Here is a 68645-nt window from a genome sequence, read left to right on the forward strand (position 1 = left end):
GTAGGTTTCTGAAAGTCAGCGAATCAAAACCCAGATTTTTCGTGTGATGGGCTAGGCTGAGAAGATCTGCGAGCTTGGCAAGACTCCCTATTACCTTGTACAAAAGATGTTGCAACTAATAATGTTTTGCTATTGAATCTCGGGACCAAATCAGGTATTTGCATTTATCTGACCTTTGACTGACAGAAAATTGGTAATATTTTGTAACTTTAAAATTGCGAAAATAAATTACCAAATGATATGGATGAAGCTTTGCTACATCCAATCATTACTTTGTATTCGTATGAAGCGCTGTGAGAAGCAAAACTGAATACTGTTGGCAAAATAGCCAGAATTAAACTCCCTTGTATAGTGATTGAAGCCGATTCGCCGTCGATGAACACCGTCGAGGACTGCCTGCCCATACGTCCAGTTAATTCAAGTTTTCTCAAAGAACTCTTGCTTTGCTATTTCGAAGGATTAACCTAACTCTTACATCCACAGATGATGGAAACACCAGTACCCTATGCATCACCCCTTGAAGCAGCGATGATCTACTTGTGCAGCTATAAAACAAGGAATTTCGAGTCTAGGTGCACATGCCACAAGACAGTAAACTATGAGAGGGGCACATTGGCATTTATTTAGCGGCAAAGTTGCATGCTTTGAAAAAGCCTGGGTGTAAGAGTCATAATCTTTGTTTGCGGTGGATCTTCATACTTTCTCGGGCGCGCATTCATATAATCCAATTTTGTGCGAAATACCAGATAAAAAGAGTTCAAACATCCAGTCTGTTAGCTCTTTCAAACATTATCTGAATGAATTTCTACCTGCCCAAATTCCAGATTATGATTATTCGAAGGATCTGTGGTTTGGCTAATTGCAGAGATCGAATGCTGGGGAAAGCAACTTGAGTAGAAGATACGCAACCAGGATTTGACTCCATACATCTTCAAAATCTTCGGTACGAAGACTATTCACGTATTAGTATTTAGATCTTTTTACTGCCATTATTACAAGTTGCCACTACTTAGAGATTCTCGCAACTTCACAACCATAAATGTAAAGACATCCTATGTCTGCCAGCATCAACGAAGACGCCTGTTGTTCTAATGTCATTTCGAATTTACAATAATTTACAACATCTACAACAATGACTTCATCAAGGCCATCTCAGGATTCTAGTTATCACGAAGACAATCCAGATGATATCATAAAGAGCCTTAGATACAAATTGTTGGGAGCCTACTGATTTATTGGGTGGTAAAGAGTTATGCCTCCAAAAATTCATTAGACGGAAAAGAAAGAAAGAAGGGCAGAAAATTAGACAAGGATCCAGGTAACAAACAGCAAGTGTTGAGGTAAAAAGCAAGAAAACGAAAACCGCAGTTGGATTGCTCGTTATTTGAAGGGCTTGTGATTGATCTTACCGATCAAGTTTCTGGAAGGGCCATCCATTAGATAGGAAAATTTGTAACACTGCTGTATCTTTTCTGCTTGTACCGTCGACTGATGAAATCATAAGTCGCTAGCGTGAAATTGTAAATCGTTTGTATAATGACATGTATTGCTAGCGTAGATTCGTATATCATTGTTGTAAGATTATGACCTTCTATAGTATATTGTGAGTTAATTAAATGGAAGAGCCTACAGAGGCAAAGAAAATACTCGAAGAGGTCAGACCTCGTTTACGGACAGAATGTGTGCGTTCAAGTGTGTAGGGACGGGTGTAGGGAGGGGTGTAGGGAGGGGTGTAGGGAGGGGTGTAGGGAGGGGCCTCGATGACGAGTTGTTATTAACCGTATTAGTTATCGTGTTCTTTTCAGGACAAAAGTAGCTTTCAATTGAAAAGTGTAATTTAGGATGCGATGGATTAGCAAGTGCTTTCGTTTGTCCGCATCGCCAAATGCCAAGGAAGTTGAAGACGGCTGAATATGTCTCAGGTGCGAGTCATGGACGAGCGTCCGATGATTAATGTTCCGTTGAACAGTCAACGTTTTTTGTTTATTCTTTTATTGTCGTCGTCACTCAACAATGCCAATTATGTGAAAGTCAAAACTAACCAATTTAATCCTTACATTACCTAGTCAATAATGTGCAGCTACCGAGATGAACATCCGGATGATTTCCATTTTTTGACATAAGATACAGAATTCCAAATTACATGATTATGTCTCCATCTCTTTGGCCTGAACGTATGGAATAGTGACATGATAGATAGAGTCTAGTCAACAGACCCAATCTAGCATCGTAAGATCAGAGCTTGGAATACCTAGGTAGGATTGAAAGATGGGAAGGGACGATGAGAGAAAAATCAGGCAAGAACTGAATCAGGCACGGTCAGGCAAACGCTGAACGAGAATGCAGAGGGCAGAGGAAAGAGGATATCAGAAGAGTGAAAATGGATGGGGTGCATGGTCCGTGTTATCGTGAGGAGCCTGCTTGATTGTTGAAAGAGGATTATGAGCATTCGAGATGAAAAGACTCGATGATAAATCAATTAATACATCCTACGTGCACAGAATCTCATGTTACACATCTAGACTCCGCTCGTATCTATAGTCAACTCAATGTATGTTAGAACATCAGAGCTATCTATCCAGGAGGAAAAGAGGTTCAGAGTAAGTACATGTACATGTAAGTATTATATTTTTATTGGGTATTCTTAAAGAAACGCAGATCTAGACTTCAAAGTGTCTTTTGGTATCTCCAAGTGTATAGCAAAACATACGTTTCTTCACAAATAATTTGCGCAACTCAAGTTCTGGGCTCCGGGGCGCGTCTCTTTTGCGTTCCTCCTTAGGTCTCGCTCTCAAGTTGCAGTCCTTACTTTCTCCTCCTAAATTTACTACCAACCCCTGGTCCCCCCTTCGCTCCACTATTCCTCAACTTCAACCTCTTGTAATTCTGTAGACTGCCTGCAGTAGCTTTGATCTTCCTGGCAGCCTTCTTGACTTTCCCTTCCCTGTTAGCCTCCAGATTTTTCTTTTTCGTCTTATCTTGATCTGGTCTCCTGTACCGCGTTCCTCCTTCTGAAGCTGTATATTCGGAAGCGGAATCAGAATCGAAGTTGCGACCGTCGAGTGGAAATTCATCAGGATGTGGGAATTCGTCATTGTCAGGTGGAGGGAACTCATCATCGAGTTGAGTTTCGGGTATAGTTTCGAGGCGAGTATGCGGAAGCGCGAGTTCGTCTTCGCTTTCTGACACATTGTGGTAATTTTTAGATGGCATGGCTCGGAGGGCTTGGTACGATTTGGCTTAAGATTTACACGACGGGTGGTACGCTTTTGACCTCTCTTTTTGTATGTTCTTTTGGGTGCCTCTGTCGCTTCTTCGGGCTCAGAATCGTACATAGCTTCATCGTCGAAACCACCCAGTAATTCTTGTGGCTGACTATCTTTAACCAGAATTGTGTCTTCTGGAAGGGGCTCTTCGGTCGGCGGTTTTGATGACGAGGCGCTTGTCGAGCTAATTGGTGGAGCAGTCAATTGTGGGTTTGATTGTGGTTTTGATGTGGGCTTGGACGGTTTGGATGTCTCGGCTTCCATTTCACGAAGAGCCTCTAAATCATCCTCTGCAGCATCTTCTTCCATTTTCCGGAGACCAGCAAGCATACTGCTTAGACTTTTGATCATTGGTTTTCGAGGACCTCGAATAATTTCTGGAGAATCAGGTGGGCCTTCTTCATTTTCATCGAGAGCCGGCATTCGAATTCGTTGGCTATCTCTTCTCAAAAATGATGGTGTACTAAAATGTAGCTTTGATACTGATGAAGGTGTTGTTGATCCTTGAGCATTGGCAATCTTATTCTTCAAAGGCGTACTGAACAACAAGGTCCTTCTCGATGAGGGCGTATTGTTGTGCATGATTGCTCTTGAGCTTACTGGAGTCATTCCATGTCCATGCTTTCGAGGAGTTACTTCTATGCCGGCTGTTTTCCCAAATACCCCAGGAGCAGTGGAAGGAGAATCTGCGGCACTGTCTGGATCCAAGTCAAACAACCCTAGAACCTGCCCATCCTTCTGTGGTGTTGGTCCAATTGCGGTTTTCTTCGAAGGTGTAGCAAATAGGTTTCTCATAACGGAAGGCGAATGATAAGGGTCAACATCCCATGGTAATATTGTATTCTTCGAGGGTGTTTTATCGATATGTGCACGCTTTTGGGGTGTTTCATCTTGATCCTCTCCATGTCTTCTCTTTCGGGGTGTTGGTTTAGGAGCCGGTGGAGGTATGTGCGAAATCTTTCCAGAGAGTATGTCGCGTACTCTATTGAATTCTTTATATTTCGAGGCTGCAGAAATGTAAGTATAATTGATTGGCAGAATGCGCAAATGTAGGATCCATACCGATATCCGGGTTCGCTTTGATATCCTCTCTTGAGGCTTTGCGGCCTTCATTATTGTTCTGAAAATCCTTTTCCCATACTTTCAATTCGACTCGCAGAGCCTTTGAGCGCTCCTCGAAAGAAATTCTCTCCCCCTCGTCCATACTGCAAATCGGCGCAGTCAAATCTCCAGGTTGACTCGTTGAATATTATCTAGAAAACACGGTAAAGAAATCGTGCTATCGCGTATGAAAATACTTTCTGGTAAGATATCTGCCTTATAATAATGACTGGTAGTCAATAAAGAGAGAATAAAAAATGGTCGTCGAAGTCGTAAGGTCATAAAATTCGTAACATTAATTTTATATCATGTATCAATGACATCGTTGATATTTTATGTCGTGGGCAGACGCGCCGGACTCCTTCAGACCCGCGATTTTGCAGGGATTAAACACCCGACTGTTTTCTGCCCGCCTTACCAGGGCGGTCAATGTGCCTCGTTTATCAGTTCGGTCAGATAGGAGGTAGTGCTTCCTAATCTAAATCCCGACTTCACCATTTATCAATCCCTAGGAACCTAGAAAAAACATTCATCCATGTGCAGTGTGTGAATGGCAATGTTGTACTAGGTCTTCTGACTTATATTATCTTAACTTTCTTGAAGTATCGTAACTGTTATGGCTCATAGGAATTCAATCGCTAACAGTAAGGTTAATGTACCAGTACTCGAAAATCACTTTGCGCGAAAATACGTGAGACAAGACGACGGTTTGATGGTTGATGTCGGAGATCATCAATAAATCGACCATCTACAAGCGTACCAAGTTCTCGTAGAAATCTGAGGTCGCTTGAAGAGCCGACTGTGATCTTTTTCAAGGGGTCTGTGCATGATAATCACATTGCCAAAACATGAAATTAGCTGGGTTGATAGCTATTCCATCTCTATATTCTTGAATTAAAGATGAATCATATAACCATGCCAAGTGTGTAGCTGATTATAGCCCTGTTCACTTCACTATCGCCACAGCTTTCTGTACTCTTCTCATATTAACATTAAAAATTTCAGAAGAAACCCCGGAGCTCCAAATAATCAATCTTTCGGATCGAGAATCTTGAGTCAAATTAATGCCGACCAAAATTCCATCATTAGAACCTTAAATCATGTGGAATTATCGAGCCATCACTCCATTGATTCTTTCTGACGCATTTTCACTGATTCACAGTTAGATCGTAGACTAAATTTGATGTACGGCCCTTATTAGTATTAGCCATAGATTCTATTTCCACTTCTCCCTTCCAGCTCTAGCTTTTTTCAAGCTCCACTCGCTGCCTTGTAGCATCGGAAGTCCACTCAAGTCCACTCGTTCTTCCACTCGTATCATGTCAGTGTCTTTCTAGCTTTGAGATAGACAAAACAATTCCGGAGTTGTAGATATCAAGGCACTAGGCACTTATATTTGGCAATAAAATGACTTTACCTATTGTGGAAATGTTATACTCTTGTGTTCCTGGCAAGGGGGGAATTGATCGAACCCAAAATGGTTGAACTTTAATCATTGGAGACGCTAGTTCTGAATACTAACCGTATAGCAATCGGGAACAGATGGCGTGATTCTTGAGCCTAGAATATGGTCCAGATCGAATTGTGGTTTTCTTCTAACGTGTTTCGAATGCTTCAATCGTTTTTATCCACAACCTTGTTGAGAACAGAGATCTTGCTAGAATGCCCCCTCCTTCCAGTCACCCCTACGACCACCCGGGCAGGCCAAGTACCTAAGCAAAAACAAAAACATCCTGATAAATTACTTGGCATACTTGTTACCATTGGTTGGTGAATATTTATTGAGAATAGTACAGCGCTTAGGCCAACGTGATCTCGTTGTCGCGATTCTTACCCCGCTCGTCAAGTCGAATTTTCAAGGTCTACGATGGTCCCCTCCAATTCACGAAATTTGGTTACCTTCCTCATTCATTTTCAAACTCTTCAACCCCATAGTCTGTGTCTTTGCGTGACATAAGTAAAAACAGCGTACCGCAATTATCATGTCTCAAAGTACTAGGTACTTCGTACAGCTCTACATTTATGAATAGATTAGATCTTCGCATATAGTTGTAAGCCGGTTCCATCATCTTTGTGTGTTTTATTTGATTGATTTTGACTCATTTGGTATCGTGAGTCTATTCTCTTCTAGTTGCCATTCATATCGCATCATTCAACTTTCATTGTCCTTCTAGAAATTCATTTTGGGTCTATGGGCTGCGTAGGACCCCCATCAACCTCCAACCTCAACTATTCGAGGTCTCGCTCTGGAGATGAGGTACTGGAGTCCTCAGAATAAGCAATTGGATAGAAGTGTAAGTGCAGTCAAGCTGACTGTTGTTCGGATTATTTGCTTGCCGGTTCATCTGCCATCCTCTACCTTCCCATTAATTCGCCTGTTAAACTTGTCGCATTCTTTCCATCACCATTCCACCTCTACCCATAATCTAAGAATACACCTACTCCTAAAAATCATTATAATTTGGCAACCTTCATATCAAGACAAGCAGAGATACCAGTTCCGCTCAGATTTCTTCCATAAAATACACTCCCGTAGGTTTTTAGAGCAGACACGAAAGACCCTTCTCTTCAAAATCAATTACTGTATATTTCACTTCATACAAACTCCTTTCATAATCTCTCCACCAATATCCACAAAATCTATAGACTCATGCATATACACCTGCACTATTCCCACACTCATTACGTCTTTCACCACTATCTGCAACCAAACTACATCCATATTATATCCATCACCATTATTACTACCATAAACACACTTCAACTCATCTCTCCAAAGTCTGGAAATCCTACGAAAATATTCTAAAACGGAGACATATGCTTCGATCCTGATGTTTCAGTCTTTCCATAATTATCATTCAAAAATTCTATTACCTCCGGTCAGACTCCGGATATACATCTTCCATCCTCCATCCTCATTTCTCACCCAATCCATCCGACACCATCAACATCCATAAACCATCCGACCTCTTCTTCCATTCCGCTCTCCACTCTAACCCTCTAAAATACCATGAACTAGATCTACATCTAAACCACAGCTTTGTTCAAATCCACCCACCTGCCACAGCATCATGACTCTGCACTTCACCACCACTCCTCCCTCCAGAATCTTCACACAATCGTTGCGCCCCGCATACAGTATTAGTGATAGAGTAAATGGGATAAGACAATAAAACCAACCCCCCCCCAATGTCCTCTGAGATTTCGCATATATCACTACATCACCGTGTTCCACTCCTCAATACCCATATTGACACCATAAGCTTACCAAACAATACTTCCTACCAACACCCCCAAGAATCCCATAATTTAGTTCCCGTCAACTATTTCAACATAAAAGCCATATGGTAGAAGAGATCCCAGTTCTAGTTTTCATCATCATCCACTCAATAACATCCAGCAATCGGCATTATCTACCCTCTGTATATCCTCTAGATACCCTCCCTTCCATCTCTGCAAGAAATCATCATTCAAGTTCCAACCCCCAACCCCTAAACCCCAACCACCAGCCTCCAACCAGGATTCCCACTTCCCACCAATCTACCACAACCACAACCACAAACCACATTCCTTCCCTTCTATTCTCTTCTCCCTCTTCCCTCCCACCTTCTCCCACCTCCATCACCCATCTTACCCATACCATCAACTCCTTACCAAAGCCATCTCCCTTTAAATCCAATATCTGAATATCTCAATAATCAAACCTCGCTTCGGCTCTTCGAATCATTCATCAGCCAACTTACCAACAAACAAACATTTCGCAATGCAACTAAGAATTCATGTACAAGTGCTCAGAAGTCCATATCCCCTCCTCCTTCTCCTATTTCTGAATCCTTCATCGCACGCCCTCTACCCAGCTCCTTAACCCCGTTTCAATGTCTATACTTCTTCACTTGCCCGCCCCCATTCTCATATCATCTCTATTGCCTTCCTCCCTAACTCTAGTCTCTAGTCTCCACCACCCTTTTTTCAAAAACATCCTCCAACTAAACCCAATCCCGCCTTCCCCCTTCCCTCCCTCCCATATTTCTATCGAATTTCCCTCTTTTCTCATCCCCATTTCCGAGTATCTCCCTGCTCTCTTTCCCACTTCCGAGCTCCTCCCCCCCCCACCCCTCACCTCATCGAACTTTTCCACCCTCACAAGTCCATCTCAATCTCCACCTTCGCTTACAACCTCACCGCGACCCTCAAATCCAAACCCAATATCAATCGCACAATAAACTTGCCAATCCGACATACATCTATCTACCTTCCCCTTCTCATTCCTTCTCTCTTTTCTCCTCATCTCGCACCCTTCCGCCCATCTCACCGTCATATCCACAAACGAACACGCCTTGCCTTCCTCCCCACGTCCCTGCCCTGTCCTGCCGCCCTTCCCTATCATCATCTACTCTCTCGCTTTACCCTCTCGCTTTACCCCCTTCACTCTACCCCCTAATACACTCTCCCTCATCCCCCACCAAGCTCCAAATCCTATCATCAAATCCCCATACTACCCATAGTAACCCCAACACAACATTCACCAGCAGTACGCATGCCAAGCTCGCTATTCTCCCCTGTCCCCCTACCATTTACCTCCCTCCCAGTGCCTCCCAGTGCCTCCCAGTCCCCCTACCTATCTAGCTATCCACATGCCTATCAATCGACCACAGATTTCTAGCTAGGAACCTCCATTGGTAAGTTCGGGTAATAAGCGCATGCACTCGGATAAAGAAGAGGATGAAGGGGGTGGATTATCAAACAAGGGAGACATAGAGGAGACGGAGAGGATGGAAAATTTAGAGAATACCATTCCGAATCCTCCTTGCAAATAGTCTAGTAGATGCATATCTATTGACATATATATCATTCCTTGGAGCTTTCAAATCGCATTGGACACTGCCAGAAATATCACATTACATCACATCAATGTAATCCAGACACCACTCATCACAGTTGGATATTCTTTTGTAGAATTCACAAGTACTTCCATTCATGCATCCAGTTCCTCGTATCATACCTCCCTCCATCCAAGATATTCTCATACACTTCATACATACAATCATAATCCGCATCCCCACCCATCCAGGCCAATTCAATAGAGCCCACCCAGCCAGCCATCCTACCCCCCATCCCATCCATCATTAAGTGCCCCAACCGTTCCAAGCATAAAAATTCCGCATTGATTCCCTATCTCAGCTTTCCAAAGCTAGAGATGGCATCTTGTAAATCGATTCAAAAATCAAATCCAAAGCAGAGCCAGTCTAAACTCCAATCCAAATGCCATTACCCATGTATACAAAGTCGTATTGAGTAATTTTTTTATCCGTATCAAAATCAAATGGGTAAAAAAACAAAAAAAAGACAGCCGGATATATCGAAGCAAAGCCCCCTCCAAAATGTCTCGTCATATCAATCCAAGCAACGATATTCTCGTCGTGGTTCTCATTATGCACGCTGAAATGAACTTCTTCGTCAAACAAATCTTAAAAATCATCAATCAATCAACTTCTTTGGTATCGATATATATGTCGTTTCTCTCTCCGTTGATAATTCCGAAACCTATCAACCGAATGTCTCTGACAAGACTCTTATACTCAATATCATGACCAGTAAACCGATGGTTACTACAATGAGTAGAGCAAAAGAGAACCATCCTAGGACCATGGCCGTACTACCAACACCACTTTTGACGCTGCCGTTCCCTAGATCTTGGGCTATGATGGAGGCGGCTACCGAAGCTGTATGTTGCCATAGGACTGAGACGAGAACGAAGATTGAAGCAATAAAGATGATGGCTAAAGCGATTTGGGAGACGAATCGCGATGGGAAAGGTTTGACTTCTCGTTCACTTCCGTGAGCATCTTCTTCTTCGTGCCATCCAGGGAATGTGGCTAGAAGCAAAAGACAGATGAATGCGAAAATGATTGCGATGATACTATGAAGAAATTAGATTCTGTACTCTAAGAAGCGGGGAAAGTAAAGAGAGCGAGAGAGACAACTTACATTAGGTATGGGAAAACAATCATGTCTTTGAATTGACTTGCAAGCCAAATCAAATTCAAAGGATCTTGATCCACGCTCACTTCATTCGCCAATGCGGTTGCATTGTTACTGCATAACCATGCACCTCCATCTGGGTTGATGCAGATACCAAAGTATCCAACTCTTGCGGCTAATCTTGCTTGTCCAACAATATTAGATATCGCTGTGTGTACATTGTAATCGGTTTGTGCGGTCGATGGCACTGGTGTATATGATTGATAGTAAAGGGAAATAAGGAAGATATCGGGTATCATAGGTGACGAAGATGAACATCCTGCTAATAAGAGAGCTGGAAGAGTGTTAGTTGGATGTCCCTCGTTGGAATGCTAGATTCTGAATACTCACAAAGTAATATAATGGTAATTGCGATCAATATCATCAACACATGGTGATATCCTAAAAATGGCACAGCTCCTGTGAATTATGTTAGTACATAATCAATTGATTTGCGCATATTCACCATAACTTACTCAAGAAGCCTCCAAACCCTCTTTCCGCCATCTTAAACTATGTGATGTCTCGAAACGAATGACCTAATGCGATGATAGAGTCTGCCACTCCCGTCCCCCGTGTCTTCGGAGCGACCGTCGGAGTCGCAGCTGTGGAATGTTTGCAACGTGTATAAGAAGTTCCAAGAGCGAAGAATGCTGGTTATCCTTTGGAATGTATAATCAATCAATCGTTAATAGGTTTAATTCGTGAGGTTCGTGAAAGTGTTGGTAGAAGAATGTGGATATAGATTGGTCGCACTGCTTATCACTCAGATAAAGATTTGTTAGATATCTCAACACCAAAAGATGAGGGGAGAAAAGAGCGTAGCAGTCAGATTCTTTGAATTCTCCAGAAAATGGAGAAAGAGAGAGAGAGGGAAAGCAGAGTGAGGTCCAGATTTCCTGCACAATGTAATTTTGGTTGTCAAAAAATTGAGTGGCAGGAGAGCTAAAGTTTCTATCAAAAAGAAGATGGCGCAGTGAATCCATTTTTGGGTGCTTGGGATTTGTTTACTCTTATCAGTTCTCGGTTAGTCCACAGAGCAACGAGGGACCAAGGTAACAAGGTACTCTTGGCTGATCAACCAATCATATGTCATAAAACTGCTTAATCATCCACGACCCTTGAATTCAGGTCCCATTTTAATTCAGGAACAGATCAATTGGTGGATTGCTGAGTGGAGTGATGGTTGGAGTGAAGTCTCGATATAGATTTGAATGATAGAAATAAAAAGCTTGTTTTTCATTTCAGACCGCGTTATTCGAGAGAAGTTGGAAGTTTGGCTTCGTATTGCTACAGGATTTGACAACGGATTGACACGTTTCTTTCGTCATTCATTAAAGCTGCACCTAATCATGCAGGTCAAGATGTAGCACTGTCGAGTTCCCACTTGATTGAATTTTCTGTATGTACTCTGTACAAAATTATTGTTCCTGAATCCTCATTCTCGCATTCCCGACGGGAAGATGGAGATCCTTAGAGGAGAACCATATATTGATCGTTTGTCCTACCCCGCAGTGTACAATGTGATCGAACCCTTTCCCTTATTTCTTGCCTCTTATTAGAGGGGAATACCAGGAAGTATAGGGAAGCCATTGTTGACTTAGTAATCGTACCTGAGAAGCTCCCCATGCTAGACCACATGCATGTTGTGTTGTGTAAGATACTTCGGTGATTGCATCCATAAATACGCCGAGTGGCCAGGCAATTTGTGTGTTTCAGCTTTTTCTCTTTCTTGTCTTGTATGTTGATTCTTGAAGCGTGGTACCAAACATCCTTGCCGACGTTTAAAAAGGAAGTTTTCGTTGCCTCGCCAGCCATAGTAAGATCTGATATAGGGCTGACTTGACTATTTCCAAAGGTAAGGGGGGATGAACTAACTGGATGTCTTTCCAACACTTGCAGCAGGGAAATCTTTGGTGGGAATCGTATAACTTTTGTTGGACACCGTTGGGAAGATTGTCAACAACATGCCTGCTTCACTTATTTATATTTCTCCACACCTGCATGCAAGTCACTGTCGCTTTTACTATGCACTTTAACACTAGTGCAGTCATTCGGATTTTGTGAAATGCATGACAGTCAACGGTAAAATGCGAGTAATATATGGGTTTGTAGACTCGTTGCTAACCCTTCATGGCCCTAAGGGGTCGAACATTGGTGAAGCACGAAACCAATTTCACATGATGCACTCACTGTAAGCCTCTTCTTCCCGTTCTCGTGCTTTGCTTACAGGAATCTTGTAGAACTCTTCCATTGTCTCAATTATTGGATTGACATTGTCATTTAACACGGTTCCCATGTCAAGCACTATCATCTCAAGCCGAGGAAAAGGGACAGCAGTACTTTCCGCACTTCCTTTCAAAGGGGATATAAATGATTTCTACTCTTTGGGTTCGTGATTTAAAAGTATGCTTGTTATCCAGGCTCTTTTCTGAGCACCGATAGCTTCCAGTATATCACGAGGGAGCCCGGTTTCAATGCAGGAAGTTCGCATTGAGAACTGGGTCGGCTTTCCTAATCCGTCGATTCTACCTATATCAAGTAGAATACAGAACTTCCCGTGCCTCGAAGGATACAATATATAATTGCCGATGCTCGGTACCTAAATGATTCACTGCTGTACCGGCTTCAGGCTCAGGAAATGTTGAAAGTGCATGCCATCAAACCCCCCTCAAATCGCCTTACAGCTCCCACATCCACTGAAAATCTCGTCTTCATCTCAATTTTCTCTCGACTCCCTCTCCTGGTCTCCCATGAACAACCATACATGCAAATTATCTGACATATATAATTCTTCTTATCTCTTTGATTCTGAACTGAAAAGAATTGACATCGACTTTTGGATGGGAACGAGTCGCGACCTTCGCATTTCTCTTCCATACATAATCCCATGTATTGCCAGAATGTCCTAAAATATGGTGCTCTTGCACTACCTAGGTAAATAGAATAAGCTTTTGGGATCCAAAGTCATATCATCTGAAGTTTTTGGTAAATATGTGAACGAACGACAGAAAGAGTATCCATAAGATGATACAAGATCTGGCTATGGAAAACGACAATACCCACGCCTTCTGTAAAATCCTGTTTTGGAGAAATGACGACTTTTCGTCCATCTGACGCAGGAGATCTGTGTTGTTTTCGACTGTTATTCGTGATATCATCTATCTCTTGTATCTCCACAGCACCCGCTTCCCTCATCAGCACGCCGGCATCTTGATGAAGGTGTCTATGATACCCTTTTCCACCCATTGACTCTGATTCTTTTCCTGTCCGCTCAGCCACATCTCGCACTCTCTTTCCCGATTTATATAGAAGTCCCCTAACAAATGACCGCAAAGATTATTCACACGCCGCTCAAACTAAGTCATTTTGCCCAGTATATAAACTACAGCTGTGCAGTACCGCATACAGGAAGTATGAAGTCTATCGCTAGCTTTCGAGGTAGATCAGACAATTTGTGTGGAGACGGCAAACAGTGCCTCTAATACACGGAATTCTCTTTTATGGGGGTAGTATTAGCATATTTTTCTTACCTATCTCTCCAGAGAGTTGGCTCGGCGTGGCTGGAAATTCTGTCATTTTGCTTTCATCTTATGTTCTCAAATCGCTGTCGATATGGCAAACATCAGCAAAGTAATTAATGACAATAATCTTGTTCAGACTCCTGAACATTATGGTTCTTATGCATATGCAAGTGTGTATTTTACTGGGATACTAACCAATCACATCGATAGCAGCTACTTATCTCATGTTATCACCTTTTTCCTTCTTTATTCCGGGATATCAGAGTATGAAGAGAAGAGAGGATCTCTATTCCGGTACTATTTTATATTCGACCCTTCAACTTCACACACTACCTTCTCTCTGATTTCGTCCCTGTGAATGATTATTCAATCTCATGAACATCTACAAGATATCCCGAAATATACAATTTCAATCACCGGCCATAATACTCCTCTTTGCCCCTCCCAAGTCCCCCTAATCTTATACTGGTTGAATTCAACACTTAGGTGCTCTACTGAATCATATTATAGTTTAATTCACCATTCCATGAAGTATGAGCGGCAAGTATCATCCAAACGAAATAAAATCCATAGTTCTTGTTTCTGAGAACAGGAGAATATGTAAATATGCAGACGAAGTAAAGATGGCACAAGGAGTGTTCTCTTCCTCTCTCCCTCCACCATTCACAGCAGATGCACAATCGTCAGATGCTTCATGTATCTTCTCATACCATGTTAAGATTATCCAATACGATTACAGTCATCTGAAGTTCACCATTTTGTAGGTTGAGCGGCAGTGGTAGGCCCAAAAGAAAGACAACGCTTCCCTCTCTTTTGTACAAATAGCCACCAGGAGATCCGCGGAAATTTCACCATGAATCTGGGGAGAAGCAGGAAGTCTACTTCAACTTGTCTTGTCCGCTCCCGAAGCAATCTTCTTCCGACCTAGCTTATTTCTTCGCAGGCCCGATACAGAAGAAGTTCAGGAAGTGCACATCAGGAGGTCCTTTATATTCCCATCGTACTGCTCTCATGTCTTTTCTGCCAAGTCCTGATCACAAAATCATCAAAAAGTCACCATCTCAACACTCTATTTCTTGACAATTCCTCAGTTCTTCTGCTGTATCTAGGATATATAAAGTTCTCTAGCTTACTAATCATACTCGTGTAAGTTCTGCAAATGCCGTTCTCAAGAAGCCACATGCGTTTTTGATAGTCTTGCAGCACGTCCTCTGCGAATCTCAATCTAGTGGATCTATTGAGATATCGTTGTTTATAACATATTTATTGGAATGTTAATCTCAATAGTGGCATCCCAGTATCAGCTGCTCAAGCGTCCAGAAGTAACGGTGATGGAACAGAAAAACGACAATAAATATTGAGATACGAATCTGTCGATGCCCGAGTCTCGAGTCCAATTTACAGCGTTAAAGGTATATACGTTTGATACAAATTTTTTTTAAATCTCTAGTCGCTGTGTTCACTTGCTTCCATTCCTTCTCGGTTCTTAAACGGGTAATATTGGCATGAGGAAGAAAGAATGGTCTCTATCAAGAACCTACTCCACAAAGTCGGCCACATCAACATAAGTTGAAGGTACCTCTCCATTTACTGTCTTAACCAAGCCCATAAATTCTGGATGATCCTTAAAAGCAGACCAAGATTCATCTGAGGTCTAAGCAAATCATAATACCGGCAAGGTCTGCGGTGTTTCTAGGATCTTCGGAAATACCCACCACAAAGAGAAATTGATTCCGCAACTATAATGTCAGATTCTTTATAAGAAATGTGATTAGTCTATGAGAAATTCTCGAGAATAATTATCGTCATCTTCGATACATATTCATCGCTTTGTATATGTGACGGTGATAATTCCAGGCAGTAAAAGCTTGTGCTTTCATAGGATACAACTTACCCTTTTCATCGGCCTTTCAAGCTTCAAGCGAATCGAACAGAATGATCTCATGATATTGTTGCTCTCAGCAATCGATAGATCCCTTGCTGAATCTTTCCTGTCGTCTCCTAGTAGAACGCTTCCGATGATTTTGACAAGAAAAAGCACCATCTGCCAACATCAATTTTATACCCATCCCCTCCTCCCCCTGATTCTCACTTCATTCCATCTGCCTGGACTCTAGTCTTATCCGCAAAAGGCTCTACTGACCTATCCACTACCCGCCATAGCTTAATGTCCCGCCACCAGGACCACATATCTCTGACTCTAAAAGATAATAACATTTCACTAAACATATATAAGTGATTCCTCAAAATTTGTATTTGACTTCCATGGAACTGTGTACTTGGAAGAACAAGATCATACAAGTGACGGTGGTTTGAGCCCAGAATTCTTACCAGAAATTTACCTTTATCCTGGTCGATGATGTATGGACTTCGGGCCTTGGTGTTATCATTCTAGATTCTTACCGTCAACTTTCCTCAATGTTGATAGATAGTGACAGAATGGCAGTACAACAACACTCGCTATGGTCAACTTTCTTATCCTCAATGACAACAGTAATCATTGGTGTCATCGCACTTTAAGATTCCCTGGCAATTCTGGCTAGATCACCAGAATCGCAATCCATATTACCCAATCTTTAAACACGTCAGATCATATCCCTCTGGGTTTTCCAGATACTCACATCTCCCTAGGTTTGTCTTAAGACGCGCGTGACTTTGGTTTGGAGATTGTAGCATTGTCTCTCAGGGAATCTTTTATAGCTAGCCCATTGACCCTCTCTCGCTTTTCTACCTTCTTCACCCCGAATTTCAAGCCGATCCATCGGTATCTCTCTTGATCTACCCTTTTATCGCCTTACCTCTTTTGACGTCGAAGTCCCACCCACAATTTATAAAGTCTACCAATTTTCTGATGGCGTTTCTATAACTTTTGGACGTACTTATCATTGAGCAAGAATGAACGAGAGTATTCTTCACTCAAAATCTCATTACACACAAATGCTATCATCAACAATGGCTTTGATATCGATTCAATGTACATGTCCCAGGCTTCCTGACTAGATCGGTAGGTTTACGGTTGCCATCCAAATAATATACATCCATCATAGATGACAATGATAAACTCATAACATCGACAACAATAATAATTGCATCTCCTCAAATTTCAAACGATGTGCCACTCGCCAAGGAATCAAATCCTTCAAAATTTGTTTGATTCTAATTACTCCTGTGGGTGAACTTAGACAATCCTTCTCACTGATCTCCAAGTTGTTTTCAAAAAGGATATACACCATCCAGTAGGAACTATCTTACAGTCACTTAAACACTTTCTTATCCTTTCACTTTCCATACACTATAGCTCAAAAAGAAGCAGCAGTAGCACTGGACTGTTGCGATATGATTGAATATGCACACGTGGCCCCGCTGGGGGCAAGACCCGTGTTGCATATAGCTCTCGTAATTCTGAATTTGTAATAGTCATACAGATTATTCACAACCACTTGAAACCCATTGTGAAGACGGCACCCATCACCAAGGCGAAAACAACATACATTCACCCCTTTCCCAATCTGCAACCCATAGAACTCAAACTTCCAGACCCATCCGCATCTATAAAGACCGCCAGTCCATCGGACCCCAATTCCTTTGAGTATAGAAGATATGAGGATAATATCCAGGTATTATGAAACAACTTCTATGGCGCAGTCTAAAGTTTGAGTCCATAAATACAAGTTAAATTTCAGTGTATATTTCTCAACTTCTATGCCGATTATTGTTACCGCGACAGACCATTATCCATTTAAAAACTTCATTAAGTGGCAGTGGCTCACTGTGAAAGATGACGCTCACCTATCATCAGATAACGACAACGATAAGTGTTCACTCACATCTCATACTTACATAGACTATCCCAAAACCCTTTTCTAAACCCCCAAATCAAATTCAACCGTACTTGATTTTTCTTCATTCAGTGGCTTTCAAGTACCCCCTCAATTCGAGTCCCAGTAGAAAGTACCAATCTACAAAAAGAAAAACAGGGTTCACGTCGAGTTCCTTTCTAACCACTCAATATTCTCCTTCCCATTTCACATTTACACTTCCTCCTTCCATCGCCTACAACACTCCCGGTATACACGCCCATACGTTTTTTCCCCACCCAATTCCTAAGCCAACCATTTCTCTCCACCAACTTCTATCCCCCTCTCCATCTTTACATCCAGCTATAAAGTCTGACATTCCCTCAATCAGAACTGTGTAAATCAACGAACAATGTTCGTTACAATCAACATTGACTAGGTTGCAAACTTCCAGTGACTTCCATACCGTCAAGTACGAGCCTATGAATTTCCAAAAACCAAGTTACTGAGACCCCTCTTTAACTTTCATTCTGACATTCGAGACGTCAAGCTTTATTGTTGTCAAATAGATGGTATAAGCCCCCGCTGAGTATAAAACGACGAGAAAAAACGAGAAAGACAATACTCGCACCCTCATTCATGGCCTGATATCAATAACGACAATAACGACAATAACAACCGCCATCCTACATACACCACACTTTAAATTTTCCCCTATTCCTTCACCTGATCCTCAACTTTCCTAAGCAAAAATTGCTTCGAACCTACATACTTATAGAACTTCCCCAGGATCAACATGACCAACAATGCGATTCCTTCCATAACAACGTACGTTCATCCTTCTGCTACAATGAAAATAAAGTGCGCCCTCTCCCTACTCACCTTGTATATCCTTATCCAAAATTCTTCTAACACAATTATTTCCACAAATACCATTCATTCACCACTACAGATTTAAGAGGCTAAGTCCTTGAATCTCACCACTCCTATTCGCCAACACCCCTCTTTCTTGCCCATTGAAAATCTCAACATCATATCTCACTAAGATCTCTTGTTTCCGTCTAGTTTGACCATTTCATACTCCGTGCCCCCAAATTGTCAAATTTGTCTCAAGCCCACCCCAATTTCAACGCCCCATTCTCAACCCCTAAAATTATCACGTTCGCACCTCAGCAGAGTCAGCATATATTAAGTACATCGATAGTCCCAGGACCCGACTTACAGATGAGCAAGCAATAAGCCAAACAGTAGACTCGCTATTTATCATACCTGTATCAACGAGAATTCATCTCACAATTTGCCATCTCGCTATCATGTCTCACATCACTATTGCTTCACTAAGACCTAAAGAAGTGCTGGACTTTCGACAAGACATACTTTTGCCCGCTCGCCACAAGTAGAAAACAAACGTAATACCGATAGAAAGAGAAGTTCAATTCTAGGTTCAGTGGTGTCTTGTTCTAGCTTATTACAGGGATATTCTCTCTTCTTACCTCCCATTAACCACCCCCTAATTGTCTCCAAACACAACACCAAGTAGAAAGAGCTAGAAATAGCACAAATTCATCTCCAAACCCTCTCCATCTACCGAATGCCAATAGACTTCCCTCGTTAAGCTATTTAGTCCCTGGGATGGCTCTGAAGACAGGATTTTTTCCCTCTTCAGGAGGAGAATCGTGAGTATGTTCGCCACCGATACATGGTAACCTATACTTTTCTTCCCACTGTTTCCTCAACACTTCATACAAGAAAATATATTGCTCCACAGCTTGTACCATAGTCTTTCTTTGTTGGCGCAATTGATCGACCGTCTCAAAGATGGCATCGTTACCTTTCTCTTCTGACTGATCCCACCCTTCCCAAGCTCCACCTTGAAGTTCTCCCATCAAAAACTCCAAAGCCACGAAAGTACCAGTTCTTCCAACACCAGCACTGCAATGTACAACTCTTGGATTCTCTTCCTCTACATTCTTCGCTCGAGAAAGATCCATCAATGTCAGAACACTCTTAACATTTTGACTGTTCAACGAACCCATGTCAGGCCAGAGAGGGTAGAAGAAATGCCAGATGATTTTCTCTTCGTCTTCATTCTCCACAGACATGGCGAGCTTACGAACCTCGATACCAGTACCCTCAATGTTATCTTCTCTCTTCACAAATCGAACCTGGGCCTTAAAGTTTTCTCCTAGAGCTCCTGTTTCGTTGACAATAAGAGGTGGATCCTCTTCACTCATAGGATAGTATTGATAACATTTCTCCATCATCTCGTCAGGCTTGGCAGGATTGGGTCCGACAAGAGGACTAAGCATGATGATGACACCAGGTGCTGCATTATCTGGTACCGAGATTGAATGCCACATCATATGCCAGGTATGATCGACAGTTTGAGACTTCGGACCTTGCATACAAATGTACTTATCTTGAAGACCTTTCTTCATCGTACTTTGCTTCTCTGCAGTAGATGTCAAAGTAACAGGGGATGCGTTAATGTAATCGTTATAACCTTCGGGGACGATAAGTCTGATACGGTTGGCAGCCCATGGATGTACGTTGGCGTAACGATCGAGTTCACGATCCGGTTCTTCTCTCGCCCACTTGGGATCATCTTTGCTAGCCAAACGATCTTCTTCTGCTTTCGTCAATAGAGCATATTTTTCCTTCATTTCTAGTGTCGAGTCAGTATCTGCTTTCTGAATGAGTGTTGAGTGAGTTGCATACCATCATGTGAAATCTTCAAGAATGATGGCATTGCTGTCTTTGGGTCGCTTGCTGCAGCGAGTCCTGCTTCGACTACTTGTACGGCGCGTTCCTCTTCATCATTTGCTGCCTTGCTAGAAGAGCATCCATCTCCTTGAGGCATAAAAGCACCATCATGGTAATCAAGGAGACTCTCCTTAGACAGATTGATAGCAGAGTCTCGTTTTGATGAACAGGGGTGAGTCATTCTGAAGATAAACTTGCGGCTTATGGTATCGTTTGGATCTTTTTGACGCGAAGAAGAAATGATTGTTGAGGCACTCGATGATTTAGAACGGAAGGAACGGATACGATTTTGAATGGAAATAGTGACACCAATGGGCGTCCGATGAGGCATATAAATAAACAATGAAAGATATTTTCACAGTGAATATGACTTGAATGAGTTATAAGAAGTCTTCAGGATAGAGAAAGGTAGGTTGTTATGCCTCTAGGCAAAGAGATTGATGTAGAGTGCTGAACTGAAAAGATTCTTCTCACGAACGGGGGAGGCTTGGACAGTAATGCAGAGAACAATGATGTAGAAAAAAGATAGTTCAGCAAAGAGAATAATGCCAGTTGTAGGAAAGAAGAATACCAAAATCCTTGATAAGTTGATGTGATGTGTGTATGCAAAGAAAGGGTGAGAATGGAAGAAGAAGAAAAGGAAGAGAAACATGAACTTACAAAACATTTGTTTTCACCGACATGCAGCAACTCACCATATTGAGCAGGAAGGTGGCTGATCTACATAGGACAATGGTGTATGAGGAAAGAGCAATTGTGGTAGGAAATCCGAGCTGGAGACGAGGCAAGCGTGGTAACCACGTGTAGGTAGGTCATGTTTCAATTGGCATTTCAATGACTAATTGTTGACTAATCAACTGCTGTCTTATTAGCCGAGTTGACTTGGTGAAAGATTTTCGCCTTCAACTCTCATCATAGATTTTTACTCAACATTTCTACCTGGTGTAGAATTGATCATGATAATTCGAGTCTAACAAATATGCCATTATGGTTAGCAGCCTTTGAGGTAAAAATGCCCTTCAAAGCATGGCAGTTTTACTATTCTTGCTAACAATTAATTCAGGCGTGGGCAGTCGCACGAGTTCGTATTCCACATGCATCGATATCGAGTCCCTATTGTTAACATGTACCCAGCTCCTAAGAAGTCCGACTTTTCACAGTGCAGTCCGCAACGTTCACAAAAGAGTTCACGAAGTTCGTCATGGTAAAGACCCCTCCGAAATGGGGGGTACCAATATCGACGACCCTGAAAAGAACAGTCGATTCGTTAAATACTTCAAGGACGAAATCAAAGAGCAGTTCTGGGGCAAATCGCCACCTAGAAAATAGTGGATATATAATTGCGGTGTAGCAGGATACGCTCGCACTGTTTTCACGATCATAAAGGGAGTTGGGTCAATGACTACAAACGAACGGCGAACATGCATTTCATGGCGTTTGGGGAAACACTCTATACTTCCCGTATTAAAGTACACAATTATACAATATAATAACTTCTCCTTTCTTTCCTATCTCCTTATCTTCTGCGACAAACGATACATTTTCAGTTCAGGCAAACACTTGACCTTTCGATATCCCACCGGACATTAAATTGGGCTCTGAGACTGTTTCTTCGTGTCACTTGGCTCTCATTCCGTCCGAATAGCAATTGGCCTACACTTTTCTATTCGCTCCTATGCTTTCAATGCGCTGGACTGGTATTGTGTGTTCACACATTTTGCGTCTTTTGACGTCTCTTTACTTCGACCTGAGGCTGCTTTCGAGCTCTTAACCTGTTGTCAAGTACTTATATACCAACTTGTGGCCTGTCGATGAGTAGTGTTCATTTTCACAGCATCGCCCTGCATAATCCCGAATGTTGAATAGCGAAGGGCCTCATAGGATAACGCTCATCATTTGGTCCGACGTGTGAGGGATTAAATTCAGGTGTGACGGTTCGCCATTCGAGAAGCAATAGCCAAGCTTCATCTGATGCTCCAAAACGACCTAGCTTCCGTTGGAGATGTTACTCGTGCATAGCTCAATGACATCAACTTCTCTTCGGCTTGTTGGCAAGAAACGGTAGGTCATTTCTTATGTTGTTCAGGTTTAGAGGGATACAGGGGGAAGAAACACTTGCCATACGCAGGCTCACACCAATATTTTATGGTGTGTGATCTATTTAAGTGCAAGAAGATTGAACATAGACCGATTACTCACCGTGGCTTTCTGTCGCCGCACCATCATGTGGGACGTGGAAGCGATGGTCCATATATTATGGTCTACATTTCTTTGAGAGGTAGAGCTAGCTGTTTAGTTACCTAAAAGTAACTGGTGGATATGGGAATTCTACGGAAAAGAGTGTGTGCGATGGACTGTCCATTGATTCATGCGGGTCAGAACGGCCGTTATTGTATCTGAGATACTAGTAACTTCTTCTGCGCAACTCCACTAGATTATATAGATATTGAGTTTAATTATATCAGATCCACACACCATCTAACGACAACAACGTTGAATCAGAATCGATTTGAATAACTGCGATTACTTACGTTCTTTGTGTAACAACTGCGTGTTCCCCTCTGGACTCGTCTCGAACGCAGCACCAGTTTGAAGCCCACATTCATAGGAGCAAAATGTTGATCATGTAACTAGGGGCTAGGATCAACTGATCATGTCTTTCACGTAGAAAAGATAAAAAAACGTGAAACTCTCCTGCCTGCATCCCTCTCCTCAGATTTGTCACAAACTCATCAAAACTGCTCCTACTGTCACGAAGGGATCAAAAAAGACAAAAACATACAACAGTAGGGATTCGCTGGTGGTCACCCACCCAACTACTAATCTACCGATCTGAAGCTTGTGTATGGCAGAGCGGACGGGATGCCCAATTCTCTTCAGTCTATGGTCGTATGTGTCAGGAGAGTGGCGTTGGGGGTTTATGTTGGGGATGCAAAAGGTGGGAAAGAGGATGTGAGAGATTTGCATCGTGTGGTCAACCTAGGATGAAGCTTTTGGTAGGCGGAGGGATTTGGGCGGTCACAGAGGTTGAGGGGGATCGTAGGAACACAAAAGAAACCTCGATTTGGTCTGGTACTAGCAATCTATTTTCGTCTCAACCTGCTTCAACCTGTATAATAGGTACTACCTACCTAGATACCTGGCAGCCTGGGTACTATAGATTCGCAGACACTTTACCTTCTCCAAATGCTGATAATTCTTCTATGAAGAAAGATCTCTTTATCTAACCCTATTATGAACTCAAGGGGATACACATACTTTGTTTTAGAAACGTGGAGAGGATCTTTCACAACCGAATCTGGATCATCTGTCGGGTTATTCATACCGAGTGTGCCTTTGCGACAACGTAGCTAACTGTCTTTCGAACCGTCTAGGCCTGAATCATATCGCGATTTACCTGAAAAAGACATTATCAGGTTTTTAATCTAGGGGTTTATCTGCCTCAAGAACTGGTTAGATGCTTTTTTCATATACACCCTGCATTTTTGAGATGGGCCTGCAGCTCAAATAGCGAATCGCTTCCGAACCATGGTAATCTTTGAGATATCACTTTGAATCAAAAGCTCAGCGTATCGTATTTCTTGGAACTGCTCTTCGTTACCCTTTAAATCATTGAACATGGCCCAGTCGCACCGAAATCTTGCCATCAGTAAGTATAACCATCATGTGACTAGGTAATATTCCCCTACGAGGCTTGTCAAGTCTTCTCTTTGGATAGGATGGTCGATGGGACTTTACAAGTGACATAATGTGGTATCCCAAGGCTTGAACTGGGTCTACGTGTATTGATGGTTTGAGATTTATTTATCTTGGTATTTCTTGTTCACCAGCCTAATCATGTACAGACTGACAGCGAAAGAAAGAGCTCGAATCATAAACATGGGTAGTAATGGTTACGTTTTTCCCTTTTCTGTTTCGAAGACTACAACATAGAGGGATGCACTTTGCCAAGGAATAAAAGCCCCGAAGCACTCTGCGAAGCCTATGGACCACCGTTGATTCGTGGTTCCCTCTCACAATTGCATATGGGCAGAGCAAAATAGCGACCGCTCTATAGTATGCACAGCTCTCTGAACTTGTCAAAGTGAGGGATTATAGTTGTCTGTGTTCGTCCCGGATGTCTGTTCTCTTTTCCGCTCAAAAAGCACTTGGTGCAGATATCTCAACAGCCATAGACACAAGTTTATGGAGACGTATGCTGAGAGAAAATACTGAGCAGCTCTTCACTATGCTTCTCATGCAGACACAAAGTCTGAGTGTCGGTACAACCTTGGTTCAGCTCTTAACTCCAAGCTTGCAGGTAAATATTCCTCCATTATAAGAATCTGCAGAATTCAAAACTATTAGCTTACGGTTCGTGTACCAACGTCTTCGAATGCCTCTCTCGAAAATTGCCAAATTTGGCCTTCTCTTAAATTTGCTACGGATGATGTAAATTCAGAGAAGCTTTGAAAGTTCATTGAAATATGTATTGGCTAAATCTTCTCATTTTCGAACAATGGATCACTTCATCATTCACTATTTGAGATCTGATTAGCTCTTAGTCCATGTCGACGAGTGAATACGCAGTAAGCTGAGCTGAATCAATAACCAATAGCGCTTGAAAACGCTACAAGGTTGATCGATAATATACTGTAAACATAATATAGATATCTTGAGTAATGTCAGTTATAGTATTTCATATAGATTCTTCAACTCGGAATGTTTATTGAATATGAAATTCTCTAATTAATGTTAAAGAAGAAATTTAGTACTAAAAGTAAATATTAATAAAATCCTAAAAGAAAATTACAAATAAAGTTCTTGTTTCATATGAAATGAAAAAAAAGAAACATCAGTAAAAGATTTAAAAGATTTAAAAGATTTAAAAGATTTAAAAGATTTAAAAGATTTAAAAGATTTAAAAGATTTAAAAGATTTAAAAGATTTAAAAGATTTAAAAGATTTAAAAGATTTAAAAGATTTAAAAGATTTAAAAGATTTAAAAGATTGGATAGTGAATATAAAAGTCAAAAATTATTTTGGGTTGAAACATTCATATGAAATGCTATTATCTGTATTATCAAATCAGAAATCCAAGAACACGATTTTCTCACCTTGTCTATAATTGATACTATTCTCTACTGCGATCAGTCAACTTAAAGAAAAATTGATGTATTGCAAACCATGTCTCTTACGCTCTTTCTCTCTGGAATTTTTGCTCTCACGGTCTTACTTGTATTGACCTCACCTCGCCAACTACGGTTTCCTGACATCCCAAGAGTTGGCAAGAAAGCAGGCTTCTGGGACTTTACCCGCAATGCTGCGAAAAGAGAATTTGTACTTAACGGACACCATATCGTGGACGAAGGATATCATAAGGTATGGTCTTATTGTATATTTAAACGTTCCAGGATAAAACAAGCTGATCAGACGCCACATAGTATAAAGATGAGCCCTTCATTGTTCAAACAGAGGATATGGAACGCCTAATCCTCCCTCATAAGTTCCTCGCAGAACTAAGAATGTTACCACAAACAAAGCTCGATCAGTCTACTGCTCTCATAGAGAGATGGTTGGGCCGATTTAGTGGTGTAGATGTTATTCTAAAGAGTCGCCATCACTCTGACATTTGCGGAGTGCAGCTTACCCAGAATTTGCGTAAGTGTAACAAATCAAGCTTCTGTAATCAAATATCAAGGCTAAAATTCATCACAGCTCAATTTATACCAGATATGGCGTCAGAACTTTCATTTGCGATGGCTAAATCTATATCACATTGCAATCCGAGAGGTTAGTTTGAACATACTTGCTAAATATCATCACATGTCTTACTATCAAATCTAGATTACACACCAATATCCACGTACGCATTTGTATACGAGATGATTCTCGCAGTATCCTCACGAGTTTTTGTTGGTCTTCCGCTTTCCCGCGATCAAGCTTGGCTTGACACCATCTCAGCATATTTGAATGAAGTGGTTTTCATCGCCAATACACTTCGTCCATATCCTCGTGTACTGCGGTCATGTTTACGACCATTACTAGCGCCTGAAAGTCGCATGGATGCTGTTCTTGCAAAGGCACTTGAAATTTTAGGACCAGCTATACAGGAGAGACAAAAGCCAGGCCATGAAGCCAATGATCTATTAGGATTTCTCATCTCAACATCGGAAGTTGCCAATCCAAAGGATATCATTTTGAAGCTTTTAGTCTTGAATTCTGCTGCAGTTAGTTCCTAATCTCCGTTCCAATTTTTAATCGTTCATTTTACAAGCTGACCAGACACCAAATAGCTACACACATCTACAATGGTTGCAGTCCATACACTATATGATCTCTGCGAGAGACCCGCCTACATCCCTGACTTGCGTGCTGAAATCAAAGGTGCCTTGGAAGAAGATGATGGATTATGGAAAATTTCCGGCATGGGCAAATTGAGGAAATTGGATAGTTTCATGAAAGAATCTATGCGATATAATCAACCTAATGCTCGTACGTGTATCTCAGCCACTTGGACATACTGTGTTACTAACAAATTCCTCTAGTCTCATTCGACCGCATAGTCCTTACGCCGCACACCCTCTCCACCGGGCTGTATCTCCCAAGAGGGACCTTCATATCCATGGCTGCCTCCTCACTATCTCGCGATCCCACATACTACACCGGACCCTCCTCCCCCTCCACATTCAACCCCTCTCGCTTTTACCAATCGCTCGCCCAAACACAGACAAGCAATTCCAATCCTCTCCAAGAATTCACAGGCATAGAACCTGGTAATCTAGCATGGGGAAATGGAAGACAAACATGTCCTGGAAGATGGTACGCGGGGGCCGTCATCAAACTTGTTGTAGGAGCAATACTGGAGGGTTACGAATTAAAGTTTCCGGAGGGAGTGAGAAGACCAGAAAATGTCTACTGGAATGCGGGAATTATGCCGTGTGTGAAGCAAGAGATACTTTTGAGGAAGTTGATATAAATCGGGTTGGTTCAATCAGTGGCATGGGTGCACCAGTGGATGCATGGATTGACGGGACATTTTCCAACTTTCGATACCTACCTAGTATTTCTAGCAAATTCATTCTTCAATTATTTGATATTGAAATTTACATTTTGATTGTTCTATCTCTAATCAACAATTGTAACAATTCCTAGAATAAATGATTTAATATATCAAAAGATATTCACAAGTCCATTTTTTCAGTGTCCCGTCAGTCCGTACACCCACTGGTGGTCAACACTAACTTTTTAGCTAACAATTTCTGCCATCCACCGCCTTCTACTTAAAGCGTTCATGATCCCTACTTCAACGCTCACTGAATGACGATCCAAAAAGCTCGATACACACGCGACGCGATTTGATCAGAATTATTGAAAGAATACTTTCTAGTCTTTCAAGCTGGTAGAATCCAATCTAAATTTTTACCATCCTTCATTATCAAATGCTCAAGTCATAATTTCATCTCTGTATACAAAATGCCACTTTCCGATAAAGCTTTGACGAGCGCACTCTCCAAGACTGTTCGCGATGTATTCCACAGCGACGAGAAAGATAAATTAAGTGTACGATTCATTAGAACAAAAGTAGAAGAAGAATACGAATTGGGGGATGGTTTCTTAAATGAAGGAAAGTGGAAGGAAAAAAGCAAGGGAATTATTAAGGGCGAAGTTGTAAGTTCACTCTGAGTTACAGCTATTTGGTTTAACAATCAATCCTAATCATCAACTGCAGGACAAATTGATGCAAGGAGATGAAGAAGAGGAAGAGGAAGAGCCTGTGAAGGCAAAGAATATCAAGAAAACCCCTGACAAAAAAGCTACACCTGCTGCGAAGCCAACGAAACGATCTTCTGCCGAAAAGAAGGCACCCCCTCCAAAGAGACAAAAGAAAGAGAAAACCCCCGTTTCTGAATCTGAACTTTCCGAGCCCGCGGAATCAGAGTTATCAGATATTGGTTCCGAAATGAGCGAAGACGAGCCAAAAGCGAAATCAAAGAAGCAAGTTCACAAGACTGCCAAAGCTAATTCAGATGATGAAATCGGCGACGATGAAGATGAGGTAGCATCCAAGAAGACTAAGAAACCAGTAGCGAAAGAGGCGGTAACTTCTGGCTCCGAATTATCTGATATTGAATCGATCACTCAACCCGAGGCAAAATCTCCTAAACCCTCGTCTCCAAAGATCCGCGATTCATCCTTATCCTCTCTCCCAAAAACAGAAGACGCCGCGGGCAACGAATCTGACTCATCTGACATGTCTGTCGTTCTTGATGGACCTTTAACCACTAAATCTCGTGCCAAAAAGTCCAAATCTACTTCGTCCAAGCCCTCTAAAACAACAAAGACTGCGAAACCTAAAGCCGCGAAGGCCAAGACCACGGCAGAACTTACACCCAACGAACAGTTGATTAAAACACTTCAATCGCAACTTGTCAAGTGTGGAATTCGCAAAATTTGGGCTTTCGAGTTGAAAAAATATGAAACAGAAAATGAGAAAATCAAGCACTTAAAGAACATGCTGACGGAGATTGGTATGACTGGACGTTTTAGCGAAGGCAGAGCCAGAGAAATTAAGGAGATGAGAGAATTACAGGCAGACTTGGAAGCAGTAAAGGAGGGCGAGAAAGCATGGGGAATGGGAAGAAGTTCTAGAAGAAGTGGGAGTGGTGTTAAAGAGGACAAGAAGAAGAGTGAGATCAGTGATGATGATGATGATGATGATGATGATGATGATGATGACAAAAGCAAGAGCGGCAGTACTAAAAATATTGACGAAGAGAATGAGGATGATGACGATGATGAGGACATGGAGGTTTCTGTTAGGGCTAGAAGAAAGAATGATTTGGCATTTCTGGGTAGTGAGGAGAGCAGCGATGATGATTGAGCAGTTCGACTACTGATCTACCTTTTGTCGAAGGGTTTGTACAAATTAGGGGGGAATTTGGAATGGAAATGAAAATGGGAGTTACATGGTATGAAGGTCACGGTTATGATATCTTAAATGCTATTGATGGGTCTGCATTTGTATATCGCATTGGGGTTATAGGATACAATATACCTAATATCAAGTGGCAGAATTATACGAAAAGAATACAAATATTTTACTTTGGACCCTCAAGTTGAGGTTTGCGTACACATTTTAAAATGAATTTGAAATGGACTATGAATGTATTGAAGTATCACATCAGCTCGTGTGGCAAGTGCAATTGGGTATAAAATATCATAGATTGTAACTTTTGGAACACAGATCTTCTTATCCTATTCCTTCCTTCGGGTATATGAAATCCTATTCCTCCACAATACATCTTAGCATAACTAACCTAACCACCTCTCACTGATTATTAAAGGTTGGAAGAAACGAAAATCCACCAAAGTACATGGGGGTCTGATAGCGCATAGCTTCTGCGTTATCGTTGTGTCTCTCCATTTCTACACGAAGTTGCTCAGTAGCTTCAACAAGCCTTTGCGTTGTAACTAATTTCTCTCTTTCAAAATCTGGAATTCCATCTTGTGGATAACAAATGGGTGATGTGCAAGACAAAGGAGGTGGTGGTCTCTGTAGATGCTCTGTGAGAGATTGTGGTATGCAAGATTCACGTAGCGGTCTTGGTGGCGCTCTTTCTCTATATCTTGGAGCAGATGTTGGTCCTGGTGGAGGTTGATCCGGAGCCCGAGGACCTTGAAATTGTGGAGGCGGAGGTGGATGTTCAGGTCGAGTGCTGGACCTATGAGAGGATTGTCTTCGTCGCGGTCGTTCTTGCCTCTCACTGCGATTTCCATCTATACTCAGAGCACGAGAACTTCTGGATGACCTGCCAGAACGCGATTGACTATATTCCGATCTCGATTTGGCGTGATGTTTACGTGCAACTCGAGTTGCGTGATCGTCACGTCGCAGGACGGATGAAGATTGTTGGTTTTCCTTTGTTCTATGCAAAACTAGAGCGCTGCAGGATGCAGCTTCTTCAGATGGCTTAAACAAAACTACACGGTTATCGGGCTGTAGATATTTGATTGTAGATGCCGAATTTCTCGGTTGCTCAAATGGCACCAAAGCTTTTTGTTCATGTTTATATGGAACTACAGCTTCGCGCCATGATTCTATACGGGCGTTTTGATCATTTGGGAATTCAGGAGCGCCTGATAATCTTTGTAGATGCATGTTACTGGAATCCATGGGTCCACGTTCGGACGCATGCACAGAGGCAGGAGCTTTAGAGCTGGAAGCTGCTGATCTGGGGGCTCTATGCTGGCTATCTGAACCCTTACCGCTGCTGGAAAGGCCCTTGAGAAGCCTCGCTAGTCGGCCTGGCTTACTTGAAGCTACAGATCCACTGCTGGATTGTGCATGCGTGCCGGTAGCGCCGGGTCGTCTTCTCTTGTTATAGTCATCCACAAGTGTATTGGTTGTTTGAGTCTTCGGATCTTGAGGTGTAAGTCGTCTGGGTGAAGTTGTTGCACTTTTAGAAGATCGACGTGTGGATGATTTGGATCTCGTAGTTGGCACTTTTGAGGCTGCAGATTGTACTGATTTTGGGTAGTCTCCACCCTTAGGCCTGAAGGACTCTTCTACTGTAGGCATGTTTCGCTTGGATATTGGTTTTGATGTTATGGTTGATTTTGAAAGTCTTGTTTTCGATGGAACTCTTGATGCTGAAATTCAAAAGAGAAGGAAAAAGCAAAGCTGGAAAATAATGGGCAGTTGAGCGTTTAAGTATCCAAATCGAGGGCAAAATTTCTGAGCCTTGAGATTCATATACTATTGAAATGAGTAATGATTCCGTTTCATTAAGTTCGACATGAAATGACTCGAGTTCAATTAATGAAAAGATTCAAAAGATTCACACAAAATGAAAATTCATTCAAGAAGCCTCATTTTCTTCTCTTTTTAAACCCAAATATCATTATTTTAATAGGACTAGAAAATCACTATTTGAAGAAATAAAACAATCTGAACTAGTACATACTAGACCCCAAATATCATTTTTACTAATCGAGGTACTAATACATGAAATGCTGTTATATGGGGTTATTACCGTAAAAAGAATATAAAAGGTTCATGGATTCATGATTACTCATGTTGAATATGAGTTTCAATGGCTCATAAAATATATAGCTTTTGGCTACTTAAAGCTCGACTTCTTTCAATATCCATTTCAATTTCGAACCTCTACATCAAAATTCAATCTTCGATCAACAATATCAAAGTTTACACCAAAACCAAGCCGTTTAAGAAACATCCGGTCATCAACCTCAAGTCCGGCATTCATTTCACTACCAAGACAAGGAACAGGTCGAATAATGTCTCGCACATATGATCATAGAAATCCGCGTAGTCTAAGTCCCATGGGGGGAGAAGATCAGCCGCATCGAGGCTCAGGACCTGTCTACATCGATCCATATGACTCGATTCCTGATGTCCAATCTCAATATCCGTATGCTTCGAGTGAAACTAGATACGATACGCAACATGGCACTCGATCTATACGTGCGCAGCAGGGATACGGAATAGCTCCACCATATCATCCTTCCCAAAATTCTGGGTATGGTTTCGCACCCTCATCCTCCCGACATACAACACCAGCGTACCATCCTCAACCTGTACACATTGGCGACCATGTGAGAACGACTCGATATACGAATTCTGGTGCGACGCATTCGCTTCCACTCCATCCTACCACGATTGATGCAACACGCATTCCACCTCCCTCCGCTAAGATTCTGTCAAATTACTACTTACTATTTTATTGTAATAATGAAAGGGACGCAGTTTACAGTCTTAATGCGCATCTGAAGCCGAATCAAAATTATCCAAAAAACATCATTTTTGCCAGAACAGACAGACCCAGTGCAGGTGCAAGCGCGAGGTACGATCAAGCGATTCATAGGCCTGCGGAATATTATGAGAGAAGAACAAGATAAGGAGATAGGTATTAATTAATAGGAAAATTTGATTAGTCAGCAAGACACATAGGATAAGAGCTGCGGCGTTATCAGAAGAGCAAATCATGAAGCGAGTGATAGATGGCGAGTTGAGGATGTTGATCGCAGGGATTAAGGGATATGGCAGGAATACGCTCATAAAGGAATCATACATAATACTTAGACTTAGAACTCAAAAATCGATGACATTACAACTTCCCATCCTCAAAAGCTCTTTCGAGTCAGGTTTTGAGTCATTTTCTCGAGTCATCATTTGCAGATTTTACCGAATCATGCAATTTCTTTTACCATGATTCTCAAAATGCAGTCCAGGGACTCATAGACTAAGTAGATTCTAGCTACTTAAGAGTGCAGATTGTCCAAAATTTCTGGTCTGCTTTTCTACACCCATGCCAACCTCACAACTTCACTAACTTTAAGTTTTTGATTTGAACCCGGATATTGTAGCGTCACAGCCCAAACTACCTTCAAAACAATAATCAACAACGCAACCGAGACATGTCTGGCGCCTGGGAGCTCACAAGAAATAATCCCGAAAGCCGTGTTGAAGCGAGAGAAAGTCGAAGCTCCGTAGGAATGGATCAACCACAACAAGGCGGTTGGCGAGAAAGACAAGAGGATCCACCCAGTCCATCCCCAAGTGGCCGCGGGTACGGGAACTATGCTCTATCTACTAGCTCTTTTCCCATGGCCCGACCTGAACAAATCATGCCTGGTCAGCACCTACCTCTTCCTAAGCGTAATAACCAGATTCTGTCTAACAGCTCAAGGTTAAGAGGCAGACATCAGCGAGATACAGCGCTTTCGTCTTCAAACGGTGTGCACAAACGTCATATGGCCTGTAATACACACACTAAAGTCAAAAATCACGAGAATGCACCACCTCGATCTCCAGTCCTGACGTCCCAATTACCCCCCTACAGTTGTTGTGACACCGGTGACTCCTACTCCAGTCGTCAAAGAACTTCATTCCCTTCTTACACTCCGTGGAAGCCAAATGTACCCGGGTTCATCATCTTTACGGCATAGAAGTTCAAGATCAGCCCCGTATAGTGTTCGCAAAGGTGCCCAGAAAGCTGCAAATAAGAGGTTCGATAGAGGTGATCCGTTCACCAGCTGTGGAAACTCTGTGAATAAAGAATTAAACCAGACAAGCCTAATGGAGACTCCGGAAGAAGATATGCAAGTATTGGAGATGCGTTTAAGTGGATTAAAAATGTAATTCCGAAAAATAAATGCAAGTGGGAAGGCAGGAGGGTAACAGGGAGAATTTGGATAGTAGGAAAGACAACAGCGAGGTTAGTGGAGGATAGAAATGAATCACAGGGCTGGGATGTTATTAGCAGGTGTCTAGGAGTGTAATGAAACAAGAAACTAGGGGGATGATGAATAGTTGTCAGGCTTAGGAATCAGAATCAATGATATTATCACTTTACAATTTTTCAGTCAATTCCTGAATCATTCCATTCATATTTATGAATTATGCATTTCGGAGAGTCATAAAGTATAAAACTTAGGTAGGTAGGAGACCTCTTTCCTCTTTTTTCTTCTTTTTTCTTCTCGATATTCCTTTTACTTCACTTAACATACATAGTTTCGAAACTTCATCAATATTGAGTTTTGTTTCCACAACACATCCTTTATGGTACAATTTGACAACTTTATCGAATCGACTTTCTACATACAACACATTTCAAACTAATATCCAAAACAGTATTGAAACGAGAACAAAAATGTCTGGCAATAGTACAATTGAAAGATGGCTGGACATTATCGACAGTGATGATGGTAGGTCTACAGTTCGGGCAGAAAACGACAGATACGCAGATCGAAGAGATGAGTCTGCTGATCGAAGCCTTGGCGAACCATCTCAAGCTTTACATACCGGATCTACTTCTAGACATCGAGTTCAGCGGCATAACCATAGAACAACAGCTCACGAGATGTACCACCTCGACATGAAAGATTCGACCGTAGATCGACTGGTAATTCATGTTCTAGAGTCACGCCTCGAAGAGATAATCAGGTTCCACTCTTGCCTCAACAGCTACCCATCAATGGTAGTTCGCCTCATGGTCCATACTCCGGAGCCGCGTCTCAGTCAAATCTACCACGCCCATTTTCATCCGCAGCTTATGCTACACAACGTCGGTATCGAACACCCTCTCCATCACCGCCCCCATCGCCTCCACCACGTATTAGAATTAGCCGTCAACGTCCTCTCTTTTCGCCCCCTTACTCACCCCTCCGGAGTCAAAGCACTTTTACACCGGCCGCTAGATTTCAAACGGATCCCGGCTTGCCATCTATGCACCATAGAAATGATTACACGAGTACTGCGAGACCAGATCAATATACTGGTGCTCGGGGAGCTCAAATACCTAGGTTTAGAACAGCTGAAGGAAATGATGCGTACAGAAGATTCTTGAGAAGCGGAGCCGGAGAGATATAAAGAAAAAATTGAAGGCATGATAGGGATAGATTAAGCATATCAGACAGTGCGCTGACAAGAGGTGCATGAAAAAGTGAAATGGGAAGTCAAAATGATGTAAAACGGGGGAAAAATGTTTCATTTGATAGGAGGACATAACAAATAAGGTAGAATTAGGAATATCGAATTGGTGGATATTGGGGAGTGTTGAATAGTCTTTAGGATTATGAATCAAAAGCATTGATGTTACAAATTTGTGTGTATAACCGTGCAGCAAAACGAAGATTTCAGTCGTGTTTCAGAGATTTTTGATTTTAAAATTATATTAATAAAATTAGAAGTTTATTATTAATTGTTTTCATCAAAAAGATTATAAGACTACAAAACCACATTCTAGAAGCTAGGTTAACTATGAAATTGAGTGTATTAAAGTCACCGATTTGCATTTCCCTCCCTCAACCTCAAATTTCTGCATCAAGATCAACACTTTCGACCATCAACATCAAATTCGATATCTGACCCAGCTTCTCAACCAGAATCTCGAGGCGCAAGAATCTAGGCAGTGGAAAACACGAAGACGGAACCAGAGCAATGAAAGGACAAGAAATGAAAACAAAGAGCCGATAAGGAAGAAGTAGTAGAAGCAGAAGGAATGGATATGTGAAAAAGGTACGAGATAACGTGATGAAATCAGGAGATCAGTCATAGAAATTCGAGTCATTGATATTACACGTTTGCGCTTGTTGCAACAGTGAAGTGTATATGACTTCATCAGTTTCGATTATTCATACTTGACGTATACACAGTTTGCGGAGTCATAAATCTTTTGGCTTTTGTTCACTTAAGTGTTCAACATCCCTCCGGATGCTGTTGATTTCTGCTTCTCTTCATTAACAACAACCATCAAAACCAGAACTTTTCATCAACATCCAGAATCCACATCAATACCATACCATACCAATACAATGACGCGTAATCCAGATGGACAAACAAATCTAAAAGAGACTCCTCGAGAACCCAAAGAGCAAAGGGCCATCGTGCAAATTGACGATTGCTCTGAGGATTTTACGTCTCCTGACGGCCCATCTAGCACGTCATTCCATGGAGTAAATAATCATCACCCAGCCCGAGCGCCATTCGCTGATCAAGGATCAGATACCACGTCTCAGACTTTGTCCGTCGAACTCGAAACTCAGATCAGTGAAGAAGATCATTACACAGACCAGGAACCCGCTGACAGCGATACGTGGTCTACGGAAACATTGCAGTCGGATGAGGAACCTGCGCCCAATAATCAACGCGAGAGTCAATACCAATCGTGTTCACCATCACCATCACCACCATCTCATCCCATTTTTGTATATCCAAATAATACACGTCATCATCATGAGCATCATGAAACTCATCGTCAACGATATGATTCTGATTTGGTACCCCTCAGTCAGCCCGAGGAAAATTTTTTTCTATCTGTGGCGTATGTGGCACCAAGCTCTCATTGGGTTCTACGCATTCCAGAACGCTTTGCATGCCGACCTCCTCCCTATTTTTTGTCGCATTACCAATTCTATGATTACGATTCAAATTCGGACGAGCTTCTATGCCTCAGGGGGGATTCCAAAAAGCTTGATTATCCATGGGCAATAGCTTGTCCTCCAGAACGACCCATAGTAAACAGTGATGACATGTTGGAAAGGCGAAGGTCACTAGCCATTTTTCGGACCAGGACAAGATCGTTGGATCGCTACATGAGAATGGAAAATGCAGAAGAGCATCGTATTTAAACGCAATGAAGGGGTTTGAACATGTAATGGAGAGCAACAAGTACTGTGTTCAAGAATGAATGATGGAATTGAGAAATGGCAGTTATTCTTGGATAATAAATCGATGATATTACAACTACACAACATTTTCCCTTATCCTTGAGCTTTTGAAATCCATTTTTTGCTCTATTGATTTGTGAATCATATATAAAATAACTTCGACAGTCATGAGATGATTTCCAGGAAGCTATTTGTTATTATATAATGACTTTGCAATTATTTAAACCATTAGTGGGTACATGGATTGACGGGACACTTCCCAACTTTCAAAAAATTTAATAAATTCATTATTCAATTGTCTGATATCAAAACTTATGTTTTGATTTTTTCATATCTAATAAATGATTGAAATAAGTTCCAAGATATCCCATCCGATACTTCAAGAGATATACACAAGTCCATTGTTGTAGTTGTATGATCATAGACACAACTGTGTAACATCAACGCTTTTGATTCATAGGCCTAAAGAACAATCACTACCCCTTGATTTCCACTTGTTCTATATCTCCAACCTCGTTTTGTTCGCTATAGCTTCATCAAATCGGATACCTGCCTCTCTATTCTACCCTCTAATAGATATCTTTCCTTCCTCCTAAATCATTTTGCTTTCCCATTTCACTTTCCCAAATATTTCTTGATCACGTATCCCTTACCGGTGTACGGTATGACATGCCTATTCTTGAAAAGTCGCCTGTTCCAGATCCAATGTTGTCTATCTGACTTCCACTTTTCAAATATCTGTCATACGCATCTTTCCCCCCAGCTGTTCTCAATTCTTTGGGTTTCTTGGGCTACGGTCTCTTGAACTGATCCTTCGCTAGTGGGATAGGCATATCTGTGATGGTATTGATATGGCTGATCCTCTCCTCCGATGAGACTTTGGCTACGTGGATTTCCATAATCGTATGTACGAGATATTCTTCGACTTCCTTGTCTTGGCAGTTAAAGGAATACCGGGCTTAAGGTTGGTAACTTGACATATTAAGCAGCTCGTCCTTGGTGTGAAGTTCGAAGTTGTCGATCGAATATCGAATGTTGATATGTAGATGTAAGAAAAGAAATAAAGATCGAAAGAAGCCGTACTTTAAGTAGACAAAGATAGAATTAATCATCTGTCTCCCACTCCTCCGTCTCCCACTCCTCCGTCTCCACTCCTCCGTCTCCCACTTCTCCTTCTCCCACTTCTCCTTCTCCACTTCTCCTTCTCCCACTTCTCCTTCTCCCACTTCTCCTTCTCCCACTTCTCCTTCTCCCACTTCTCCTTCTCCCACTTCTCCGTCTCCCGCTCCCACTCCTCCCGCTCCCACTTCTCCATCTCCCACTCCTCCATCTCTGGGGTTTTCGGTTTTGCTTGTGTCTTTGGAGGTTCCCACTTTCTCCAAACTGAAGTTTTGTGTACTGGTCTTAATAAATCGCACAAAGAGAATAAACCGGAAAAAGGTGGAGCAAATGCTTGCTGCAAGTGCCAATTTTCTCTCCAGGTTCCATCCAGCATTGATAATACCGAATACAGTATTAATCAAAGAACCTCCACCAAGGTATATTGAGATTATAAAATATGCGCGTGAAGATGATTGATCTGCCTGCTGGGAAATTTCCAATATCCAGAACCAAATTTGAAAAAAAGATCCACCAACAAGTAAGATCAGATCAACGCTGATCGAACCATTCACCACTATTGTGGCACCATTGTGGGATATTCAATAAACAATGCAACATTGAGATATGGTTGCAGTGGGAAATGAATTAGTTGAGTTGTGGGTATAGTTTATCGTGTTGTTGTTTGACTAAAGAGAGCTGGAATATGGTTGTGCCCTTCGTGAGGCGTAACTACCTTACAAATTGGCGCTAGTACCAATTAGGCAATAGCCCCCCTCCCGCGGGAAACTGATACTTTCAACATACAATATTCATATAAAACATGAATGTAGTAATATCTAAGTCTAAAATACTAAGAAAGTCTTATTTCTTCTAATTTGAAAGAATAATAGAAGTAAAAATGATGCTTGTAAAGGTAATCAACAGTTCAGCCAAGTGTTGTTGAATTAGTATTATTTTGGTTTGGTAGTAATGATTCTAATGATTCTAATGATTCTAATGATTCTCGAGTGATCGAGTGATCAAGTGAGATCGAAGCATTATATTGTTTAGCAACAATCGAATTCCCTTATTCTTTACTGCTCCTTCTGTAAGTTTATTCTGGAACGCATTCTCAATATGAGGAATCATGAATCCACGAACCTTCTACACTGATATTTAATGTGAGTAGTTGCAAGATCATCGAGAGAGCCATGACTTGCTCCAATAACCTTCTGAGCATCACCTAAAGATGGCATGAAAAATTCAGTTTATGTAATATCATCGATGTGAATTTCCTGTGTCTAAATTTTGTTCACAGCTGCTCCGTAAGTGCAGTCAAGCTACTCCCATACTCATTACTCAGAGGCTCAAACACCCCGGGGATGTCTATCCATATGATGTCTATCTTCACGGCGCTTTAGTGCCTCTCGTTTCTCTATTTTCTTTGCCTTTCTCTCAACAATCACAATCCTTTGTTTTTGTATCTTATCTCTTTCCTGCCCATCTGTGTATTTCTCATGCTTCCATTCTGAGTGAGCCGTACTCAATATCAATTCATGGTAGATATTATCTCCGAGTCTTTTCGCTCTATCTTTATTTGCCATAGTTCTATACCAGTTCCCACCTCCACTGCCACTACTTCCAATGTCTCTTATTATACTCCTTCCCTCTCCGACTTTTTCCTTTCCTTTCTTTACCTCCAACTCACCGTGTTCCTGGGTAGGAGCTCTTTCTCCTCCTTGAACATGGGTTCTCGAGTCTGCCTTTGCTTGGTCTGTTTTGGAAGGCATCTTTGAACTAAAACTGGATAACGAAAAATTGTATTTGAAGTATATCCGAGGTCGGTTGGAGTGGATCGTATTTTTATCTTGAAATCGGGCTAGATGATGACTTTCGAGTTGCTTTAATATTGATCCGACGTTGGTTTTGGTTCTGATGCGATGCTGAGGTGGATATTGTAATGCGTTTTGAAGATGGATGTATTGAAGTCTTTCGAGTGTTGGTTCGATTATCGATCTGAATGTTTATTGAGAAGCTTGATATTGATGTCAAGGATAAAGAGAAGTATAATCGGCGGTACGAACAAGCGGGAACTCAACCCGTTAGTAAACGGGTGCTGAGAGATTCACGAGTCCTCGCTACGCATCTTCTTCTGATATGAATAATCATAATCTATGATTCTTGGAAACTAGTTCAGTATACACAGTCATAAATTCAAGTCACTAGTTGAATCGACATCTATGAATCGACCTCACAATTCTTTAAACAACACCCAGCAGACGACTCGAGGTCTGGAGGTTATGTAATATCATCGATTTCTAGTTTCCAGGTCTAAATACCTTCCATTATCCTTCACAAATACACATTATGCCTCAGGATCCTCAATGTAATAACCTTCCTTCTTCCTCATCTCCGACTGAATTTTTCTCTCTGCCTTAGCCGTCCTTTCCATTTGATCACTCCTCATATCAGCATATACTTTTACGCGTGAACGTTGCTTAAACCGCGGTCCAGACCAGCCATTTATCTGAGGTTCTAATCCGCTATCCGTTGATTGGATTGAGCCTGAATTGGATGACCTTCCGCTTGAGTTTGAGCCATAAGACTCTTGACTTGAGACCGAGCTGCCAGATGTGCGGCTTGAGTATGAGCTCACTGACGAACGGCTCGAGCCTGGGTTAGAGAATACTCGACTTGGATTTGAGCTCACTGACGAACGACTTGAGCCTGATCTGGTAGAAGCTTGGCTTGAGTCTACTCTGAAGAACATTCGATCCAAGCCGGCGCCTGAACTGGAGTGCGTCTGGACGGAGCTTGAACGCGAGTGAGATGACATTTTTCGATTTGGTGGGTTCGACAATACTTCGAACTTTATTTGGCTTCAGCTTGTATATCGAATCGAATATTGGAAATGATTTGACGTTGATTTTGATTTTGATGTTAATGTTGAGGAAATTTTTAATCTTGACGTGGATAAAGAGAGGTGGAATCAAGAGCATGAATAAAGGAGAGTAAACCCTTAAGTAAACAAAAAATGCATGCGCAATGAGTCTCAGACATGTGAATTTCGGTAACAATATCGTCAGGTCATCTTTGGTTCGATTTCATAGTCGTAAGTATGAATGAGTCCATTATACGTTATTCCATCTTCTATTTTAAGGCCAACCTTCGAATCAACAGAACTCATACATATCCAATATGGATGATCCCTAACCCATTCGTTGTATCCCCAGAGTGTCATAATCCATAAGATTCACTCTTTTCTAAAGATGGGCAAATTCAACTAGATTCGAATTTAGGAAGGAAGATGATTTGTTTATTCGCCTAGTCATTCGGGATATATAGCTACTTGCCATATTTTCACATCAACTCATATAAATCACCGTCTTATGTGGTAAAAAGGGAAAAGTATGATGAAAACAAAAAAAGTAAATGAAAAGATAAACAGTGAGTGAACGTTTCCAGAAAAAAATTAACGTCATCCATCAACTGTAGTCCCTCAAGATCGCAAAGAAGACCATAGCATCCACACCTCAAACACCGCCATTTATATATAGATACCCCGAACTACCAGAGCCCCTACCCCGATCCCCCACCTCCAATTTCTCTTCCTCGCTTTTAAAGACCCATCTGTTTCCCCCTCGATACATGATGGCTTTTCCGTAGATCCTCTCTATCCCATACCCAGCCTGACCGAACCTGACCTCACTTGCCCTGATCTGATCTAACCATCCAAGTACAAATATCCCACACCCCTTCCTACCCAGTTAAGCATCAAGATGTCCACTAGAAACACCAAAATAAACACTTGTCCATCCTATTCTCCAGTAACTCCACACTTCCGCTTCCACCTCTACGCCCCGTGGGTGTACTCAGGAAAGAGCTTGGAACATTTTCTATTCTCCTTTCCTCTTCCGCCGTTCCACCAGTCGGTGTACGGACTGTTGGGACACTCACTCCAAGAATGAACTTAGAACATCTCTTAATATATCGATTGGAATATCCTAGGAATGTTTATAATGTTTTGTTGGAGGTTGAACATTCAAAAGACAAATTCTGATATCAAACAATTGAAAACTCAGACCCTCCCCACTCGAAGATTTCACACTCGAAGACACAACAAACTATATTTGTTATAACAATCCCACGCACAATCTCCACTGATCACGTCACACATCACAATTTGGAGCCGCAGCGGGAAAATTTTTTCTCTTGTCTTGTACTTTCCTTTCTTCACTCTTCACTCCACTTGATTTTTCTTTCGGTAAAAATACACACTGCCAACACTCCACGATAAATCTATCGGGTAAGTACCCAGACCGACCATTCATTCTAAAGTTGATTTTCATCCAGCTGTATTCTTCCCCATTCCCCTCCATTTTAAACCCCATCCACCCTCCCACCTAGCATATCCATCCATCGCTAGATGAACGCCAGTCAAAGTTCATCCACAAACATCCCCATCATCGATGATGCCTCCTGTGTTCGATGACTTTTCCCAAAGAATTCCATCAAAAACTTCCATGCATGCACGCATATCATGTACCATCAAAAAACGAAGAGATCTAAGAGCAAGAAAGAGAAAAGGAAAAAGGTGTTCTATGTACAGATCGGCTGACGGTACTGATCCATTCGTTACTCGCAAACATTGACGTTAAGCTTGACATGATAGGTTAATACATCATATAAAGCTCAACTGGTGTAAATCGTGTTCAGTCGCTTTCACAAGCACAGAATCATATCATGTGATTGCATTTTATTTCCGGCTAAAATGCCTTCGTGTGGTAGGTATCGCATAGCCGCAGTCGGATTTCGCTCATTAAGGGGAATATTGAACCAAAGTATTCAAAGTTCGGCATCGTTTTGCCTGATGAAATAAGCCCTAGTGTTGTTGTTAGTTTTAATTCCAGATTCAAAATTCAAAATCATAAAAATACTCACTTGGAAGCCTCATATGCGGACCAACAAATAGCGGTACTAGGCATAGTGGTAACCACTCTTGGTTTAACACCCTTGAAGAAACCACCGAATCCTGCTCTTCTATGAATAACCCGGCATCCTTCCACAAAACCACTGACATTCCTTAATTCCGCATCAGTCGCTGTTCCTCTGGTTTGTAATAAAGTCTTAACCACATCCATGGGTGTTGTGAGAGCAGCCGCGAAACCTCCTGCAACCGCACCAGCTGAACAATGGGTCCATGGGTCGTATTTTTTAGTTGGGTTCATGAAAGTCGACATGGATTCGTATGCGAGGAATTGGAGAGCAGTGAAAGGAACTGTCATAGATAGGGTGGTAGGATAAGAAACGTAGAATGCGCTAAGACCTTCACTTCGATAAACGTATCTAGCACAATCCATCATTGATTTGTACATAACTTTCGAGTTGTGCATTTGCATGCGCTGTTTGATAACTGTAAATGTCAGCAAAAAAAAAAGTAGAATGATGTAAAATGCGTATCATACCATCGAAAGGGTTCATGAGGGCATCACTTGCAATGGTTGCGCAAGCCCCACTAGTAGCTATTCAGTATTAGTAAATGTAAAAACTTGGACTTTTATAAAAACCAACCAGCAGCAAGAGGATGGTGAACACCAGCTTGGTTTCCTCCCATGACATGCTTCACAGCTTCATAAGTAGCAAAATAAACAGCGTGTGCAGGTCCTAAGCCGCTATCAGTATTCTTCCGTGCTTGTTCGATTCGAGCCAAACTGACCAGCTCCCACAACCACACTTGACATGCCCCTCCATAGACTGAAAAGTCCCTCTCCGGTAGCTATCCGATATCCTCCTTGTATGACACCATTGTAGACTGCGGATGGGGTAGGGTTGAGAATTTGCATTCGGGTCTGCCTCATATCAATATCGGTTTTTAATTTCATCTGAGGGGCAATTCATGTATACCTTGATTGCATCGATCGGGTACATAACAGTATGTTCCTATAGGTCCATCAGTATCGAATGCAAGGAATTCCGTAGATTAGAAGAGCGTACCGCGATTCCGGCAAAGGCGCCCGCAGCCATGTTCTGGATTAACGAAAAATTTGGTGGGAGAGATTCATATCTAGCCAACAAGGTATTAGTGATTTGCGCCTGCAACCCGATGAAACCAAGAATCCAATTGCCCTCATCGCCATAAGCACATACTCATCATATTCCTCCAAAGGTTCTCCGCCTGGCTTAGCCATTTGGGCTAACGCCGCAGATCCTCCTCCAACTTGAGCTGATTGAAGAGCCAGGTTGTCGACTTCCGTAGAATCAACAATGAATGTCGCAGGTCGATGAAGATACACAGTATGGATATCGCACAGCTTCTAATCCAATAGAAGTTTTTTCTGCGATCAAGTCGTGGTTGTGGTTGAAGGGGGGGAAGGAAGAGGGGTGGCGGGTTGATTGGTAGATATCGATTTTTAGTTGAAAGCAAAATAAAAAAGTGGTGATGCTGTGTTTTTGTTTCCCCCAAAGATCCGAGATACGAATTGAACAGGGGTTTCTTTGGAATAAAACCGGGACCGAGGTACCTATAGCTTTGTAAGAACAGAGTTGAGACAGCTTGATTGCTTGATTGATTGCTTTTGTAGAACCAAGAGACTGTACAGAATAATTGAAAGGGAGAGATAGAAATGTTTGAACCAACCATGAATTAAGAAAACTATCTGTCAGTACTTAGTCGATTTGGAGAAAGTCTTTCATTTAGATTACATATCGAAATCCTCAAGATCATTGATTTACATCGGCAAAGAACAATTGAAAGATAATATATATTTGAATATTACGTATCGCCATCGAAAAGTCCATTCTTTGTTATATTCCACCTCCGCTTTCGCAATTTTACAGCCTTTGATCGGAACTCTCTGCTTGTTGTCTTGCCCACTGTTGGCTGAACGCTTCTTGAAACAGTTCCACGGAGTTACCGCTTTATCTGACAAGAAAGATGACCCGGAACTAAACAAATAGTATCCGGGTCTTGCGGCTATGTAGATATTACTGTTATAGGAACCTGGATATCTGACGGATCCTTCTGTCTCTTTTCTAGAACCGACCTAATCATCTAGATAACGAAGGCCATCTAGATAATCATCTAGACAGTCATCTCATCTAATCTAATCATGAAGCGATCCGGCTATTCGGTACATGGCTATCTACTACTCTATTACTCCTATTACATATGTATGTACAGATTAGCAATACAATTAAAATTTATGAGATATTTCAATCACTCCCCACCATCTATCTGGATAATCCTAGGGCATTTCCCCTTATCGTAGCTCGCGCATCTATCCAGTTCGCATCAAACAAGATGTGGATGAAAGGAACATACATTTACCGGCAGAAAGAAAACGGTCAGAGGCGCAAGCGCGCAGCAAACTCAAGCACGATCCCTGAATACTATAGTCCCAGCCACGTGATATTCATGCTATCAGAAGATCCCGTGTTTGGTCCGCCCGAGAAATTGTGTTGTCCCTAGTCTTAAGGTAGGAAGTTCTTTTCTTGTTCAGTACTGTGTAGGGAACCTCTAACCACTGGATTGCGTTGTCCCAAGCATTGCGTCAAATGAATATGCCAGGCATATGGCAGCAGTGCGAAACAATTCCTTTTAATCATATGCAGCAAAGTTGTTTGCATATGCAATTCTTAAAAGCATTGAAAACCCATGATCACAGATTCATGAGTGAAAGACATCAATTTATTAGCACAGAGGAAACCCATCCTGTCAATTTTCTGGTCAATCTCTAGTACCCAACGTGCTTTCTACCTCTCCTCTATTCACGAGTTAACCATACCCGCCGAATTTGAGATGGACATAGTGTCTTTATGTAGCATCTCTCGAGTTTATAATTGTATATGAACACAGCTCTTTCAAATATACAGCAGTTTGGCTTTTGTTTGTACGACATTCTTAATCAAGTGGTAAAGCGAAGTATTCGTTGTGCCAACATGACTATCACAAACACCAAATCTGTTACCTTCTAGCCCGCTTCGTGCGGCGGATTTTCATGGATATATAATAGTTATCTATCATTGCAATTTGTACGATAGAGCTTATTCCACCCAATCCGTTCCAAGCAAGACCAAAATCTCAGACACTCATCTTAATTGGTTTCCTCCCAACCGTCACACAAAACGGCTGCGTAAGTCTGGCGCCTCTGCAAACCTCCTCATACGCCTTCGGAACATCCACACCCGCCTTCTTCAACTTTTCCACAACAAACGGACTCCCATTATTCGCCATTTCTTGCACAACAGCACAAGAACCATCCGCTATCATCTTTGACTGCCATGGTTGTTCGAATGCAAAATCCTCCTTGATATCGTCTAGATTGTATTGTGCGAATAATCTAGGGAGAGTTGGAAACCATCTATGAGAGTCAGAATTGAGGAATCTGAAGCTACAAGGAGAAGAGACAGATGCGACGATATACCTGTGATCTTTGATGTTTGCCTGCACATTAAGAATCTTGGCGACATGTGGTGCCTCTTCGCCATTTGGTCCCTCAGCGATACCCCGATTTGGATCAATTTCATCCCACTGAATATATCCTCCCGGACCTACAACAATTCTTCAGTCACCCTTTTCTTCTCACCTACAACGAAGGAACAACGTACGTAACAATTTCAATGCATGAGTAAGAACTGCACTCGGGTCTCCATTAATTACAACACCAAGCCAAAGACGTAAATGCACGATATCGAAACTTTCTAACAACTTTTCAGGAGGTTCAACTTGGAGACTATCCATTACTTCTAGTTTCACATTCGAGGGTAGGTAATTTGGATGTGGGAATTGAGCGGAGGAGATATCGAAACCGCATATTTGAACTGCGGATGGGAGTTGCCGAGCGAGATCCAAAGCCCAGATTCTATGCAAGGAGCGATATTAGACATTGAATTCGAACAACCCAAAAACTGTATTATATCCCACAGTTCGAAACAACATACCCGGTACCGGTCCCTAGATCAGTAATCCGATAATTCGTCTCTGGGGGCGGAAGAGGAATCGATGGATGCAAAAGATACCCTAACCCATCTTTCCAGAGATAATGCTGCAGATTGAGCCTACTCATTGATCAGTAAAGACTTATGTCTCGCGGAATCGTACTCACCGAATCGAAGCGTGCATGTCCCGAACCAGTACATACCCTGGATCTTTCTCCATTTCTGCTGACGATCCAGTTGAATTCTTTCCGAGTGATATCTAGGTAGGTACGCAACGAATATAAGCGTATTCACACTTCCCCCCACATGTACAAGCCAGAAAACGAAACCAGTCTTTTCACTCGACGAAACCTATATAAAATATTCAATTTCAGTCAAGAACCACTTCCAATAGAATCACATGTAAGACACATAAATCGAATCTTCAGCTGAACTACGAGCTGAAATAATCACACATGGCCCGACAAGCGAACCGACCGATAACTATTATCGAACTGGATGTTACCAGTCCGGATGGATTATAAAAGACGATTAGAGGGGTGAGTAAGCTACTCCAGAGATACCAAGCCATTCACCCCCCGTGCCAGCCCAATCATCATCAATAATTCATAAACTTTCACCAAAGCATTCGAAAATATATAATTTCAGAGAAGACAACCCTCACATCTCCCTATAGTCAAATCCACACACCAAAATTAATCCCGAGGTTTCCCCGCACCAAGATCTATCCTATCTTATTATCACCCTCGGCAATCTCATCTCAAAAACATCCCTGACCACCACCACACCAACCCACCCCATCATCTCATCATCTCATCATCATCGTACGATATTTCCCAAAACCCTTCCACCACCTCACCTCCATCCAAACCCTCATGCCATTTCTCATGCACCCACCGCAATTGAGAATCGCATTTTCCCATTTCCCATCCTGTACTCCCTGGTCTGGAAGAAATCGATACCGTAGGTAGGACGCTACGGTAGCGTTTTCTAATTGTGGAGGCGACTTTTATATAACCTAACCTAACCTTATGATGTAGAAGGGGAAAAGAATGAAGAAGAAAAAAGCTTGAATTTCCAACCTATTGTCTGGCTGGTGTTATTTTCGTATTCGGATTGTTTGGGATAACCTGGAATTTTGTATTATCATTACCTAGGTACCTATGATATCTCAGATATGAGACCTATGTTGTACTATTCTGAATCAATTTCTCAACGACACTGATCTTAATACATGGTATTATCTTTACTTACCTATCATTCTAATAAACTTGACACTATTATTTCTTGTAAACGACATTAAATGATGAATTAGTGATATCAAAATTACTTTCTAAAAATACGCACACGTCCCAAGTGGCTCGCTTCAAATCCAGGGGCTTGGGCCCGGACCAATATCATTATCATGCATATACATACTTCCCTATCGCCAGACACCTTGAACACCAGAAACTTCCTATATGCTCGCTACCATATACTAACACCTGGTCTACCATTTGTTTGCGCCTTCTGAAATTGATATACCAGTCCCAAAACACCATCTCCCGCTGTCCCATCGCCATCATCTTCATCATCCTTCCCGCCATTATCGTCATTTGCGGGAGACACTTCCCAAGTTGATTCGCCCAGATTGGCAACTGTATCATCGACTGCATAAGATCTTCCAGGTTGAAGAACTGGTCGACCAAGTTCATCTTCATCTTCCATCGGCTCTTCTCTTATATTATTCTCTCTGCGAGCTGGGTATCTGGATCGAGAAGTCCGTCTTACGCTGCGAGCATCGATCTCAGACAATGAAGGCTGGTGACGTGGATCCAAAAGAATAGAAGCCATAGGAGATCCCATAGCAGTGGTGTTGGATGGGAATCGAGTTGTTCGGGGTGCTCTATTCATCGGTCTCACTTCACTCTGTCCCATCCTTGAGCTCTGCATATCCGCACCCGATGATGGAGACATCAAACCTGGAAAGGCAGGAGGAGGGTGAAACTGTTGTCGCATACCAGGTGGATTGTGTCCTGGTACGCCTGTTTTTGGATTGAGCATATAGTTATCGAGAAAATTATAGTATGAGGCGGCCATTTTTCCGTGCTTGGTAGAATAATAATCTTCTCGCACGTCCGTCTTGACTATACCTCGCGATGGAGCACTACCCACTCCCTTCTTGAAGTCGAAAACAGCAAAAGAGCAAACGTATCCAACGCCATCGACATGAACCGTGAATTCTCTAAAGAAATCAATGATCTGTTCGGCGCACTTTGGCAAGCTGAACCATAACAGAAATGGGGTAATTATAATACTCAATACCTCCTCAAAGAAAATTACAAGCTTGAGCTGATAGAGAGTGGAGAACTCTTGCTTAACCTCGTCGCTGTGGAGTCGATCTTGCCAGTGACTTGGCATGTAATGAGTATATTCGATCACACTTCGGAGTGCGTACTCGGGATCAAATACCTCATTTTCTTTTGGTATCATACCATTTGTGATAGCCCAAATCGATCCAAACACTCCTAGATAGAATAGAACCGGCCTCTCCGAGGTGATGTCAAATCCAGCTAAGACCTCAGAGTCCCAAACTGTGGCAACTATCAGAACGGACACAACGGCTCCGGCAACGAATGTTATAAATCTAGCCATATGGGCGGTTTTGATATTTGGAAATTGATTAAGATAACGCGACGCAAATGGATCGGACATATTCAACCTTCTATTAAACAGATGATGAAGTTCATTGAACTCCCTGAATTTCCACTCCGCTAAAGGCGTGTAACCACGCGATCCAAGTGCTGCAGGGTTTTTATGATATTGCTAAAAGTCAAATTAGCAAAATTTCATGCGTCAAGGAATAGGATAGCCTTACATTGAAGTATTTGAAGAAATACACAATCACCACATATATGACGATGACAGGAGCACAGATAACGTTCATCAAACCGGCAAAGAGGAACCTATTTCGTAACCCATCGCTCAACTCTCGTCGATGAGAATCCTTCAGAATCAATTGCCTGACCTGGCCATAGTCATTGAAAATAAAATCTAATATGCACCACTCTAGGTTCCACTGTAAAGTTTTCGAGAATAACTGTCGACCTTGCAAAAAAGGAAGTGGTAAAGTCAGATCCAGAATTTCCTTGTTAACCAGGGCAATGAGGTAATTTTCTTTCCTCATTAAACGATTTGCTATATCATGAGCATCAAGTCGTTGTTTTGATTGAGTACCCATGACAAACTTTCGATTATTCGGCGAAATCCTTTCCACGGTCATAGGATTTGCGTCTCGAAGCGCCATTACCCTGGCTATAACATCTTGAAAAGATACGGTCTGCATATTGCTATCCTGAATCTCAAGGAGATAAGTAAAGAAGTCCCGCATTCTCATAAGCCTCGGGAGATCCGTCAAAAGCTGATATATCTTATAGAGAACAAATAGACAAACTAGCCAAATTGCTACATTTGAAATTCCGGATATCTTCTTTGTGCATTGTGGAACCAACGCATGACTTAAGCTACGAGCGTTGCCACGATAGATCTTCTTATAGTCGACACATTGCGTAAGGAAAGTCGTAAATATTGTTACAAAAAGAAGGGTGCTAACAAAAAATAAATTAGCCCGGTTTGCTTCACTTCGAAAGGATGTACTCACAGGATATCGATGGCTTTGGCTAGAACTATACACCAAATACCTGCCCCTTCAAAATAATCGTATAAATCTCTGATGAAATTGTCCAAATTTGTCACATTAACCCATCGATACATAGCTTTATCTTTTGGGCTGCCTGACAAATAGACTCCTGTATTTCGAGGGATAGCTTGTGGTGTGTGTGACACAGGAGTTGTCCTGGCTGCATCATCTTGGTGTAGTTTCTGCTGGTCCTGCGTCATCTCCCAATGAGCTCTCTCTCTCTCATCTTTTATTTGATGTGCTGATGGTCTCGGTATTGCGTGTGCTTTCTTTGGAAGCGCAGGCTGCCTTGCTCGAATGGCTGAACCCTCCCGGTCAGGATGACGATTATCTCCCTCTATCAACAACGAAGCAGGCACATCATCGTCAGGATCTTCTGCAAGTAACCTAGGCGATTCTGCGAAATGGTGTGCTCGTGCTTTACCTTTTCCTTTGCGATCATATTCCGGCTTGTGTGTTGGTTGTTGTTGATCAGGTAGGAATTTTGTACTTTCTGTAACGGATTCACCGCCGATCACATCTGCCAGATTTCCCAACTCGTCATCATGAAATCTTAAGTTCTCCTCGTCGAGTGCCATTGCCGCTCGTTCCTCTACATCTATTTCCGATTCAGAAACCTCGTCGTGAGCACGTAATGAATCATATATCGATCTTGCTTGGGAATTCGAAGGCAGCAGCCGTGAAATAAGGTTGGAGGTCATCATCGTGAGAAATATTCATCGAACTGAGTATGCATAGGATTGTGCTGCGAATTTAAATAGACCTGTTTGATGTCTAGTCAAGATTGCAAGGTGCTATCGCTCTTGTAGATTTAAGCTGAATCCGGTCAATGTAATAAACCGACCTTGAGAGTGATTGTGAGTTAGGTAGGGTATTAAATATGACACATTACTGGAGGAATCCAGCCATACGGTCAATAGATCTTCAAGTCAGCTGTATAGTGTTAACGGTTTCAAGTCGATGGTTGAGATTTAGAGCACGAGATAGAACTGGTAGGTGAATGACGCCCACTCTCAATGCGATATGGGCAACTCGATTATCTGCCACTCTGACCGCTTTCTTATCAACCTTAAATGGTTTAGCTTTGTTGTAACCCATGAGAGATTGTAGAACTGGTGTTCGAGACAAACAAAACGGCGAATATTAAAAAATAGTCTCAAGGTTGAAGAAACGGGGATTGAATTCGAATCTTGGAAATCATGACGGCTGATTACTTTACTCGAAAACAGTCATATTCGGGGTTTAGTGATGGAACTGATTCACCCGGAACACCTTTAACATCAAGAACCAATCCATTATCTTCAAAAGTCACGAGTGTCCTTTCAGCATCTTATGCCGATTCAGATATTAGAGATGCTCTGTCCTTGTTAGACAAACGAGGTGTACAGAACACTGCCGAAACTAGACGGCAGTTGAGATTAGATGTTCAAAAGGAGGTCATTGAAAGTAATGGCGATATAATTCGTGAATTTGGTCATGTAGCTGAGGTATGAGGCATCTCCCCTCTGTTGTTGAAAATCCCATCTCATCTCAAACTTTAGCAACTTAAACGCATTGGTCTTACCATTGCTACTCTCAATCAAGGATGTGAGGAAATGAAACGACACATTTCAGCCGCTCATCAAGAAACAGCTCCCGTCATACAGGAAGCTTCAGAGCTCATGAAGCAAAAGGAACAAATGCAAGCAAAGCAAGAATTATTGAATGCTTTCAACGCACATTTTATTATGTCAGAAGATGATATTGCATTACTTACTTCAACAGCTGAGCCTGTAAATGATAAGTTCTTCTCCATTCTGAACAAAGCAAAGAAGATCCAAAATGATTGTGAGATTTTACTTGGAACGGAGAACCAACGGTTAGGGTTGGAGATTATGGAACAAACTACAAAGAATCTCAATGGTGCTTTCCAGAAACTTTATCGATGGATTCAGAGAGAGTTCAAGACTCTCAATCTGGAGAATCCACAAATCAGTTCTTCGATTCGTCGCGCTCTTCGCGTATTAGCAGAACGACCGTCATTATTCCAAAGTTGCCTCGACTTCTTTGCTGAAGCACGAGAAAATATACTTTCTGATGGATTTTATACTGCACTGACTGGGACCACCGTTGGCGGCGAAGAAGATCCTTCAATAAAGCCAATCGAACTAGTGGCTCATGATCCGCTGCGTTACGTTGGTGATATGCTGGCTTGGACTCACTCGGCAACGGTAGGCGAACGAGAGGCACTTGAAGTTCTATTTATCTCAGATGGCGATGAGATTGCAAAAGGAATACAAGCTGGTTTAGATAGCGAGCCTTGGAACCGTATTTCCGAAAATGAGAACGAGATTGGTCATTTTGATGGTCTGAAAGCTCTCAATGAATTAGTCGATCGGGATGTCACTGGTGTTGCACGAGTTCTTCGTCAAAGAATTGGACAAGTAATACAAAGTCACGAAGAGACCATTATGGCATACAAGATAGCCAATTTGTTGAATTTCTACCGCGGTACATTCAAAAGATTATTGGGTGATGATTCCGTTCTCCTAGAATCTCTTGCAACACTCGAAGAATCTGCATTACGCCAATTCCGAGCTTTGATGCGCGATCATATTACCAGTCTACAATCCGAAATCCAAGTCGCTCCTCCTAACCTCAGTCCACCTGATTTCCTCCACGAAGGTCTAAAACAGCTGACTGCAATCATGAAAACATACGAAACATCTTTCACGTCTCCTGAGACTCGAGAAGCGGATTTCGAGCCCATTCTCACTGAAGCTTTTGACCCCTTCATGCAAGGCGGCGAAAATATTGCAAAGGATCTCCCAGCTCCCAGGAGCACGATCTTCACAATCAACTGTCTCCTATCCGCCCGAGCAACTTTGGCTCCCTTCGACTTCACTATCTCCCGCGTTTCAGAAATCAAAGATACAATCGAAGAACACGCTGCCACTCTCATAGATCACCAATACACGTTTTTCCTTGAAAAATCTGCTCTTCAGCCTCTGTTACAAGCCATATCTTCCACAAAGGAAATTCGAGACCACCCAGTGTTTCAACCTGCATCTTTAATACAAGCCTCCCAAACCTTGGATGATTTCCTCCCTTCAGCATTGATGGATGCAATGGAAAATCTCAAAGATCTACAAAATAGTATCTTGGTGCGTCAAATTACCGAAGAGGCGGCTGAGAGATTTTGTGATGATTTTGAGAAGGTGGAAGAGCGCCTGATTAAGGCTGATGAAGAAATGGAGGAGAGTTTGGATGAAGAGGATGGAGAAAGAGAACCTTTGAGAATGTTGTATCCGAGAACTGGAGGAGAAATCAGGGTTTTGTTGTCGTAAGGTTTGGATTGGATTTATTCATCGAGTGGAGATTATATAGAAAATTAAAAAGACCTTCACTTCTCGCTCACTGTGCACTTTGCTCTTGGATGTGCTTCCTGTGCAATGCCTTATGATCAGGTCTATATGATATTCCAAGTGGAGTGAGCACAGGCAAACATTCATCTGAGCAGTGTAGAATGCTTTTCAAGGTTTCTATTGATTTATGTTATCTTCCATTATTATCTTCCATTATTATCTTCCATTATTATCTTCCATTATTATCTTCCATTATTATCTTCCATTATTATCTTCCATTATTATCTTCCATTATTATCTTCCATTATTATCTTCCATTATTATCTTCCATTATATTCATATCCCATACAAAGCAGCATTATTCCTAAATAACAAGATCCCACAAAGCACAACAGAACCTGCGGCTTTCCAATTCAATCCATCCCTCTGATTGTGTGCATTAATCGTGTAGATCCATCCCTTGGCGAATACGTTTATAGAAGTCGCACATTCAAAATTTCTCTTGCACCATGACTCCTTTTTCGTTTCGTCCCTTCGCAGGATTCAAAAGGTGCCTTCGTTGCTTTCCTGTAAGAGGTAGAGAGTGGTGGTTGCGGGTAGTAATACGAGTAGAACCCGAAGTAGCTGCAGAGTGGACAATTTATCAAGCTGAGAACTGTGGCTGATCCAAAGTGTAATTCCATACGACAATAAAATGAGACAATGAGAACCGAAGAACAATACTAGCGAGACTGCAAAGAAGATTTTTCGATTTGGTCCCGGTGTCCAAACGCTAGGGATACTGATATATCTCGGTTTCAACGTAAATGGCTCGGAAGTTTTGGTCGTACCAAGTGGCTTCATTGTCGAAATGAAAGGAATAGGTTGAAGGCTCTTATCATTGTTGATAGAGAAAGACTATTGCAGTTTGGCACTCTTTGATAGACAACAGTGTGCAGATTCACAATCGCTACAGATTGCACGCCTTTCACAACCTCTTACTCTACCGGCCATTGTAAGTCCCTCGCAAAACGTATTCTCGCGAATCATACTTTGTATAGGAGCAATGATAACTCGTCTTCTTTCTTCCGCCAACGCAAATGAATCGCTGTTGTCCCTTAATATCCCCTCAATCCACCATTCCAAGTCTGTGCGCTTATTTTCGGTGGCCCTTTCGTAATCAATCCTTCCGCAGTAGTAACGAATATGTTTGCCGATCCAGCCCAGTGTTGCTACATTCCAGGAAACCCAGATACCATATTGAAAATTGAAGCGACAAAGCAGAATTAGGATGCAGACGAAATATAGAATATGGTGAATCTTTCCAAACGTCAAGTACCCGAGGAAATGGTCCCAGCTTCTAATTTCAGGGCGGAAAAACACGAATCATTAGGAGAGATGTCACCATCCACATCAAGACCAAATAGAGGTATTCGCGAAGAGATGATGAACTCGGGATACCTTGTCGCGAACCAGACAGAAAAATTGCGAAGCGTTCTTTTTGGAGTTGGATTTCTCTCTTTCTTCGTTCCGCTGTCCATGATTTCCTTGGAAATCCGAAAGGGAAGTTTGGACTTCTACTTTCATCATAGGATTCGAGAAGCAATAGAACCTGAGAAAGCTTTTCGGATGGAGAGAAGTTTTTGGATAAGATAGAATCTTCACAACGAATTATTCCCTTCCTATCATTTTCGCCTTTGCAGCTACTGCCCATGGCTAAAGAGATCCAGGTAAGCGTCATGATAAACACCCAGTAAGTATCCCCGTCACTGACAAGAAGGCTGTGTCTTTGGAGGAACCAGCATGTGAATGTGGTAAGACAGAAAACCGGCAAGAATCGATAGACTATAAATGCAAGAGCGTTTGGGACACGAGCAAATTTGTCCTCAGGTTCGATTGTAGGGAACTTCATGTGTGCGATCGTGATGCGAACTTAAAAAGGAGAAGATTTTTTTTCAAGGAAGAAGAACAGGTATGTCGTATGTTTTCCTCAGTGTGTGAGAGAGTTGTCCTTTATATTTGATCGCCAATTTACCCGAGGAGCTAGGTAGGTTTAGTGCTAAGTCTAGCCTCCCCACAACCCTAATCGTGCTCCGATGGGCCTCCGCTAATTCATACTCATTGTATCTACACAAACTCATGCTCTTCGTCCCTCCTTGTATGTCCCAAGTCTTGCTCTGATTGGAATGTGCTGAAACCAAGTCTGATGCAGTTCCGCCGGACTGTGAATCAAGTTTGAAAGTTTGTAAAGTTTTCAAAGTTTCAAAGTTTTGAATTTCCCGAATGTCCGAATGGGTTCACGACATTGAGCAGTTTCGATGTAAGAATAACACGAGATTCTTCCTTGACTTCCAGTCAAGACAGTGCACACACATATGTGTTCCTTTCTTTGCGATTCGACGATGATGGTGATGATGATTGCGATACGATAATACGATATTTGATGTGTTGTAGTTGATTTGTTGATTTGTTGGTTTGTTGAGTTTATTAGCTTCTTCGAGGTCGATTCGGATTTGGATTTGGATTTGGATTTTTCCGTCCTCGAATACTGACGCCCAAGGCCACGCGAAGGCCAAACTCTTCTTGGGCTACTCGTGCCCGGTCGGTCCACCCCAGACACCCACAGTAGTTCGGAAGAAAACCCTACTAAAACTGAGGGACTGGTTAGAAACCTTCCAGACGACGAGCGTATTAAAAATATTTCGTCATCGTCGCAGTCATCTCTCCTCCCTCCCCTCAATTCCACTCAATCCTTCTTCGCTTCTTCCGGATCTGGTGTTTTCTTTTTCCAAGATCTCATGGTGCGACACCAGGTTTTTGGTTTAAAAAAATCGTACAAGGTGAACATAGTGGGAATAATAAGTCCAGCCAGACCCACTGGGAGGGGCCACCGATTCGCCGGGGTCATTCCATTCTTTCTTATACTCATTCCCGTATTAGCCAAACCGAAAACATTTATGGCTAATGTAGCCCCGAAAAAGAACCAGGCAGCATCTTTACTGTCGTATCTACGACATTCCAACGCCCAGAAAGCAACCTGGGCAAGCGAACCCAGCAAAAAATACACCAGGTCAGCAGCTATCATCTGTTCAACCAGAACAGATGGGTGGTGGGCGAAGACCACAATGTTCAACCCAAATAAAAATATTGATAAAAACAACTGCAGGTGACGGATAAATACCCATTCCTTCGACGCACCAATAAGAAGGCTGGGAAAAGCGGCGCAGGCGAAAAGAAGAACGAGATCTGCTATGATCCACATAGCTGTTGCTGTTGCTGTTGCTGTTGCTGTTGTTGGTGCTGGTGCTGGTCTTTCTGGTGGTTCTGGTGATTCTCGAGCGAAGTCGAAGCAGAATTTTATCCAGCAACAGTCTAACTTCTCTATCTTCATTGCTCCTCCTGTATTCAGATCACTATACTCATTTGTGTGTAGCAACCATGGTCATTGTTCCTTCCCCTTTTGCATTGATGCTTAGCGAGAACCACTCAATTTTGAATTTCGCATCGATTCTTTACATTAACTGGGACTGGGACATTCAAATTGATTTGATACATTCAGATGCTTTCATACATTCAAAGGATTCAAATAATCCAAATGATTCTATTCATTCAAATAACTTCGCATTTTTAAGTTATCTTATATATTCAAATGCCTTGATACATTCAATTCAATTGATATATTCCAAATACTTCATTCATTCAAACAACTTCATCAGAACCACCAGGATCACCAGCACCACCAACAACATCAAATTATCTCAAACATTCAAATCGTCTTGTATATTCAAATCATTTCCTGCACTCAAACTATCTCATACATTCAACTCATTTGATATATTCAAACTCCCTAATACATTCATTCATCCAACCTCTTTCAAATATCCAAAAAGCCCCATACATCAAAATCATTCCATCCCTCAAATCATTCTACACATTCAAACCCCCCAATATACTCAATTCAATTAAAACATTCAAATCATCAAAAACATCTACACCATCTCATACACTCACCACCTTTGAACAATAGAATCATTACAAACATTCAACCTATCCAGAAAAACAACTTCAATACAAAGAAAGAACCAAATACTCATATCCTTCCTTCCCAGTGCGAAAAACGTTTAAATCACATCATACGATCATAGAAACTTATCATCATATGTAGCAATATGTTTACGTGACGCACTATACACTTTCTCTCAGAGACTGCCTCGTCAAATTAAGAAACACAAATCATTCTTTCTCTTCTCTTCTCTTCTCTTCTCTTCTCTTCTCTTCTCTTCTCTTCTCTTCTCTTCTCTTCTCTTCTCTTCTTTCTTTTCCTTCCCCCTTCATTCGCTAAGGAAAGAGCAGATACCCCCCCTTCTCCTTCCCCTTCCCCAATATCAAGCGTCTATTTTCTGATACTAACACAGTATCATCTGATCTAGGTAGTGTCTAGCCATATACCATACAACTCCTTCCGCAAATACCTCGACATGATAACGTTCCCCAAAATCTAGGACGTAATGAGAAATGGGAGATAGAGATGAGTCGACTAATTGATAAATCATATACCTCTCCAACTTCACTCTCAACACCGATACCCAACACCAAAATCCCATACCAAACTCCCCAACAAAACCTCCCTCATCCTCAGTATCGACTCTCAAACCCTTTTCATCCTAAATTCTACACACACTCTGTTCTCCTCTCACCTCCTTCTCTCATCTCTCACCACCTCTTTCCACCTCTTTCCACCTCTTTCTCCTCCTTCCTTCCCTCACCTCCTCCTTCCACCCCCCTTCCAAAACCTCCAAACCACCAAAAGAGTTCCCAAATCCAAAATTCTCCTCCACTTTCCACTTTACGATTAACATCACTCACTCTCACTCACTGTATCATTATTTCACTATCACATTCTACTACTACCTTTTGATATAAACAAACTAACGGGCTAACTAACTAACTCTCTTTCTCTCTTTCCTTCCTTCTATCCTCCTATCCTCCATTCTCTATTCTTCACATACATACAAATAAACATCTCCATCTCCCCATCTCCCTATCTCCCTCTCCTTATCTCCCTATCTCCCTATTTCTCTATCTTTCTATTTTCTTCATTTTCCTATTTTCCCATCTTTTTATCTTCCTATTTCCCCATTCCCCCCCCCCCCCCCCCTTCCCAAGAACGAGAAAACCCCCAATCAAAAACTCAAAAACAAGCAAAACACAAGATACCAAAATCCCAAGACACCAAACCCCAAGATATCAAAACACAATGAAACAATATACTAGGTAGTCAAAGATAAATTACCTATCTACCTAATACCCCCTAATACCCCCCTAATAGCCCAAAACAACAAAGATATACAAAAGTACAAAAGTAAAAACCACAAACCCATAAAATAAAATGAAAATAAAAAATAAATAATAAAATAAATAAAATCAAATAAATAAAATAAAATAAATAAAATAAAATAAATCAAAGTAAAATAAAATAAAATAAATAAAAGAAAATAAATAAAATAAAATAAAATAAAATAAAATAAAATAAATAAAAGAAAATAATAAAAGAAAATAAAATAAAATAAAAATAAAATAAAATAAAATAAATAAATAAAATAAAATAAAATAAAAGAAAATAAAAGTAAAATAAATAAAAGTAAAATAAAATAAATAAAATACAATAAAAAAAAATAAAATAAAATAAAAATAAAATAAAATAAAATAAAATAAAATAAAATAAATAAAATAAAATAAAATAAAATAAAATAAAATAAATAAATAAAATAAAATAAAATAAATAAATAAAATAAAATAAAATAAAATAAAATAAAAATTAAAATCGGTGAATAAATACATTATTAACTTCCTCGTGGTCTGGTCTGGAAGGTTTGCTGATCGATTTTAAGATGATGTTTTCGGTGAGTGAGAATGAGAATGTAGGTAGGTGTTCTGATGCAGTATGTACTAGGTAGATGCAGATATGATTTTTAGGTTATTATGAGGTTTTTATTGTTTAGTCTATGTATGCTATGTACATGTCACATTTGAAGTGTATGTATCACGGGGCAGGCGGGCTGGATAGGGTTCTAATAACTTTGCCCTAATCTGGCAAGGCTATACTGATTCAGGTAATAGGTTCAGATTGAGGATTAAGATATAGCTCAAAGAGCTACAATACAGGATCTTCTGAGTTGAAGATATACGGAATTCTCACAGCAAACTAGCCCAATCGGACTCTAACTCACTTGCACTCCAATACGAACACTCCTTTCAGTCCTCTCCGATAGAATTAGTATATCATATAAGCTTATACCATAACATTACCCCCCTCCTAAGAATCGAGCTCTATCGAAACAGTATATCACAATTTACAATCTACAAGCAAATAAAGCCTGATCAAGCGAGACCAGGTTTGTCAGGATATCTATAATAGAAATTGTAGATCAGTTCTTGTATATCTTCTAGATAGCTTATAGATTCTTCAATTGGTGTATTGTAGTCGATCTAATGGATAATGTATTTCAGGCAAGATCCTCCACAACCTCTTCTTTCCCAACAGAAGTTCAGGATTTTGGCAATCTCAAAACATTCAAAGCTATCTACTTTTACAAGAAGTAATAACAAATTACACTATCCAGAAACAGAATTATCGTGTACAGAATATAACAGATTAACATGAAAAACAGAATAAATCTTTATCAAGACTGGGAGCTTCAGTTTATAGACATAAGGGCCTATTGGATTCAGGATTTTGAAGAACTCGAGATTCTTCCAATCGAACTTCTTCTATAAATACAGAATCTTGATATTTCTGGTATTTAATTAGATTAAATCACTGGGCAGATATCTATAGGCAGGGGAACAATAGACATCAATATTTTTCAAGTATCAGGTTTGACTAACAGTTAGTTTGGTTTATAGATATAAAAAAATAGCTTTCATTTTAATAATGAATTTTTTAGCATTTTGTATAGCAGAATAGTTATTCTAGAATAATACAGGCTCGAAGCTCAGGCAGAAATGGAATCTGTAATTCGAGAAAAATGAGATTATTCGGGTGCTTTTAGATTAGATATTATTAATAGAAAATTCAATAAATAGGAGCCATTCTGCCCAATCGTCTTGCAGGTAGGCTATATATAATCAGAGGTATTGTTCTAATATCGCATTAGCCCTTTCGATTTATTTATCAATTTCAGGATAGTAAACAGTTGAAAGCTTAGCGGCTACACTCAAGCACTTACAGATATATTTTCAGAATTCAGAAACAAATTGAGCTCCACGATCAGATATAATGATCAGGGGTAAACTGTGGAGCTTCCAGATATTCTTTCGAAACAAATAGGCAATCTTTTCAGAGTTGCAGATACTATAACAAGGCAAGAAATATTTCATTTTCGTTAATCGGTCGATTATTATCATAATAATATCGAAACCAATACTTTCAGGCAGATATATAATGAAATCTATTGAGATATCTTGTCAAACTCTTTACAGAATCGGAAGCAAGCAGAGAATTCCCTTCTAATCTCTACAATTCAAGACAGCATAATAACAACTATAGCAGTTATGAACTCATTGTATAATATAATTATAGTATCCAGACTAATAATAGTTTTAGGATAATAATTCGAAGGTTCGGATATAATGCAAGTAATCAGCAATAAGCGATTCGTAGTACAAATAAAGTAGATAGGTTTTCAGAAGGTTGTGATCGGGAACGTATAGTTTTCCTTAATAATACAGCAGATTATTGTTTTCGATATATTTAGTAAAAGTGATTTTCAAGTGTTTTGGGAATCCCTTTTGTAGGGATTTCAGAACAGATTCAGATACAGGGTCAGCTTGATAGCCTTCATGAAACAGGGTAAACAGATTGACAAAAAGATTTAGAGGGTTTTCTAGATTCTCTAATTATATTACAAAATTAGATATAGATATGATATATAGAATTGCAGACTCTATAACTTTGCCATTTTCTAACAAAATTATGGTATCATCAAAATCCAAGTAATTAATAATATCAATAGGGTTGAGGTTTCTTTAACTATAAATGGTTATAATAAAGTGTACTCTTTTGGTAATCTTGGGTTTGATTAGGGTAACAATAGCGGAAAACAGATCGGAATCCAGGTTCTTTCGTTTCAGAATAATACGGCTTTAGTACAGAAGGTATTCATTCCTCTTCTTAGGGAGATCTTCTAACCTTTTGATTAGTATATCGGGTTTGATATCTAGCTTTCCAGAGTGATAAGTGATTTGGAAATTAAATCGAAATAGAAATTTAGACCAGTAGGTTTAACAGCAGTTTAATAGCTTTGTTGTAATAAAGTATTCCAGATTCCTATGATTAATGATTACTTGAATTAATAATACAATATCTTTCAATTCGGGATACCATTCTTTAAAGCAATAAATAATAACTAGCAATTCTTTATTATAAATCTTATAATTGTATTTAGCTATTAAGTGTTTTTTAGAGAAAAATATAATAGATCTAAATATTCCATTATTATTATATTGAGAGAGTACTCCGACAGATATATAATCAAAGGCATTGGTTTTTACAATCATTTCCTTTTCCCAATTAAAGAAAGTCAGAATAAATACTTCAATAAACGCTCACTTCAATTAGTTAAACGCTTCTTAACAGGTAGGGCTTTATAGAAACAGAATATTCTTTCTAATCAGATTTATCATTAGATTGATAATCTTCGAAAAATCTCTAATAAACTGTTGATAAAAGTTTGAAAATCTAATAAATGCTTGGATATCGGTTATATTAGCAAGTGGTTTCTAATCCACAATTATTCGGATTTTCTCTGGGTCCATTTGGATATTATTGCTTTTTACAATAAGACCTAGAAACTTGGTTTCGAATTTCAGGAATTCGCACTTTTCGAATTTAGCAAACAAGCCGGCTTCCCTCAGTACTTGCAGGACCTTCTGGATATAGCAGATGTATTCCTCTCGAGTTTGGTTATATATTAGAATGTTGTTTAAATAAGCGATGCAAAATATATTCAGATATCCCTGTAGGGAATTATTAATAAATCTCTGAAAGGTTGTAGGAGCCCCTATTAGCCCAAACGGTATGATTAAGAATTCGAATAGTCCGAATCGGATACGGAATGTAGTTAGGTATTCCTGCCCTTTTTTTATTTTTATATTATTGAAGGTAGAGATAATATCAATCTTATTAAAATACTTTATTCCTTTTAGATTATTTAGAGATTCTTTTGTTAATAATAAAGAATATCGATCCTTAACTAACAAGTTATTCAAAATATAATAATCTATACAAAATCGGAGGCCTTTATTGGTTTTCTTGACAAACAAAATAGGGGAAACAGTAGGGGAAGAGTTCAACTAGATAAACCCTTTTTTAAAATTCTCTTCCAGCTATTCTTTAGGGCTTTTAATTTGAAGTGGGATATGAGTATAAGGTATCAAAAAAGAAACAACTCCTTTTTTAAAATGGATCTTATAATTATATAGTCGATAAAGGGGTAGCTTCTCTGTATTCTTTGGGAAAAAGATATCTTTCCAATTTCGGAACTCGAATAATAGATTTTTGAAGTCGAATATCTTCTTCTTTTTATTTAGAATATTATCGATTGTTCAATCGATATCTGGAATATTTCATATTTCCGGTGGGCGTAAGCTGAATAGACTTTCAGAGAGATTGCGGCTATATTCTTATTTTTTAATTCTTCAAAGTAAGCAGGTAGATATATAGATCAGACTTTTGAAGGAATATCTAGTAGAGCTTTTATGCGGGATGGGTGGGATAGAGTGTTACAAAATTCGTAGCAAAACAAGCTATCGAACTGGAACAAGTTTGTTACGAAATCGACATAAAGATTGTATTTTTTAAGTTAAGCTATTTCTAGTATAATAGGATAGTGGGCTAGCTTGGTTATATATAAAACAATCTTTTTCTTGATATAATTGTTGATTCCAAATCCTACTCAAATATAAAAGATAATTCGATTATCGAATAGAGTATTTCCATTGAATTCTATAACTTCAAATGCTGTAGATAGTTGGTATACTAGTATTTTCTGGGAAGATATCCAATTTCGATTTATAAAGGCAATTCCTTTGTATTCGCTATCAATTATAGTGTATATTGGGAGAGTATCTTTTTCTAAGAGTAGGGTGATGAGTAGAATTATCAGATTTATATAATTATTTAGTTTATTTTTCAAAAAAAAGCTATAAATAGTAATAATAGATAAATAGAGGGTATATAGAGAATTATCCTGATTGTGGTTTAGGTTAGGTATATTCTGTTTCCCGAATTGATTGAGCTAGTCGGTAAGCGGGAAGGAGAGTGAGATGGGGAACAAATAAGAACTCAATTCCTTGGAGGACTGTTTGGTACAGGGTTGGTTCTTGTAAAGCTGGTTGTAATAGTAATAACTCGGAGTTGAATAGGACGGGTATCAGGATATAGGCAGTTTTGTATTAAGTAACTAGCAGAGCCATAGTAATAGTATTTGTTGTGTTTCTATTGTGAATCTAGATTTTTAATAATGTATTCCTTTTTTCTAAGCTTAGATTTATTAGGTTTTTAGAAGTAAACTTTGGGCTAGCGAGTTGTAGAGGTGGAATAGTGATTATTCTTTAAGATAAAGTTTTGGAAATAATAGAATGAATATAATGAATTTGTTGTTGGTATTGATAGAATCAATTATCGAGTTATTATAGATGGTTAGTATATTAACGAAATTTATAAATCGAAATAGGGTTATACAATAGTATATCTTATAGTTCGCAAGAGATTCTTTGAAATAGGAGTGGGGTTAGAATATTATTAGATATTTCTCTTTCTAAAACAAGTCTTTAAAATTCTGTAAAGAAGGTATTAAAATCGAGGTGTTTTTGCTTTAGTATATATAGTTTATTCTATATATTTTATATTCGATCAAAATCTCTAAAAATATTTTCAAGATATTCAAGGAATGTAGTATAATCAGTAAACTGAGGAATCCCATAAAAGATCTTAGTGTCAAGGTACGGGTAAAGACTTATATTGTATTATAAGGGTAGAAGAGCTATGGAAAAGTGAAGCCCTACTTATAGGAAATAGGGCGCGCTAGTATGCTGTGCTTGAGGTACGAAGGCAATTACAGATCATATAGTTGGTGCTGTAACAGTACCCCCCGCTTAAAGCAATCAGTTCACGATCGCAATATCAATTGATCTTTTAGAAAACAAAATAATATTAAAATACTCTAATTTCTATTATTAGATTAAATGAACTTTCTTGGGAATAATAATTAATTGCTGAAGCTTTTTAGATTTGTCTCGATCTCGATTTGGGGGTATGCTTGATATAAGTATTAGTAGGGGATTAGGAATAATAGATCTTTTGAAATTTATTCAAATAAATGGTTCTGGTTTATTTGGATTTGTTAAATAGAAAGCGATAATTGTGTTTTCTTGACTATAAAGATCTTCGATGGGTTGTCAAGATACTGGATAATATTTCTATTTGATTTGGTAGTGAAATCCATTCTTGTTATAATAATCAAATAGTTTATTGAATTCTCATTACTTGATTTCCTCATTTATTTTATTATCTCTTTTTAGGATATAGTCTTGATTTCGATAGGATTCGGTTTTGTTGATTGCTTCTTAACCAGCTAGTTTAAATAAGTAATAGAGTAATTGGAATAATAAATTATAGAATATTAAAAAGATCTTAAAATTAATAAAGAGCTGAAATAAACAGGCTTGTTTATAAACTTTTAGAATCTTATAGAGATTATTTTATTTGTTATCATTTTTCTTTATTAAATAATTGATTTTTATATTTTTAATACTAATCTATATTTTGTTATTTTCTTTATATAAAAAAATATTGATACAAATCTTGTTAATATAATCTTTATATCTCTGAATGGATTGAGTGGTTAGGGCTTTCAATTTTGTTAGAATGATATCAAATCGATTTGTAATCTTATTGGCCTTTAGGAATTTGTATTTGTATTGATATGATAGGTTTGGGGGAACAAGTGAAGAGAGCTTAATATTGAGGTATAGATGAAAACTATAGTTAATGAAGAATGGGAATACACCGGTAATCTTTGAAATAATATTATTAAATACAAACTTTATGAGTAGAAGTTAATTGTATTAGTTATCTTAGTAGAAATTTATAAAAGTCCAAAGATATTGTTCTACCATAGTATTGATCCTTTCTGTTTATCTGTCGAATTTGGAATAAAACAAGGAGGATTATTTCAAAGTAATCGATAAACACTCGAATAAGTGCTTCCAGAATTCTGATATAAATTATAAATCTCTATCGGATACTATATTATCAGGTGTACCATATAGACAATAGACTTTTTCGATGAATCAATCAGCAAGCTCCTCTACAAACAATCCTATAATCGGAATAAAATAATGCATTTTTATTAGGCAACAAACAATTATAATGATATATTAATACTTTTTGCTATAGTGTTTGCTGATTAATAATAATATAATATAATCAATAGAGATATTAGACTAGGGGCGGAATGGTATTGGCAGGAGTTCTAGGAATCCAGGTGCGGCAAGATGGGAGGCTTTGGTTCGGAAGTAGAGTTAACAGGCTTGTATATAAGTTTCGATTTCCCTCGATATATTGAGTTATTAGTATGTGTGGGAGACGAGATTAATAGTTTTAACTCAACCGGGATGTTCTGCTGGATTAGTGGAATGTGTTTGGTATATAATCTGGGTGTGAAGCTCAGCGAAGGGGGGAATAAAAAGGTGGTTGTGATAGAAAATTTTATTATTGATTAATCTATAATTTTGAAGAGCAATTCAGAGATCTTTTCGGATCGATAGCGACTAATAGCGAGTAATTAGGTTCTGAAGTGTTTTATATATGATAGTAATCAATTCGGATAATTCGTATGCTTTATTAATAAGATCATCAATCGGCTTCTCAGTATTGGGGATAATCATACTTATAGGTACTGCAATAAGATCAATATTGTTATTTGTTTGTTAAATAAGATTCTTGAATATAGCGGTATCGAATATTCTTTTCGGAAAGACTGTTTGTAAGTGATTCTTGATTCGGTTGTTATTAGGGTTGGTATATACAAAGCGATCTTTTGCTTTTCTATTTAGTATATTAGGGCGAATTGCTTTAAGACCCGGTCTATATATAATATAAAAGTTGAAATCAATTAGGAATTCAGTCTATTTAATTTGTCTTTGATTCAATATCTTTGTTGATATGAAGTACTCTAGATTCTTATGATTAGTAATAATCTCGAATGGCTTTTGAGTTCCATATAATTTGGGTCTCCATTTTTCTAAGGACTTGATGATAGTTAGTAATTCTTTATTATAAATCTTGTAGTTGTATTCGGCAGCGCTGTGTTTTAAAGAGAAGTATGCAATCGGATATAGTCGGTTCTTATTGTTATATTGAGAGAGTACTCTGTTTGTAGTTTAGTCGGAAGTATCTGTTTCGATAATTGTGTGGTGGTGATAATCAAACATTACAAGAATTAAAACGGAAATAAAGATATGCTTTAGGTTTTCAAAGGTATTCTTTTAATTAGTAATTCAATTCTATATATTCTCTTTTTCAGTAGGCGGTTTAAAGATTCTATGATTTTAGAAAAGTTGCGAATAAAGTATTGATAGAAGTTGGCGAATTCTAGAAAGTGTTGGAGGTCTTTTAGTTTAGTTAATGATTTCCATTTGAGGATAGTCTTAATCTTGTTAGAGTTCATTTCAATATTATTAGGAGTAATGATTAGGCCGAGATATTTCGTTTTTCTTGTTTCGAATTTGTATTTGTTAATATCAATTTGTAATCTAGTATTAATGAGTCTCTACACAACTTCGCGAACTTGCTTTTGATGATTTGTAACATTCTTAGAATAAATTAAGATATCGTTTAGATATATTATACAATTCTTATCTAAAAGATCAAAAAGAATATAATTAATATAGTTCTGAAATAAGATAGGAGTATTGCAAAGGCCGAAAAATATTATTAGGAATTCGAATAAGCTAAAACGAATTGTAAAAGCAGTTTTCCATTTGTGACCTTCTATAATCCATAGTTTATTGAATGCAACAATGATATCCAATTTGATATAAACTTTAGTATAGCATAAGATATCAAGGGTTTCTTTGATCAATAGCAATAAATAACAGTTTTTAATAATAATATTATTCAGTCTACAATAATCCTAACAAATTCGAATACCCCCCCTAGGCTTTATAGTTAGAAGAAATGGAACAGTTAATCGGAAACGGGATTTGTGGATAAATCCTTTATTTAGATTATTATCGAGCTATTTGCGAACAACTTGGAGCTCGGTTAGGGACATTGGGTAACCTTTGTTGTACGGAGGCTCTTTATCTGGCATGATCTCGATCTTGTGATTTCAAGAGTGTTATGGCAGGAGCTTGTTGATGAGGGAGGGTAAGAATTTAGTGAACAGATTGTAAAGCTAGGGTGATAGTTTGCTTTGAATTTTTGTTATAGATGGTACAGATCGGTCGGTCTTTTCTATAAACTTTTTGATATCGCTTTTTATAATATTGTAATATAGTTGAATAGGATTGTTTGTTATTATACGGTATAACTCGCAAGCTCTATCTAATTTATCCCAGGTTACTTTTGTAATATAAGCTTTCTGATCTTTATAGAATTGAATAAAGCTATTAACTGTGAGGAACTTTATATTGTTCATTTTCTATCGGATATTTCGTAAGGCATTAATCGATTCTTCAAAGGGCTTCTATAGTGATAAAGGGTTTAATAGAGGTAAAACATTTTGGTTTTGTAGTGGTCTTTTGTATATTCTAGAGCCTGCAATAATCTATGCTGAGGCCGGTTTCAGGATTGGCCGGTTTGATATCATCTTAGCGCGAGTCTCTGTTTTTCTATTAATTCGATAAGTATAATAGCAGTTTAAATCGAATGGTATTGAATTAGTAGAATCTATGTTATAAAGGTTTCTATCAGT

The 68645-nt window shown here is 40.1% G+C and overlaps 19 protein-coding genes across 19 annotated transcripts; 9 read left to right on the forward strand and 10 right to left on the reverse strand.

The window, feature by feature from the left end:
- Window positions 1-2805: 2805 nt before the first annotated feature.
- On the reverse strand, window positions 2806-4470 carry EAF02_011775 (uncharacterized protein; the record flags this gene model as incomplete). Its single annotated transcript, XM_038907822.1, has 3 exons — window positions 2806-3182; window positions 3233-4273; window positions 4329-4470. 3 exons carry the CDS (start codon window positions 4468-4470, stop codon window positions 2806-2808), a joined length of 1560 nt encoding a protein of 519 aa, XP_038752331.1.
- A 5444-nt stretch (window positions 4471-9914) lies between these two features.
- Window positions 9915-10895, reverse strand: EAF02_011776 (uncharacterized protein; the record flags this gene model as incomplete). The annotated part of the gene is made up of 4 exons (XM_038907823.1): window positions 9915-10287; window positions 10356-10683; window positions 10740-10808; window positions 10865-10895. The coding sequence occupies 4 exons, from the start codon at window positions 10893-10895 to the stop codon at window positions 9915-9917; spliced, it is 801 nt and encodes a 266-aa protein (XP_038752332.1).
- An 8082-nt stretch (window positions 10896-18977) lies between these two features.
- EAF02_011777 (uncharacterized protein) lies at window positions 18978-21113 on the reverse strand. Its single transcript, XM_038907824.1, has 2 exons — window positions 20428-21113; window positions 18978-20374 (listed from the first exon to the last, which is right to left on the reverse strand). The coding sequence occupies exons 1-2, from the start codon at window positions 20801-20803 to the stop codon at window positions 19326-19328; spliced, it is 1425 nt and encodes a 474-aa protein (XP_038752333.1). The 5' UTR covers window positions 20804-21113; the 3' UTR covers window positions 18978-19325.
- Window positions 21114-21451: 338 nt separating this feature from the next.
- EAF02_011778 (uncharacterized protein) lies at window positions 21452-21801 on the forward strand (the record flags this gene model as incomplete). The annotated part of the gene is made up of 3 exons (XM_038907825.1): window positions 21452-21478; window positions 21536-21553; window positions 21607-21801. The coding sequence occupies 3 exons, from the start codon at window positions 21452-21454 to the stop codon at window positions 21799-21801; spliced, it is 240 nt and encodes a 79-aa protein (XP_038752334.1).
- Window positions 21802-25638: 3837 nt separating this feature from the next.
- EAF02_011779 (uncharacterized protein) lies at window positions 25639-27479 on the forward strand (the record flags this gene model as incomplete). The annotated part of the gene is made up of 6 exons (XM_038907826.1): window positions 25639-25833; window positions 25896-26112; window positions 26170-26244; window positions 26299-26681; window positions 26748-26946; window positions 27000-27479. 6 exons carry the CDS (start codon window positions 25639-25641, stop codon window positions 27428-27430), a joined length of 1500 nt encoding a protein of 499 aa, XP_038752335.1. The 3' UTR covers window positions 27431-27479.
- A 448-nt stretch (window positions 27480-27927) lies between these two features.
- EAF02_011780 (uncharacterized protein) lies at window positions 27928-29335 on the forward strand (the record flags this gene model as incomplete). The annotated part of the gene is made up of 2 exons (XM_038907827.1): window positions 27928-28122; window positions 28184-29335. The coding sequence occupies 2 exons, from the start codon at window positions 27928-27930 to the stop codon at window positions 29333-29335; spliced, it is 1347 nt and encodes a 448-aa protein (XP_038752336.1).
- A 447-nt stretch (window positions 29336-29782) lies between these two features.
- On the reverse strand, window positions 29783-31033 carry EAF02_011781 (uncharacterized protein; the record flags this gene model as incomplete). The annotated part of the gene is made up of 1 exon (XM_038907828.1): window positions 29783-31033. The coding sequence occupies one exon, from the start codon at window positions 31031-31033 to the stop codon at window positions 29783-29785; it is 1251 nt and encodes a 416-aa protein (XP_038752337.1).
- Window positions 31034-31752: 719 nt separating this feature from the next.
- EAF02_011782 (uncharacterized protein) lies at window positions 31753-32373 on the forward strand (the record flags this gene model as incomplete). Its single annotated transcript, XM_038907829.1, has 1 exon — window positions 31753-32373. The coding sequence occupies one exon, from the start codon at window positions 31753-31755 to the stop codon at window positions 32371-32373; it is 621 nt and encodes a 206-aa protein (XP_038752338.1).
- Window positions 32374-32892: 519 nt separating this feature from the next.
- Window positions 32893-33616, forward strand: EAF02_011783 (uncharacterized protein; the record flags this gene model as incomplete). Its single annotated transcript, XM_038907830.1, has 2 exons — window positions 32893-33109; window positions 33318-33616. 2 exons carry the CDS (start codon window positions 32893-32895, stop codon window positions 33614-33616), a joined length of 516 nt encoding a protein of 171 aa, XP_038752339.1.
- Window positions 33617-34127: 511 nt separating this feature from the next.
- On the forward strand, window positions 34128-34846 carry EAF02_011784 (uncharacterized protein; the record flags this gene model as incomplete). Its single annotated transcript, XM_038907831.1, has 2 exons — window positions 34128-34379; window positions 34442-34846. 2 exons carry the CDS (start codon window positions 34128-34130, stop codon window positions 34844-34846), a joined length of 657 nt encoding a protein of 218 aa, XP_038752340.1.
- A 944-nt stretch (window positions 34847-35790) lies between these two features.
- Window positions 35791-36606, forward strand: EAF02_011785 (uncharacterized protein; the record flags this gene model as incomplete). The annotated part of the gene is made up of 1 exon (XM_038907832.1): window positions 35791-36606. The coding sequence occupies one exon, from the start codon at window positions 35791-35793 to the stop codon at window positions 36604-36606; it is 816 nt and encodes a 271-aa protein (XP_038752341.1).
- A 1147-nt stretch (window positions 36607-37753) lies between these two features.
- EAF02_011786 (uncharacterized protein) lies at window positions 37754-38140 on the reverse strand (the record flags this gene model as incomplete). Its single annotated transcript, XM_038907833.1, has 1 exon — window positions 37754-38140. The coding sequence occupies one exon, from the start codon at window positions 38138-38140 to the stop codon at window positions 37754-37756; it is 387 nt and encodes a 128-aa protein (XP_038752342.1).
- Window positions 38141-40090: 1950 nt separating this feature from the next.
- EAF02_011787 (uncharacterized protein) lies at window positions 40091-40561 on the reverse strand (the record flags this gene model as incomplete). Its single annotated transcript, XM_038907834.1, has 1 exon — window positions 40091-40561. The coding sequence occupies one exon, from the start codon at window positions 40559-40561 to the stop codon at window positions 40091-40093; it is 471 nt and encodes a 156-aa protein (XP_038752343.1).
- Window positions 40562-42570: 2009 nt separating this feature from the next.
- On the reverse strand, window positions 42571-43913 carry EAF02_011788 (uncharacterized protein; the record flags this gene model as incomplete). Its single annotated transcript, XM_038907835.1, has 8 exons — window positions 42571-42607; window positions 42667-43138; window positions 43191-43247; window positions 43297-43389; window positions 43442-43574; window positions 43630-43665; window positions 43720-43789; window positions 43873-43913. The coding sequence occupies 8 exons, from the start codon at window positions 43911-43913 to the stop codon at window positions 42571-42573; spliced, it is 939 nt and encodes a 312-aa protein (XP_038752344.1).
- Window positions 43914-45805: 1892 nt separating this feature from the next.
- Window positions 45806-46882, reverse strand: EAF02_011789 (uncharacterized protein; the record flags this gene model as incomplete). The annotated part of the gene is made up of 5 exons (XM_038907836.1): window positions 45806-46085; window positions 46149-46275; window positions 46333-46586; window positions 46666-46782; window positions 46830-46882. 5 exons carry the CDS (start codon window positions 46880-46882, stop codon window positions 45806-45808), a joined length of 831 nt encoding a protein of 276 aa, XP_038752345.1.
- Window positions 46883-48129: 1247 nt separating this feature from the next.
- EAF02_011790 (uncharacterized protein) lies at window positions 48130-51045 on the reverse strand (the record flags this gene model as incomplete). Its single annotated transcript, XM_038907837.1, has 3 exons — window positions 48130-49467; window positions 49520-50249; window positions 50303-51045. 3 exons carry the CDS (start codon window positions 51043-51045, stop codon window positions 48130-48132), a joined length of 2811 nt encoding a protein of 936 aa, XP_038752346.1.
- A 495-nt stretch (window positions 51046-51540) lies between these two features.
- Window positions 51541-53667, forward strand: EAF02_011791 (uncharacterized protein; the record flags this gene model as incomplete). The annotated part of the gene is made up of 2 exons (XM_038907838.1): window positions 51541-51828; window positions 51883-53667. The coding sequence occupies 2 exons, from the start codon at window positions 51541-51543 to the stop codon at window positions 53665-53667; spliced, it is 2073 nt and encodes a 690-aa protein (XP_038752347.1).
- A 1308-nt stretch (window positions 53668-54975) lies between these two features.
- EAF02_011792 (uncharacterized protein) lies at window positions 54976-55938 on the forward strand (the record flags this gene model as incomplete). Its single annotated transcript, XM_038907839.1, has 3 exons — window positions 54976-55303; window positions 55419-55636; window positions 55933-55938. 3 exons carry the CDS (start codon window positions 54976-54978, stop codon window positions 55936-55938), a joined length of 552 nt encoding a protein of 183 aa, XP_038752348.1.
- Window positions 55939-56410: 472 nt separating this feature from the next.
- On the reverse strand, window positions 56411-57055 carry EAF02_011793 (uncharacterized protein; the record flags this gene model as incomplete). Its single annotated transcript, XM_038907840.1, has 1 exon — window positions 56411-57055. One exon carries the CDS (start codon window positions 57053-57055, stop codon window positions 56411-56413), a length of 645 nt encoding a protein of 214 aa, XP_038752349.1.
- Between the last annotated feature and the right edge of the window lie 11590 nt (window positions 57056-68645).

Source organism: Botrytis sinoallii (genome assembly GCF_014898435.1).
Source record: "Botrytis sinoallii strain Bc 23 chromosome Unknown BSIN_036, whole genome shotgun sequence".
NCBI classification, from domain to species: domain Eukaryota; kingdom Fungi; phylum Ascomycota; class Leotiomycetes; order Helotiales; family Sclerotiniaceae; genus Botrytis; species Botrytis sinoallii.

What these genes read in the sequence shown, in the direction of transcription:
- EAF02_011777 (XM_038907824.1), bottom strand. Translation starts at nt 20,803, where the DNA reads ATGCCTCATCGGACGCCCATTGGTGTCACTATTTCCATTCAAAATCGT. An exon ending in CTTGAAGATTTCACATGATG is followed by an intron (nt 20,375 to 20,427) that starts GTATGCAACTCA and finishes ACTCGACACTAG; the next exon opens with AAATGAAGGAAAAATATGCT.